General features: G+C 32.9%; 6 protein-coding genes across 9 annotated transcripts; 5 read left to right on the top strand and 1 right to left on the bottom strand.

The window, feature by feature from the left end:
• Positions 1-885: 885 nt before the first annotated feature.
• LOC7483433 (probable methyltransferase PMT2) lies at positions 886-6728 on the top strand. 3 transcript variants are annotated; one of them, XM_002317945.4, is made up of 7 exons: positions 886-1108; positions 1479-2124; positions 2305-2515; positions 2936-3224; positions 3663-4043; positions 5179-5256; positions 6058-6728. In XM_002317945.4, the coding sequence occupies exons 2-7, from the start codon at positions 1486-1488 to the stop codon at positions 6290-6292; spliced, it is 1833 nt and encodes a 610-aa protein (XP_002317981.4). In that variant the 5' UTR covers positions 886-1108; positions 1479-1485; the 3' UTR covers positions 6293-6728. The 3 variants fall into 3 exon arrangements, 2 of the variants coding, with proteins under 2 accessions (XP_002317981.4, XP_024438566.2); XR_008056981.1 differs by lacking the exon at positions 886-1108 and having other exon boundaries at positions 1291-2124; positions 6058-6395; positions 6440-6728; XM_024582798.2 differs by lacking the exon at positions 886-1108 and having other exon boundaries at positions 1291-2124.
• A 4833-nt stretch (positions 6729-11561) lies between these two features.
• Positions 11562-16099, top strand: LOC7483434 (NAP1-related protein 2). Of its 2 annotated transcripts, none has more exons than XM_024581848.2 (10): positions 11562-11916; positions 12459-12581; positions 12708-12758; positions 12872-12943; positions 13099-13212; positions 13303-13364; positions 14238-14298; positions 14434-14505; positions 14585-14629; positions 15569-16099. In XM_024581848.2, exons 1-10 carry the CDS (start codon positions 11788-11790, stop codon positions 15656-15658), a joined length of 819 nt encoding a protein of 272 aa, XP_024437616.2. In that variant the 5' UTR covers positions 11562-11787; the 3' UTR covers positions 15659-16099. The 2 variants fall into 2 exon arrangements, with proteins under 2 accessions (XP_024437616.2, XP_002317982.3); XM_002317946.4 differs by having other exon boundaries at positions 11564-11916; positions 14434-14490.
• An 8384-nt stretch (positions 16100-24483) lies between these two features.
• On the top strand, positions 24484-26186 carry LOC7483435 (flavonol synthase/flavanone 3-hydroxylase). The gene is made up of 3 exons (XM_002317947.4): positions 24484-25004; positions 25094-25415; positions 25741-26186. Exons 1-3 carry the CDS (start codon positions 24646-24648, stop codon positions 26011-26013), a joined length of 954 nt encoding a protein of 317 aa, XP_002317983.3. The 5' UTR covers positions 24484-24645; the 3' UTR covers positions 26014-26186.
• Positions 26187-40349: 14163 nt separating this feature from the next.
• LOC7483436 (HVA22-like protein a) lies at positions 40350-42809 on the top strand. Its single transcript, XM_006376753.3, has 5 exons — positions 40350-40634; positions 40922-40948; positions 41152-41274; positions 41810-42056; positions 42537-42809. The coding sequence occupies exons 1-5, from the start codon at positions 40573-40575 to the stop codon at positions 42585-42587; spliced, it is 510 nt and encodes a 169-aa protein (XP_006376815.1). The 5' UTR covers positions 40350-40572; the 3' UTR covers positions 42588-42809.
• A 6951-nt stretch (positions 42810-49760) lies between these two features.
• LOC7483438 (microtubule-associated protein RP/EB family member 1A) lies at positions 49761-53207 on the bottom strand. The gene is made up of 8 exons (XM_006376754.3): positions 52896-53207; positions 52429-52497; positions 52231-52317; positions 51118-51224; positions 50858-51000; positions 50676-50752; positions 50317-50430; positions 49761-50208 (listed from the first exon to the last, which is right to left on the bottom strand). Exons 1-8 carry the CDS (start codon positions 53001-53003, stop codon positions 50083-50085), a joined length of 831 nt encoding a protein of 276 aa, XP_006376816.2. The 5' UTR covers positions 53004-53207; the 3' UTR covers positions 49761-50082.
• A 14814-nt stretch (positions 53208-68021) lies between these two features.
• LOC127904109 (uncharacterized) lies at positions 68022-69752 on the top strand. Its single transcript, XM_052446062.1, has 5 exons — positions 68022-68343; positions 68482-68641; positions 68974-69046; positions 69138-69220; positions 69573-69752. Exons 1-5 carry the CDS (start codon positions 68051-68053, stop codon positions 69750-69752), a joined length of 789 nt encoding a protein of 262 aa, XP_052302022.1. The 5' UTR covers positions 68022-68050.
• The last annotated feature ends 1236 nt before the right edge of the window (positions 69753-70988 follow it).

Genomic DNA, 70988 nt, shown 5'->3' on the forward strand with positions numbered 1-70988 from the left:
TTATTTTTGATATCAACGCATCAAAATGATCTAAAAACACAAAAAAAATATTAATTTGAAGCAAATAAAAAGATAAAAAAATTTAAATTTTTTAAAAGCGCTTTTGAAACGTAAAAATAAATGGGGATCGAGATACGTACAAGCTGACCGAACATCAATGTTAATCTTTTATATATATATATATATATATATATATATATAAGCGTGTGGTGTTAAGTGGGTGTGGTGTTAAGTGGGTGTGGTTTATGAAGAATGTAAGTGGGTTCTGTTTTATTTTTTGTTTGGTTTAAGTTGAAACTATTCCAATGAAATCATTAGCAAATCTCAACTTTTGTCTATTAACTTCGTGTTCGAGAGAAAGAAAATTCAGAGCTGTTTTTATGGTAAAATACATTTAGTGGTCCCTCTATTTTAAGAAATTAGTCATATATACCCTTATTTATACCAAAAAAATATTATAGTTTTAGAGGTTTATTGAAATCAATTGTTTTTATTGTCAGAGTAATTGTGTAAAAAACAAAAAAAATTGAGAACCAAAATTAAAAATGCTTCTTTTATATCAAGTTTTAGTGGGGAAAAGATAAAAAGAAAAACAAGAAACTATATTTTCAATTTTCTGGAAGAAAATCTTGAAACTATATTAATAAATAAAAAAACAAAATTAATTTATAAGAATATTTGAGTTAATAACTAAATCATTATCTCTACCATTTGTCCACCACCATTACGAGATTCATACCATTGATTACGAAATAAAAAACTAAAAGAATAGGGTTTGTGAACAAGATTGGATTGTAGGGGTAAGTATGAACACTTTGCAAGAATAGAGGGACCGTGAAAGTATTTCACAAAAAAATAAAAAAAATAAAAAGCAATCGAAATGAAGGAAGCGAAAGGGAAGCCGAGAAGAGAAGAGAGATCCTCGTGTCCCTCTCCACGTTTGCATGTAGGTAGATGACGATAAGTGGATATACCTCCTCGCCCAATCAAAAGTAAAAAACTATCTGTCTCTTCTCTGCATCTCTCACACAACAAATTTCTGAAAATGAAACGTCAGTAGTGATTTTCTTCTGATTTGTGGAACTACACGACATCATCCTCATCCTCCGTAAGAATTGTTCAGTTTTTGGATCTTTTGATTTGGTCCTTGAAATCAAGAAACCGTGTTCATTGGGATTTTATTTTTCATATACTGGTAGTATTTGACTTTTTCCAACATGAAGGGTACTTGCCTTGTTTTATAATTGACTTTTTGCAGCATGAAGAGAAGATGTCCTGTCGTATAATCATTACATTAGTGTTCAATTAATGAATAATAAGAACAGGGTTTGTTGTTAGTTATCCAAGAGTAATTGATTCTCTTTGATTAACGCTAACTTGTTATTATCTGCTTGCTTTCCATCATAACAGATGAGAAGAGAAGAAAAAGCAGTTGTATTTCTTAATTTTAATTCCGACAACATTTCTTCATATCACAGGTGCGTTATGGCTACAAAAGGGAATTCAGGAGACCGCAAAAGCAATAACAGTTTGTTTTCCATATTTGTGATTGCGGGTTTATGCTGTTTCTTCTACATCCTGGGTGCTTGGCAGCGAAGTGGCTTTGGAAAGGGTGATAACATAGCCTTAGAGATCTCCAAACAGACAGATTGCAGTGTTTTCAACAATCTTAATTATCAGAAAAGTGGTGATGCTGGCATGATTGATGATGGAGCACAAGTCAAGGAGTTTAAGCCCTGTGAAGACAAGTACATCGATTATACGCCTTGTCAGGATCAAATGAGAGCAATGACGTTTCCACGAGATAATATGATCTACAGGGAACGCCATTGCCCTCCTGACAACGAGAAGCTGCCCTGCCTTATTCCAGCACCAAAAGGATATGCAAACCCATTTCCTTGGCCCAAGAGTCGCGACTATGTACCCTTTGTTAATGCTCCTTATAAGAGCTTGACCGTTGAGAAGGCTGTTCAGAACTGGATTCAGTACGAGGGCAACGTGTTTAGGTTCCCTGGTGGAGGAACGCAGTTTCCTCATGGAGCAGATGCCTATATTAATGAACTCGCTTCTGTTATCCCCATGGATAATGGAATTGTTAGAACTGCTTTAGATACTGGATGTGGGGTAAGTTAAATTATGCTAGTAGCCTTTGTTTTCCTATCATGTGGTCTCTTCTCTGCATCTCACACAACAACAATGACTGTTTTTCTTAATGGTCTGATTTTTGCTTAGTCTGCAGCATGGAGCTTTGGTATTTACTCTCTTTCGAATTTCATTTTGCTCATTGCTTTTGACGGTGCTTAGGTTGCAAGTTGGGGTGCGTACCTTTTCAAAAAGAATGTTATAGCTATGTCGTTTGCACCAAGGGACTCTCATGAATCACAAATTCAATTTGCATTGGAAAGAGGCGTTCCTGCTGTTATTGGTGTTCTTGGAACTATCAAGCTTCCATATCCATCTAGAGCCTTCGACATGGCCCACTGTTCTCGTTGCCTGATCCCTTGGGGTGCTAATGGTGAGAATAATTACCTATGCTTTCTTGTATAAAACCAAAAAGTATTTTTAAGAAAGGCATTGCAGACAAGTGCTCTGAATAGTTTCTTGCTGTTGATTTATCTTTTTGCATGCATTCCAATTACCATATAGAAGCATGAACCAGCCAAACCACCTTGGCCCTGTTGACATGACTTGCAAAATCAGGACATCTTGGAATTTAGCCATCAGAATGTTTTTTTGAGTTTAGCCAGCATTGGATCGGTTAAAACATTATGCTATCTGGCTATAATAAAGTGTAGGATGGCTACTGACATGGACCTTCAATGCGTTTGTGGCCTTCATAATTTATATGTTTATATTTTCATGATATTTGATATTATTTGGCTAGATAGTTGCAATGCAGTCATTGAGAGCTTCAAGTTTGGACTTCCCTTTTCAGATGGAATGTACATGATGGAAATTGACCGTGTTCTTAGACCTGGTGGTTATTGGGTGCTTTCTGGTCCCCCCATTAACTGGAAGAATAATTACCAAGCATGGCAGCGTCCTAAAGAGGAACTGGATGAGGAACAAAGGAAGATCGAAGAGGTTGCCAAACTTCTTTGCTGGGAAAAGAAGCATGAGATTGGTGAAATAGCTATCTGGCAGAAAAGAATAAATAATGATTTTTGCCGTGAGCAGGATCCTAAACCAACCATGTGTAAATCAACAAATCCAGATGATGTTTGGTATGTTTTTGTGAATGTTTAGCAACAAATATATGTTTAATGTTTATTCTCCAGACAATTTGCTAGAAAGAAGCTTAACTTCGGTAGAAAAATTCAAAATAGTTTTTTTTTCTGCCTATTATTTTCCAGCAAGAACAACATTGATATAGCAGATCCATGTGATTGTTGTTCCCTAAGCTGCTTTGTTAGTTTATTTATTTATGCTCTTTGGTCCTGTTTGAGTGGATTGCCATCTGTTGCAATATTGATGACTGAAATTATGCCAATAGCGTTACCATTACTTAAGTTGCAAGCTGCAACGAGGATGAGTTTCCATGATGAAAGATTTCAGTAGCTTGCGTATTTCAAATTATCCAGAATGATAAGTTCTTTGAAGTTATTTGTTTGAGGTAGAAAACTTTTGCTCCATGTTTACTGTAGTTTTTCATATTTTTCTAGGTACAAGAAAATGGAGGCATGTGTAACTCCTCATCCTGAGACAGATGAAGTCACTGGTGCAGCATGGCAGCCATTTTCAGAGAGACTTAATGCTGTTCCTTCCAGAATATCCAGTGGCTCCATTCCAGGATTGTCAGTTGAGACATTCCTAGAGGACAGTCGAACATGGAAGAAGCATGTCAATGCCTATAAGAGGATAAACAATGTCATTGACTCAGGGAGGTATCGCAACATTATGGACATGAATGCTGGCATGGGAGGCTTTGCTGCAGCTCTTGAATCTCCAAAATTGTGGGTTATGAATGTTATGCCCACAATAAATGAAAGAGACACTCTGGGTGTTATATATGAGCGTGGCTTGATTGGCATATATCATGATTGGTAAGTTTTGGAAAATGCCCTTTTTGTTTTTTTTTTCCTTTCTCTGCTCACATTATTTTGTTGATTGAATTTCTACTACTAAGTAGTGCAGATAGAATAGCCATAAATTTCTGTTGATCACGGCTACATTTTCCCCGTCATTTTTCTAACAACGTTTCTTTTTGGCCTCAACTCAGCGAGGCTTCTGTCCCTACTATCTGGTGCTAACTACACTGGTCTTTTAGGTCTCAACTATTTGGTTATGATCCAATCCAGAGCACTACTATGGTGCAATGGGTTCTTGTAACAGGACGATCTTGAGTCTGGGGTTATAGGAAAACATCCAAATCTTCTTCTCCCTGATATAAGTTTTCTTAAAGTAAATATTTTGGCTGTTTTTAGAATTAGAAGCCTCTCAGCTCACTTTTACTGGAGGTTTGAAGCTTAACTTGGCCCACTGTTTAGGACATAACCAATTTGAAGGTTAGTTAATATGGGATGTTATGAACCAAATATAAGCATTTTAACAACATTTTTCCAATGAATACACTGCAAATTTATTGGATAAAAAAAATTTCCCATGTCATTCATACTTTTGCATTTTGATGAGTTTCTGTCTGGTCTTGAAAAGAATTGTGGAGATGAGAAAAGGGAACCATAAACCAAAGAAATTATACTTGTGAGTATCTTTTGTGCATGGTTGGTGTCTTAGAGGATTAGAGAACCTAATACATCTTTTGTTCTTCCTGATAAGCAAGAAAAATGAATTTAGACTATGTTGTAGATGGAGCTTGATAGGTGGTAGTGTTTACTCTTTTACTGACTAATTTTGTCTATGCTCTAACCGTGGTATCATGCTCTGATGTTTAATATGTTAAATTTTATCCAATAATATTACTGTAGTATGGGGAAGGTTTAATCTTATTTTGGTTTTTATTAAATTTTTAATTTGCGAACTTTCATTTATAGGAGTACAAGAAGAAAGTAACAAGGGTATAACTCTTATTACTGTTTTGTGTATGTGTACATTTCTGCTGAGAGTTCCAACTCTTTTTATTGAGAAAAGATTGTTTATGTTGGACTGATGTCTCTCTTATATCATTTACGTTCTTTAATGTCTTACTTTATCCTATGATCTTTCTTCTTTCTGCATCAGGTGTGAAGCATTCTCCACTTACCCAAGGACATATGATCTTATTCATGCAAATGGTGTTTTCAGCTTGTATAAAGACAAGTAAGTCTTTGTTTCTGATACTTTTTATTCAATTCTAATAGAATAGAGCTTTAGGATTTGAGGAAAATGCTTGATAGCACAAATGACAGCTTGAGTGGGAATGATTTATAGGGGTTTAAATGATTATATTTAACTATGTCCAGAGTGTTCATTATACGGTTTGAATTATTTATCTTATTATTTAATAAAGTTTTAAAATACCAAGAAGTCTTAAATCACTTGTAATCATGGTATCCATATGTGTTGTTGATACCTTGTTTTATAAATCCTGATTTAAAATAAAATAACAAGTTGGATCCATTCTTTTATTTTTATATTTTATGTTTTAGTGTTGGTCTGAAAAACTTCTTAAGAATAACGAATGTAAGTCCTAGGATTTGTTTCATGACTTGCATCAATTGGAAGTGTAAAAATGTATCACACGTTGAATTTTCCTAGGATTTGCTCTCTCTTCTCTGTTTTCTGTCTTACAAGTTATTAGTTCACCAACTAGGATCGCAGCAAACTTATTTTGATCCACTACAGAGAATCAACAAGGTCAAGGGACGTTCTGTCTTAAGTGGGTCAGTGTTTATTGCTAGCGCGAATCAGTATATTTTAAACTCTTGATTGCTTCTCGCCTAAACACCACTTCCTTCTCAAAAGTGGACGTTATTTTGCAAGGATAGGATGCTATTTTTGAAATGAAATCAATGTTGCTGCTCACCCGCTCTTCTTTAGCGTTTCTTGATGAAGCATGTAAACCTTCAATTATGGTATTTTAAGAATCTTTGCATTTTTGTTTTGTTGCAACCATTGCAGGTGCAATATGGAAGACATTCTTCTAGAGATGGATCGTATTTTAAGGCCTGAAGGAGCAGTCATATTCCGTGATAAAGTTGATGTGCTTATCAAGGTGAGGAGAATTGTGGGAGGAATGAGATGGAATGCGAAAATGGTGGATCATGAGGATGGGCCGCTTCCGTCAGAAAAAGTGTTGTTCACCGTCAAACAATACTGGGTTGCAGGCGAAAACAATAGCACTTCATCACAGTGAACAAGTGTTTTTGGATTATATATCAGGGGGGTGATTGTATCAGGAAGAGCTCAACCTTTCCTAGTCAGATCGTACAGATTACTACAACACATGGGTCATCTAGCTTCCAGCCAGCCAAGGAATGCTGTTTCTGCAGAATTGTTCTACCTTCCAGCCAGCCAAGGAATGCTGTTTCTGCAGAATTGTTTGTTTACCGAGTTATGCTCTTTCATTTGAGATAGTTATAGAATGTAGATAAGTTAGCTTCACCTACCAATTGCATCATTCTTTTCCCGATTAATAAATCTCTTTCTTGGCTTTTGAACATGTTGTTACCATGTTTAAAAAGCGATTTTTCAGTGTGATTTTCACATCTTTTGCATTAAAGAGCATCAAGACCTAGATTCATTAATGACCTTCGCATCTTTGGATTAATGTAATATAATGGTTTGTTACATTTTCGATGTGTAATTTTCGAAATTGAAATGCTGGAAAATTGCATTACAAGATATTACATAAAAAGAGAATTTCAAAACATCATTAAGGCTATGTTTGTTTTCCAGAATTCACTTTGCGGGAAACCACTTTCCAAACTTTCCTGTGTTTGTTTTCCATTAAAAAAGTTGGTCAACGGAAAACATTTTCTAATCAAAGAAAAATTTAGTTTGATTTCCAGGAAAGTGTTTTCCTGATAAATTTGGGCGGAAAACACTTTCCGGAAGTTGTGAAAAATTTAGAAATGGTATATTATTTTCTGATTATATCAAATTTGGTCCTCAAACTTTTGATTGCTATATATATTTTGTTTTGAATATTTATTTTTCAATTTCATCTCTTAAAATTTAATTTTTATATTAACTTTAGTCCTCATTTTTATAATTGTTATTTGCTTTTCCCTTATTATTTTTTTATTGAATTTTTTTATCTATCAAATCTGGTCCTCATTCTTTTAATTGTTACTTATTTTATTTGAAATAATTTATGAGATGTTAATTATTATTATTTTAATTTCTTCATCTTTTATTTTTTTTTTATTTTTTAGATTTGATCCCTATTATTTTGATTATTATTTATTTTATTTGAGATAATTTATGAAATTATATTTTTTTTCAATTTCATTCACATTCAACTTTTTAATTTGTAAGATTTGTTCCTTTTTATTTTAATAAACTTGAGAAAAATAAAACATTAATAAGTTATTTTTCAGCTTATTTTCCATGACATAACCAAACACTGAAAAGTGTTTTCCAACTTATTTTCCATCACACTACCAAACATCAGAAAATAATTTATTTTTTCGGAATTCACTTTCCAAAAAGAAACTACTTTTCAGCAAACAAACGGGGTAATCATGCAGAGGCAAGTATTTCATCGATTTTATATGTATTTTTTTAAGAAAAAAACACAGACAGTTGGTTTCTTGAAATATATATACACAATGAAAATTGTAAATTTAAAAATTTTCAGGAGTTTCAATAATTTTGTTAAACAGATTTAGAGTTGTTTAAGATTTATACGAAGATTACTAAAAGATTAGATGTTCTTTTCGGCTTTAAATATTTGTTTCAAGGCTGGATTATTGCATACTATAGGTTGTCCAAATGACTGGCCTCTAATGATAATCCACATGAACTATCAGTAAGAAATCTCCTAAAACTTTTTAAAAGAGGTTTGAGTGCTAGCTTTTTTGTGTGTGTTTTAGGTGTTTATGCACTCTACTTACTTTTAGAAAATAAAAGGCATACATTTCTATTTATAGAAAACCTGAAAACCTTATAAATGATAAAATATCAATTTTTTCCTTAAATAATATCACATATATTATTTTAGACTAATTTTAGAAATTTATTCAATCAAATCCTGATTTGATTGTTTATAGGTCTAGAATTGTAATCTCCTGTATTAATTACATTCTAGTCCTCAATTTCTAAACTTTAATTATAATTCAGTTACACTTGATCAATCATCTCATTTTAATTTCTGATCAATGGTTCTTATGTGTGTGACATATGAGGTTCCTAAATAAGTTGACCTAAATATAAATCATAATCCTAAATAAAATAAGAAGAAATAAATTAAAAAATTAATTTATTATCAATTCAACAATTAATCGATTTATATTTGAATGTCAAGTACAATGCCCAATAACCTGTCATAATCCCTCAAATATTAAAAAAGTCATAAGTGGTTTGACTTAATTTTTTAGCGATCAATTTCTCAGTGTAATTATTATTCTTTCATCAATAATATCCCGATTTAGACATTATAACATGGAATATGTCTACTCTATCATTTCATGTTTATTCTCAACATCATAGTAATTGATTCTTTGAATAAAATTTGAAACTCTTTTCAAATCTCATTCCACCTTACATAAAGATTTACAATCAATGTTATTTGAGAATAGATGAAACATTTTCTCTAATTCACATAGGAAGATGAATTATTTTTTAATTATTTAAATACCTTCATATAGTTCATGTTATACCCAATATCTGCTCATTTATTACCATTGATTAGAACAACATGTTGCAAGATCAAAACATAACATTTTCTATATAAAATAACTTAGTGATTATTAATGTATAATGATTTTTCAATTTGTTATGTAATCATAATTATAAAACAACAATGTTTTGCCATTATATATATAGATATATGTCTTTTTAGGTAATTTTACAATCAAACCTTATACAAAAAGTATGTTAACTAAACACAAGAAGTTGTGTTTTTCAACCGCAGTTTTAACCAAACACACCAAACTTTAAAACGAACCTCACAAAAAATACTTTTTATAAAATAATTTTTTTCAAACCATAACCACAACAGCTACCACAATACCAAACACAAATAAATAAAGCTATAAATAAAACTTCAAAAGAAAGAATTAAAGTGTGATAAATAAAAGAAAGCAATGGATAGCACAGAGATGAGAATAAATTATGTATATAGAATTGGATATCGTTTTCAACAATTGAATGACCTATTTATAATGTTATAGAGAGATAATTTTATATAAATATATAATTTTAATTCTAGTATAATTTATACTACTTTATTTGCACTTATTCTTCTGCTGATAATTTTATATGTGTATGCCACTCTATAATATCCATTAGTTAATTTGCTAAATACTACTTTTATTTAAGTATCATTATAAATTTTAAACTGCTAGTTGATGATCTATTTTACCTTTTTTATTATTAAATTATCGATTCAGTTGTCTTTATTGATTTACTTGAAAACAAATAGCGAAGAACTAATATTTTTGATCATACGACACATAGATAAATTAATTTTGGTATAAAAAATACTTTAAAATGATTGTTATCATTCTTTGATAGAACTAATCTTCTTATCTTAAAATTCTATAGACTAGTCATAAATGTCTTGGCTTTCTTTAAAATCAAGAGTTGGCTCTTTTTCTCTTAATTAGCCTTTCCTATACTAATCCTTGATCATGTCCTCGTGTAAAATAGAAAAAAATTTGTGTAAGTAATGGGCCTTGAATTTAAACCCCGAGTCTTAGAGGGTAACCAAACATATTTAAATAAAAACACTCTTAGTGTCATTAAGTATGGTTATTTATTTAGGCACAACTCTAATTTTGTTAAATTAATAAAATAAAATAATTTAATTAAAAATATTATAATTATAATTATTTAATGTTGTATCTAGCATATCCTTATGCTAGGTAAAAGCAAGTATGAGAGCATAATATTTTACAAGTATGGAAGAAGATTATATGATTCTCAAGATAAAAAAGCATTATCTTTAAAGTTTTTTTTTTTTTTAAGTGAAAAGATTGAACCTTCAAGTAATCAAGACCTTTTAGCTTAATTATTTTCACTAGATTGTAAAATAGCTAAATATAATTGATTATAACCTATGATGCTATCTTTGCATTCAAGAAGAGCTCCTAGGAGGATTATGCATGTTGGGCAATGGACATACTTATAAGAGTTATATGAACCTAGTTTGGTAGGGGAAACTTGAGAAATATCAAGTGTTGGCATAAAAAATGAAAAATAAAAAATAGGATGGACAAACTATTTTATTAATATACCCAAATTTATTGTCTTACAATTTTTTAAATTTGAGATTATTATAATTATAATTATTTAAAATAATAACCTAAATTTTTAAAAATTGTGCCTAAGTAAATAATGTTGTATTAAAAATTGTGCCTAAGTTAACGAATTAATAATAAAAAAAGGATGAACAAACTTAGTTAGGACCAATCAAACCAACCAAACTCTGAAGCAGGGGGAGTTGACTTCGTACATGATTTTGCTTGCTTTGGTAAGATTTTATGCAACGACTACTCTTGTACAAGGAATAATGACTAATTTTTTTTGAATAAGTAAAGAGCTTGAATAAAACGAACACAAAAAAAAATATATTAATTGAGGGGTACGTAAACTAGTCTGAACATTTATATTAATAAAATAAAAAAATATATTATTCTTTGATATCTTAAAAGTTAGATATTTAGAAAAGAGAAAATTTTAAAAACCTATTATTTCAAAATTTCATGATAATTTTGAATTATTTTTTTGTGAAATATAGATTATGATTATTAAGAGCTTTTTTTCCTTTACAAAATTTTTGCATAGTTTAAAAATAGAGTAATACTCTAATTATTTGAAAAACTAGATACAAAAGCAATAATTCTTTTCCTAGAAAATTAAAAGACTAGTTTTATTTTTCTATATCTTTTAGAGAACTTCATTTATGATATATTTATTTTGAAATATAAATTGATAAAATCAAAATATTCATGATTGAATTAAAGCAACACTTTAAGGTGGTAAATTGAGGTTTTGACATCCGAGGATGGAGATTATGATGTGAGTCATTTGTTGCTTATTTACCATATGTGTTTGATAGTAAAATAAAGGTTGTTTTTTAATTGAGATTTGTTTTTTAGATTTTTTTAATTTTTAATATCAATACATCAAAATCATAAAAAAAAATCTAGAAAATCAATTTGATATTTTTTTTTCAAATTAAAAATAATTTGAAAAACACTTTAAAAAATAATATCAATACAAGTTATTTACTAGTTATTTATTGAATGTGTGTATGTTAATTTAATATAGGGTACTTTTCAATTAAAAATATATTAATATAATGTTTTTTTTCTATATTTTTTTATTTTTAAGATAATTACATCAAAATCATAAATAAAAACCCTATAAAAATTAATTTATTATTTTTTTCAAATAAAAATTATTTTAAAAAATAATTTTACTACCAAGATAAACACTCCCAACCTCTACAATTGACACCGTAGCGGATTCAAACTCGCAAAACCCTAACACTTTTGTTCTCACTATGACGGGAAAAAGCAGGGAATAAAAAAAAATAGAAACAAAAGAAAAAAGGGAAAGCAAGACAAGCAAGACAAGGAGGTTAAAAGCACTAGGGTTTAAGACAGTCATCAACAGCATAAACAAAGAGTGAGAGAGAGGGAGAAGGGGAGAGAGGTTTAGGGGTTTTGGTGGATAGAGAAAATGGTGGCAGACAACAAGGGTAAGAAGTTGAAGGTAGCGGAGAAAGGCGAGGAGGACAATAACCAAATCGATGAAGAACTCATTCTCACTATCGAGAAGCTCCAGGAGATCCAAGACGATCTCGAAAAGGTAGTGTAAACGTTCAATGTTTTTGTGTATGCGCTTTCAATGTCATATATATTTGTATGAAATTTGAGATTTTTTTTTCTGGTTTGGTAGAGTCCAATTACTTTGTATAATGTTTTGTTTTGTACATTTTATCCTATATACATACTGAAAATCAGACTCAGGTTATCCATTCTGGGTTTATGCTGTCAGATACCTGGATGTGCTGATTTGCTATGCTAAAATGATTGCTCAAGTTGTTTAATTCCAGTTATAAGTATCTGGTTATGTGATGATGGATACTTGTTCCAGAAAACCAATAGCTAATGCAAGTTTAATAACAAAAAACATAATCAGGAAGGAGGATTATGTTTAAATCATGATTGAAGTAGGATTATGTGTACAGTATGTTGGGAACGATGGCCTTTTGAATGATGTGCCTTGTTTGTTCACTGTCTGATTATTTATTTATTTATTTATTGACGCTTGTATGTTTTTTTTTCCTTTGTCTGTGTTTGTTGCTACTTTATACCTTGAACTGTGCTTTGGTTTTTCTGTTTTCATAGATTAATGAAGAGGCAAGTGATAAGGTCTTGGAAGTAGAGCAAAAGTATAATGAGATACGCAAGCCAGTGTATGATAAGCGGAATGAGATCATCAAGTCGATACCTGACTTCTGGTTGACTGCGGTTAGCAATCTGTTCTCATCTGCTTTCTTATCAAAATATATAATTTTTAACTGCTATTATAATATGCCCCTGCCTTCCCCGAAACAGAGTTCATCATTACATCTAATTGTTTGTGGTTCCCTGCAGTTTTTAAGCCATCCTGCTCTAGGTATTCTTCTGAGTGAAGAGGATCAAAAGGTTTGGTTTTGTTCCTGTATGATCTGAAGATTAACTTGTACACTTTCATTTGTTCCCTTCCCTTAGCTGCCTGTCTGTGTAGTAAATTTGATTCCCTTCTTGTATTTTGGTAGATATTCAAATTTTTAAGTTCGTTGGAAGTGGAGGATTCAAAAGATGTTAAATCTGGTTATTCAATAACATTTGTAAGTTTATTCTCTGTCCCCTGCTTGTACAGTTTTGCATGAATAACTGATTCTACTGTCTTTTCTTTGCTTGAATAGAATTAATTGACATCTTTTTGTTGTTGTAGGATTGATTGAATAGTTCTTGATTCTTTTTTTTTTTTTATCATTTGCAGAACTTTGAACCCAACCCTTACTTTGAAGAGACAAAGCTTATAAAATCTTTTGCCTTCCATGATGAAGGAACAACAGAGATTACTGCCACACCAATCAGCTGGAAAGAGGGCATGGTAACTTCTTCTTGTCATTTCATAACAGGTTTCTCTAAATTGTATATTCTGTTTTGTTTTTTTGTTTAGTTGCATTTCTAAAATGTGAAGGGTCTTCCAAATGGAGTTAGTCATGAAAATAAAGGGAACAAGAGGCTTTTGGCTGATGAAAGGTTTATTTTCTCAACCTGTTTACTTTTTCTCTTATTTCCTTACTCCAAAGCTGGTTCTTGTGTTCCAATGGTTCTTTTCTTGTCCTTGTAAATATCATCTGTACTAGTACCAATAAGGGAAACATTAAAAAAATCTCATTACGCAAACAATAATTTCAATTTTTCTTCTTTCAAAACATGATTTATTGTTGGGTAAACTATATTTTTGCTTTATAGATTCATCAGTGTTCCACTTCTACCCCCATAGTGTAGAATATCCAAAATTTACCCTTGTATATATTCAAATTTGTCTTTAACTATTAAATAACTTACATCAAGCTCTGTTTTGTTCATTGTTTATTTTGGTTTTTCTTAACTTCTCTCATTCTTCTTCTTAGATCCCTATAACTGCTATAATCTCCATCTAAGCACTTAAAAGTAAGAAAAAAATTACTTAAAAACTAAAATAAAAAAAGTAGGCTATGTAATGGATAGAAGATAAAATTGGGAATTTTTTGGAATTGGAAGGGCAACTTCAGAGAATTTTAAACTAAAGGTGTAGAAGAGGAACATTGATTAAGGTATAATGGCAAAAATGAAGTTTACCCTTTATTGTTTGATTGTCACTAGTCATGGTGCTCATTTTCCTGCTCAACCAACTTATGATGCCTTTCCATTTGATGAGTGTGTGAAGGGTCAATTTGATCTTTGTTTTAGTAATAGTGTTATGATGTATGCTTGTTTTAGTTTTAAGTGGAATACAATTCGTGCTTGCAGGATGTCTTTTATATCATTGTTTAACTTTAGTATATTGCCTATTGTTTTTTCCAAATCTGTTCTTTGTAATATTTTGTATTTTGTGCCTCACCTTCAAATTCACCTGCTTAAATGCAGCTTCTTTAGCTGGTTTAGTAACACTCAGCCAAAAGGCATGATTGATGACATGCAGGATGAGGTAAGTTGAAACTGTAGCTTACAAAGTAATAGAGCTTTATTCCTTGGTATAAGCATTATGGATATTTTTCTTCTTTATCAAATACGTTTACTGAAGCTAGCTGTTACAATCTCTTACATAATAAAACAACTGCAGGTTGCAGAGATCATTAAGGAGGATTTATGGCCCAATCCACTCTCATATTTTAACATTGTAATTGATTTATTTGTTAAGTCCTTTTCCTCCCTTTTTTTTCTTGAAAATGAAGCTTGAAAGCAAGTGTAACTTTCCTAATTCTCCAATGTAGGATCCTGATGAAGAGGACTTTGATGGGGATGAAGCCGATGAAGGGGTAAATGGATCCTATTTTATTATGTTTTGTGAATGTTATAACGTTTCTGGTGTTTTTCATTCCATTTCAGCTGAGGGCATGCATTTTTTTTTCATTATTTCATTGTTGGTAATTGGAAAGTTCATTTCATGGTTTTCTTGATGGCTTGTTGGATGTGAAGATAGTGAAACTAGAATAGATGGAAGATACTAGTTCTGCAGATTTATGAACTTGATAGAAAGTCTTTTAGCAAAACTTGACTGGACATGAAAACCAAAATTCAATGATGTTTTTGGATTGACATACAAATCAATTTACAATTGCATGAAAATGAGACCTTTGACAAAATTGAAGTTACTGAAGAAATCTGAATAGCAGGAATTTGGTGTTCCATAGTGCTTTAATGCAGGCTAACTCACTTTGGGCATCAACAAATTCCAATTGTGTAAAACATATTTAGTTATTTAAAGATTTTTTTGATCCTGTTGGAAGAAAGGGTTGCTGGTGGGATCTTAAATTCATTCTTCAGGGTTTGTTATGGCTGTAGATATCAGGGATGCTGTATTCTTTTTCCTAGTAATGACATCATTGCTTGATCTTTCTTAGCTAGAAACCATCCATAAAGACGATAGCAGATTAGATGCAGCTCTAATGACTGATTAAAGAATGCATGTGAAGTTTAGGCACCGTTCAAGTAATGACATTATTGCTTGTTCTTTCTTAGCTAGAAACCATCCTTTAAGATGATTCCAGTTTAGGCACAGCTCTAATGACAGATTAAACAATACATGTGAAGTTTCATATGACAGACATTCTGCTGCTTATCACAATGAAATAAAAGTTTTGTACCATTATATCAAGCCTGTCAGACTGAATGAGAATTTATTGGAATCAGTAATAGGATTTCCAAAGAGGATTTTTCAAATGTTGTCTGATTTCCTGTGTTTTGCCTAATTGCAGGACAAAGATGGTGATGACTCTGAAGAGGAGGATGATGGGCAAGAGGAAGATGACGATGATGAAGAAGAAGATGATGACACAGGCAAATGATTTCCTTTACTTCTTTCGTTTGCTTGTATCAGCTTTCTTTTTCGGTCAACACCTTGTATAAAGTGGTCTAAAAGGATTGCTGGTATCATGGGCTGGGGATGGTAACCCACTCTTAACTTTTCTGTTGTTAGATTCCTCCACTACATAGGAAACTAGCTGGTACCACGGGGTCGGATAGTGGTTTTCTGACTTTATTCCTGTTTCAGGGCCTTCCTTTTTGAGTATGGGGTTATTTTTGTGATTTCCTCCCTGAAATGCAGGTTTATAGATGATGATGGTATGTTAGCCTTTTATTATAACTCCTTTTGCTGTGAACCTCATCAAGTCAAATGTAGAATATCTGTGGTGTAAAGCTATTAGAATATCCTATATTTGTTTATCGTAGAAAGTTATGTTTGTGGGATAGTTGAGAAATCTATACAGCTTATCTTATCATAGAAAGTTAATGATGTGGGATTATTATGAAATCTATATAGCTTATCTTATAATGCCATTTAAACTTAATGACTAGCATAATTGGAACTTTGTGCAAAATCTTGTAGCTAACTCTCATAACTTTGAAACACCAAGTTTAATGTTCACTATCCGACTCTTATTTCGTTCATAATTAGTGGAAAGGCCAATAGGAATCATTGTGATCATGGTTTGCCTGTTTCCCCAAGTTGTGCAATCCTTGGACCTTGTGGCTCCTCGGCAGCTTGAATCTTGAATAAAAAAATGTATACAAACATTGCCATCTCCAATCTCATGAACTTTCCCGACTTGATCGTCTTTGCACCTTCATAATCCATGAAGAACTATGTCTTGAGCATCGTCATCCATCGCATTGATGGTATTTTCTCACATTTGTTGGATATGGCACTTGAAGTCACACCAGAAGCAAAGCCAGGAATATGATATCAATGGTTCAATTCGGTGAGAGTGAATTTTGGTGGTTCAGATTTGTGAAATAGTCACGAAAAAGGTAGGCTCTTTAGCATAGCGACCTGTGTTAGAACACGCAATATCAATTCGAACTAGATGTCATGCCCGCGCGATGCCGCAGGCTTATCGCATGCTTGTGTATTGTCGTGGGTTTGTAAAAAAAATAAAAAACATTATATGGAAAAAAACTGCTGCAATCCACAATATTTTCATGAAAAAAACTACAAAACTAAATTCTTAACCAGCTTAATATTTTAAAAAATAAAATCAACAAAGAAAATTTTGGAAACAATCATAAAAAAAAAAAACAAAAGGAAAAAAAATCATACAGGGAAACACTGTAGCAATTTATAGTGTTTCATGAGGAAACATATAGTTGTAATTTTCAACCAGCTCAATATTAAAAATAATAAAATCGATAAAGATAATTTTGAAAAAAATAAAAAAAAAAAATTATGTGAGGAAACACTGTAGCAATCCATAGTGTTTTAAAGATAAAAAAACTACAAAGCTAAATTCTCAACCAGCTCAATATGGAAAAAAAAAATTGACAAAGACAATTCTGAAAAAAAATCATAAGAAAAGAAAAGAAAAAGCATGTGGGGAAACACTGTAGCAATCCACAATGTTTTAAAGAAAAAAACTACAAAGCTAAATTGCCAACCAGCTCCATATTAAAAAAAAATCAACAAAAACAATTCTGAAAAAAAAACACGAAAAAATGAAAAAAAAAGAAGACAATTTTGGAAAAAAAAGAGCAAAAACAAAATGAAAAAAAATGAAAAGAAAAACATGTGAAGAATGTTAAAGCAAAATTCTCAACCAGCTGAATATTAAAAAAAAATTCGACAAAGATAATTTTAAAAAAAATATGGGGAAACACTGTAGCAAAACAAAAACCATGTGGGGAAACATTATAACAATTCACGGTGTTTTAAAGAAAAAATCTACGAAGCAAAATTCTCAATCAGCTCAATATAAAAAAAATAAAATCGACAAAGACTATTTGGGAAAAAAAGGAAAAAAATCATAAAAAAATCATGTAGGGAAATATTGTAGTAATCCATAATGTTTTAAAGAAAAAAATTGCATTACTAAATTCTCAACCAGTTTAATATTAAAAAAAATCATAGTTTAAAAAAAAATAAAAAAACAAAAGAAGAAAACAATCTTGGGAAAAAAAAGAAAAAAAAACATGCAAAACCCAAAGAAATAGGGGGGGGGGGTGGGGGAAAAAAAAGGAAAATAAACAAAAGAAAGAAAGACAAAATAAAAAAACAAAAATAAATGAAAAAATAGCAAAAAAACAAAAACTAAAACAGGAAAAAAAATTAAAATACATGGGGAAGCCACAGTACATTCCCCACGCGTTTTAGAATATTTATTAATATAGAAATTTAGCGGTAATGTAATGATACTTTCTTCACGGGAAACCTAAAAGAAAATCTGTGTGCTGGAAATTCTCTATTTGCTTGTATCATAAAACTACATGTATGGAGAACTAATAAGTAAATTAACTAAATCTATAAACTAATTAACAACAATAAAACACATTAAGAGCCAGCTATGGCAAATGATGAGTTGTTGGATGTGTTGGGTTTTGTTTCACATTGCATTCTCTCGCATATGACAAAAATTACTCCTACATTACATTACATTAAAGATTCATATTACAAAATATAATTATGGAGTTTAGTTAAACAAAATTCAAAACATAGGGACCCGTATAAAAAAAAAGCTAAAATTGTTGTAATTTTCCATTTTTACTATTCAAATGGCATTATATTCTACACCTTCATCCTGATAGTTTTTCACTTGTATATTTCAATTATAAAACTTTATTTTTTTTGCATTTTAGTCCTTAATTGTTGAGGAATAAAAGAAGAAGTTATAAAAAAAAGATGAGGAGAGAGAAAGCTCTCGGTTAACCATATTTTAGACTAAAACATGATTATTTTGGTGTTAATGAGTTTGTCTTGCATATAGAAGTTCAATGGAGATGGTTTGGGTGCTAGATGATGTTGGAAAAAGTAGATTGAGATCTAAAAAGTTTGTTTTGTTTTGATTTTTAGTTTTTAGGCTAATTGCATAGTGTTTTTGTCTTGAAAATTTGATTATAAGGGTTTATAGGATGTTTTTTTGGTGTTTATAGGTTAAAAGATGTTGAAATTTTGGTTTAAGTTGTTAAAAACCTTGGATCCTAATTCTTTGATCACTTAAGGTGACCGAAAATTTCTTCAATAGTCGAAATGTTGATTGGCCTTAAAAAAAAAGGTTTACGAGTTCGATCCTTTTTAAAAGCCAAGCATGCCCCTTTTGGTTCTAAAATAAAAATCATTTTAAATAAAACAATTATTATTATTATTATTATTATTATTATTATTATCTTTTTAAAATTTGCTTTTCAAATAAGAATTTTTTTCAATGGTGACATTAACAATTACTTTATAAATAATTATATATGAAACTAATATGCATAGTTTTTAAAAATTAATTCTTATAAATATTCAATGAGATTAAAACATTTTTTTTATTTCTTCATAAAATTCTCTTAAATGAATTATTCCTTTATCCTTGCATACATTTGCATACAAATTAGCAAGGCATAATTTTATAATTTTTTTTTTTTGAAACTTGTTTTTCAATTCATGATAAGTTATTCAAGAAATGATACTTCAAATAAAAAATTATCTTTATTAAAAAAAAAATATAAACATTAAAAAGAGAGTTTTCACTAAAGAAGATTTAGACAAAATATTACAAGGACAACCTGACCCACTAGTTTTTTAAGAGTTTTTTAAAGATTAAAGATTTTATTTTTTTACTTTATAAAATTCTTTAAAATTAATTATTCATTTATCTTTGCATACATTCACATAAAAATTAGCAAGGCATAATAATATATTATTTTATTGAAACTTGTTTTTTATGTCATGATAAGTTCTTATTCAAGAAATGGTACTTCAAATAAAAAAATATCTTTATTAAAAAAGAACGAAATACATAAACATTTAAAAGAAGTTTTCATTGACAATATGTTTAAAATCCTCTGAATTGAATTAAATTTAATTAAGATGTTTTAATTAAATATTTTTTGAAATCTTAAGTTTTTATTATATTATTATTAAATATATAGGTTGGGCCGGACCAAGCCTAGTTGGGTTGACTGGCAGCCCAACATATATATATATATATATATATATATATATATATATATATATATATATATATATATGCTGGAATGGGTCCAACCCGACTAGGTTGGGCCAACTCGGCTAGGTTGGGCCAACTAACGACCCAACATCTTTTGTTTTTTTTTTTTTACATTGGACTGGGATGGACCCGACCCAACCATCTGGGCAGGGTCTGCCAGTCCAGGACCGCATGGTTGCTGGCCTGACCCAACAACCATGTTAAATATCTGGTCATTGCATGAAAAATCATGCAATGGCTAGATCAGGGAGGGGGGAAATACAGGAGGAGGAGGAGGTGGCGCAACCTTGCTTAGCCGGAGGCAAACGGTTGTTGGAGTCATTCCTAGTGTTGTAGGAAAGACCAGAGTGTGGTTGGTGGTGAGACTGACAGCGTAGGCTCAGTGAAAGAAGAGGAAGAAGAGGTTGCAGGGAGAAGGAAAATGGAAACAAGGGAAATAACTGATTTTTTCAAATTTTTGCTTTTGATTTCTCCCTCCATCAGACCATGAAATCCACCCTTATTTTTTGGGATGAAAGAGCGATATTTTGTCTTTAATGATGTCAAATCTTGGCGATTGATTCAGCCCCGAAGGATTCAAACTATTGGCTCAAAGTGACCATCATGAACTGTTAAATTTGTCACTTGAAGGTTGAAGGCTGGTTGGGTTGGCTATTTTGGGGCAACACCATTACTGTTGTGGTGTCAATTGACCAGAAAGAACCGTACTAGGGTGTAGTCAGATGTCAAGTCATTGTTTGTGTGCAAGTTTTGTCAAATTTGGGCCATGTTTGTTTCCTGGAAAGTAGTTTCCGGGAAACCACTTTCCAAACTTTCCTGTGTTTGTTTGCCATTAGGAAAGTTGGTCAACAGAAAACACTTTCCGGTCAACGGAAAACACTTTCCAGTCAAAGAAAAATTTGGTTTGGTTTCCAAGAAAGTGTTTTCCCTTTTGGTTGTGTTTGTTTTCCGGAAAGTGGTTTCCGGGAAATCACTTTCCAAACTTTCCTGTGTTTGTTTGCCATTAGAAAAGTTGGTCAATGAAAAACACTTTCCAGTCAAAGGAAAATTTGGCTTGGTTTTCAGGAAAGTGTTTTCCTGGAAAATTTGAGCGGAAAACACTTTCCAGAAGTTGTGAAAAATTTAGAAATGTCATTATTTGCTGATTATATTAAATTTGATCCTCAAACTTTTGATTGCTATATATAATTTGTTTTGAATATTTATTTTTCAATTTCATCTCTTAAAATTTAATTTTTATATTAACTTTGGTCCTTATTTTTATAATTGCTATTTGCTTTTTCCTTATTATTTTTTATTGAAATTTTTTATCTATCAAATTTGGTCCTCATTCTTTTGATTGTTACTTATTTTATTTGAAATAATTTATGAAATGTTAATTATTATTATTTTAATTTCTTCATCTTTTATTTTTTTTAAATTTTTTAGATTTGATCTCTATTATTTTGATTATTATTTATTTTATTTGAGATAATTTATGAAATTATATTTTTTCTCAATTTCATTCTCATTCAACTTTTTAATTTGTAAGATTTGTTTCTCATTATTTTAATAAACTTGAGAAAAATAAAACATTAATAAGTTATTTTCCAACTCATTTTCCATGACATAACCAAACACTGGAAAGTGTTTTCCAACTTATTTTCCATTACACTACCACACATCGGAAAATACTTTCATGGAATTCGCTTTCCCCGGAATTCACTTTACAAAAAGAAACTACTTTTCAGCAAACAAACGGGGTCTGATGGAGAGATGAAGCATTAAATGCCTTGGAAAAGAAGACCACTCGAGTAGTTTTTTCTAGTTTAAATGAAGAAGAAGATGAACAGTCACTATAGGACACGTTATTTGGTCCCTCTTTTTTACTGTTCAAAACGACGTTGTTTTGGACTTTTTAGGATTTTAATTTAGGGTTTTGGTCAAAGTTTAATTTGGTCCTCCATCATTTAATTTCTTTCAATTGCACCACTAATTGACCATAAACTTTTAATTTTATGCAATTTTGCCCCCTACTGAATTTCAATGTCAACCCTGACTCCAACGTCTTTTTCACATTAGACCTTGGTCTTGGATTTATACAATTTAACCCTCAATTGACCATTAAACTTTTAATTTTCTTCAATTTCACCTCTAATGTCAATCAATTAAGTCCTCATAGTTCGACGTCTTTTGCAACATGGTCCTTGGCTGCAAATTTCTTCAAATTAGCCCTTAATTAACCTCATAACTTTGATTTTCTTGTGATTTTACCCATGATTTGAACCAATTGACTTTGTAAAAATTAAATTTGGTCTCTTAAAATTTTAATCATCTCAATTAAGCTCAAATTAGGCCCCTCAAACTTATGTTTTCACTAATTAAGCCTCTAATAAAATTAATTTGACCCATTTAAAATATAATTCAGTCCTTGGACCTAATTAAATCCTTCAATTGGACCCAAATTAATTTTTAAATATAATTAAACTTTAATTTGGCCCATGATTAAGTCAAATTAGCATATTAAAAATCTAATTATGTTCTTGGACTTAATTTTTATGCAGATTCGTTCAATAATCATGTAACTTGACCTTGAATTTGCATTGTATCTCTAGTTTTGGGTAAAATGAAATACAATTAGGCTCCCGATTCCATCCAAAATTATAGCTTGATTTTTTTTACATTTGAAATCTTCTCAGCTTGATTTTGCCAAAATACCAGTTTTCTTGCTATTATTATTTTATTACTTTATTTTTATTTTAGAAAGAAAAAATGGTCAATTTGAGTAATGACCTAAAAATGAGTGATGACATACAACATCACCAAAATGCTCTTCTCTTCTTATCCTATCATAGGTCATATAGTTTGTCCATAATTTTATAGCTTGTGTAGTCTTGAGAAAAAAAGATACTAGAAAAATGTATTTGGATTTTATTTTTTGGATTATTCATGGTAATGGTATTAGAGGTAGAAAGAGAGGGTGGTGTATGTTATGGTTGAAGGAGGTGAGTTATTTGTTGTTAGAAATATCTAGAGTATTGAGAGATCTTTGAATGAATAAAATAAAAGTGATTATGATAATAATATAGAAAAAAAATGCATTAAATTTAGTGATAGAATCTCTCTTTCAAAGGTATGAATTCAACTTATTTATCAATTGAATTCAAATTTAACAATATATCTGAACTCAATTTTGGTAGAAAATTGATTCCAAACAGCTTGGATAGAAAAATTTGATAAAACATTAATAGTACAAACTATTTACCCAACACACTAGTTTCTTGATAGTTTTTTAATGATTAAAAACTATGTTTCATGTCAATAACATGTTAGTCCTAACTTTATTATAAAATAAATTGACCTTCATGCATCTTGGTAACCTTTCTAGTTAAATAAAGTAAACTAGATTATGTGCATACACTATATATTTGTTTTCTTGATTAAGAATTTAAAATTTTGGGAAACTATTCACTAGCTAAAATTCAATCATGCAACCTTGTGTGGGGATGTACGCTTGGTCTTGGATGCCTCGGTATGTCTCGAATGTCCTTTCTAACCTAAATGTGTACGGGGTTCATTCATTTAACTCTTTATTTTTTTAAAAAAATCCTTTTTAAAATAAATAATTAAAATTATATTTAAAAAATCATTCAATTATTCCACGTATTTTAAGTGAGATTCAAGTTTTTTTATGGTGATTTTTGCAAGTACTTTATGAATAATTATATATAAACCTAATATGTAAAACAATTTTAAAAAACTTATATGTGAATTTTCAATTAGAATAAAAAATATATATTATTTTTATATTGTTTTCATAAATTAGTTATTATTTTATCCATTCATATATGCACATAAAAATTATCATGAAATGTTTTTTTTGGGTTGAAACTTGCCTTTCGAATCATGAAAATTTTATTTAAAAAACATGCTTATGATAAAAAGACATGTTTTCATCAAAATAAAAAAGTAAACTAAATGAAGGAAGATTTACCTCAATAAATATATGTTTTCTCTTAAATTTTAATTATTAGAATTCTTGTGAATTCTTTTTGGTTTTTTTTTTCAATTTCAACCTTCAACAATTAATTAATTGAAAACTAGTCTTTATAATTGATTTTGATTTACTTTTTATGAGTTATCCTGGTGTTGTGACTTAGATCGTGAATCTGACAAGTTAACGCAAGTTAATTTTTATGTCTCTTTTCTAATGGATGTTTTTTTTTTGTTTTACCCTTTAATATTGAATTGATTTGAAATTGAGTTTTATACTTTATTTTGATTTGTTTTATATGAGACTATCATTATCTAATGAGTACTCCGGTCATAAATTTGACAAGTTAACTGAAATTGATCCAGGTCGATCTAATATGTTGGAATCTCAATATTTTTTAAAAATATTATCTTTATTTCTATTTGAGTTAAATTATGTTTTTACTAGTTATCTAGATTATGTTTGAATTTATTAAATAGACTAGATTGCATCAGTAAGCTCCAAGATCCAAGATGATTTAAATTTTTTTTTTTTTGCTAAAAAAAGTCAGCAAAACTTAAATATTTTTTTTACATTAAAAAATTTAATCCTACTAGTAGCGTGCCACGTTAATAAAGTAAGATCTACACTTTTAAGATTCTCAATGGCAAAACGACACCAAATTCCGACGTGGAACTCGTCATCTGGTTTGTCCGAACTATTTGTTTCTATGGTGGCACGCATAATAAGCAACGGATTTTGTGTGTTTGGTTGCTCAAAAACTATGCTTACTGACATTGCAGAAGTGGGAGTTTATTGAATAGTTAGTCCAGACTTGGGTAGTACTAGCTATACCCCCTTGTGAAAATCGCTCAAGTAAAACTGAGGTGAACTTGAAATGGGTGAGTCTTGCATTCCTACTGTCGATCTCTCACCTTGCTTCCGAGAAGATGATGAGGATGGCATGAAGAAAGCCAAAGAAATTATCGGTCAAGCTTGTTCCGAGTATGGATTCTTCCAAGTGGTGAATCATGGTGTTCCGCTTGGTTTGATGACGCGAGCCATCGAGCTTTCCAAAACATTTTTCGAGACGTTGCCGAATGAGGAGAAGCTCAAATGTGTTCCTAATTCTGGTGCTCCCCTTCCGGCTGGTTATAACAGGCAACCAGAACAATCGCCAGACAAGAACGAGTATTTATTGATGTTTCCACCAGCCTCTAACTTGAATGTTTACCCACAAAACCCTCCTCATTTTAGGTCACGCTAGCTCACATAATTGTTGCTTTATTGTTGCCCTATTATATTTTTTGCATTAATATTCCCTTTTCCCTAATTGATTTTTCCAGGGAGGTATTGGAACAGATATTCGCTTACTTTACTAAGCTAGGTGTGCTTATTGAGAGCATATTAAGCCAGTGTTTAGGTCTCCCTTCCAACTTCCTCAAGGAATTCAATCACGACAGGAGCTGGGATTTCATGGCAGGCTTGCATTATTTCCCTGCAACCGAAGCTGAAAACAACGGAATCACTGAGCACGAAGACGGGAATTGCATCACTTTTGTTTTCCAGGATGAAGCTGGAGGCTTAGAAGTTCGCAGAAATGGGAAATGGATTCCAGTCATTCCTACGAGGGGCTCATTAGTAGTCAACGTTGGCGATGTTATTCAGGTAAAATATATCTATTTTATTTTTATATTATCATTTGCTAATTGTAATCATAATTAATTTTTAAAAGCAGAGTTAAATAACTAAATTACTAGATCTGAATAATAATAATAATCAATATCGTTGTCAATTAGTTTCATTAACATTATTCTATAATGAAAAGACAAGAGTAGTTGCAATGACCATTTTTTTAATTTGCATGTTCCTTCGCTATTATTGCTCTCTCCTATTTTCGTCTCAATGTAAATATAATATGCTCATAATTAAGAACTACAATATTATTGTTTGCTGACTCAATTTGGGCACTGGACACTCATGTCAAATTAAGGTATTGAGCAACAATAATTTCAAGAGCGCAACGCACAGGGTGGTGAGACCGAAATCCAAAAGTCGATATTCATACGCCTTCTTTTATAACTTGCACGGAGACAAGTGGGTTGAGCCCCTGCAGCAGTTTACGAAAGACATCGGAGAGGCACCCAAGTATAGAGGTTTCCGGTACAAAGAGTACCAGGAGCTGAGAATGAGAAACAAGACCCATCCACCGTCAACGCCTGAAGACGTGATTCGCATAACCCATTATGCACTCAATACCTCTTAATTAGCCTACAATATTCTCTTTAAATTGGTGTATGAATTTCCTAAACAAGAATCCTTCAACAGCTCCTCCTTTCCTGTTTCTATTACTATTACAGTACTTCTGTCAATCCTTTTGGTTGCTTGATAAGCTGGGCATGTGTGGTTCTGAATATTATCATCTCTCTTTCACTTGTATATTTTTTTCTTTTTTTGTCATACTTGACGGGTTAGCATGAAAAATCAACGTCTCAGATTTTAACTCAAGCTAGGTTTTAAGTTATATAAAAAAATAATATTTACTCAATTATACTTAATTAGAGGCTAAACCTAAATATCAAGGGAGTTTGTTTTTTTTAAGAATGAAACAATGCAATTTTAATAATAATAATTAGCTCGAAGTTCATCCATGCATGAATTAATCTAATAATATAATATTTACCTAGGATTGTTTTTGAATTAAGGGGTATTTGAGAGTGTAATTACAGTTATTTTTAAATACCTTTTCATTTAAAAATATATCAGAATAATAATTTTTTTATTTTTTATAAATTATTTTTGGTATTAGCATATTAAAATAATTTTAAAAAATTAAAAAATATTAATTTTCAGAAATATTTTTAAAATTTAAAAACAAACAGATGGTCTCAAAGACAGGGATGACAACTGCCCTATACATATAGATAAGCTACATTTACATTTTGTTTTTATTTTCCCTCGATGAACAACAGAGTTTAGAAAACAGTGCCAACGATATTGTACTTAACGATACTGTCCGTGACTGACCACTACATATATTATACTATAAATGAATATAACTAGCTAGTTGCGTATGTCATTGACTAAAAAATGACTTTGGAGAAAAAGACAAATCTGCTTGTACTAATTGCTAAATCGTTTTTGTAAGAAAACTTGTTAGTGACCCTGATTTACTTTAATACGGTATTAGAATGAGGTGTTGTACTTATCCCACCCACCATTAATAGAAAAGGAGATGATTACTCTAAGGGGCGGAGCTAGAATTATTTGTTAGAGGACTATAATTAATATAATAAAATATAATATTTATTTTACTTTATTATACATGAGTTATAAAAAAAACCTGTATAATTTAATTTTATTCAAATAACTTACTATAAATATATAATGATCTTTGTATAAGGTAAAAGGTTCGAAGAAATACCAAATTGAGTCAAAGCAACGAAGTTAATTTTATCTTCATAATATATTCATCACTTTAATGTTGTTGGTCTTTATATCTATCAAATATAAACATACAAAGTATATAAGAAACATTAGTTAAAACGAAGCATTATTTATGTTCGATAAACTTTGAAATAAAGCAAAAAATAATAAAGAACTATTCTCACTAATCAACGCGGGTTCTTTGTAAACTGAGGCGCATTGGAGTTGCTCAACCATAACTTTAACATTACACATTGGAGTTGGTTCACTAGGCTGCGAGTTATCAATATTTTTTTTGAAAAAAAATCAAATTCTTCTTATTTTGTTCATGGTTCAACCTAAAATCAAAACATATATCGTGAGAAAAAATTGATAATTTTGGTGATTCTGCTAAAAACAAAACATAAAAAAATCAAAGTATAATCAAAACAAACCAATAAAATATATCTAATTAATTAAAAAAATTAAGCACTATAACAAGAATTTAAAAAACAATTGGTAAAATTACCAGATTTGAGAAAAAAATGAAGCAAAAATGGTAGAATTATATATAAAAAAAACCTCATCAAATTATTAACAAACATCTCAAAACAAAATAAAAATAAATTTTAAATTTAAGTTACCAATAAATTAATTGATGGCTCTGCTTCAATCTTTCCGTTGAAAAATTTTACTTATGATTTATATTTATATTTTTTTTTTGACCGGCTGCAGAATTTATTGTGTAAAGTAATGATTTTATATTTACAGGATTTATATTAGGGATACGTAAATTAATTTTTAAAAAATCAAATTGAAAAATCGCACTTAATTACAGTAAGAAAACTCACATTTGTAGAATAAAAAACCTCCTCCACACTTAATTACCTTATATATATATATATATATATATATATATATATATATATATATTACAGGGGCAGAATATTTTAGGGGGGGCCCGGGCCCCTGCTTGCCCCCCTTCATTCCGCCCCTGATTACTTTATTCTTCAACATATTCAAAGCTCCATGCTTTATATCATACATATATAACCTGTTCCGACCGACAGGTTGATTTGGGATCCAAGCAATTTGAGATCTTGATATTACAATGTTAAAGTCACACAAATTAATTATTATAATTTAAACAAATAAAATAATATAGAGCAAGTAAAAGGTCGATCTAACGAGGAAGATCTACTCCGGTTTTTATGCTAAATGATTCAAAGATAGAGGGCTTTGAGATTATTTGAACTACGCTAAGGTAAACAAAATAAAGTAATCGAACTAAATTAAATAAACTGAAATTATTAAGAGAAAAATCTTGGTCTCAAGTAAACATCCACTGCCAAAAACCAAATCTGATCATTGAGACGATACATCAATTTATATTCTGAATATTTATATTTCTTTAATATTAGTCAGTTAACCAATTCGCAGTGTAACTAACCCTAATCATTAATTAAACAACCACAACGTCTACTCTAATAATTTAATTTAATGGCATCCTTAAAAATTAGATAGGTTGATAAATTTAGACAACATAATTGTATGTAGTCTATGTTTGATTTAATGAAATGTTTTTCCTAAGATTAACAATATAGATCCACCATAATTATTAAACTTAGTTGTTTCACAAGTTAAATATCATAACTCCGGTTTTGATAACAAACTTAGCAATAGATTGGTTAAAATAATAACTTAGAGTACTCTGCTCTAACAATCAAACTAAATAATAATAAGAAATAAGCATAGAAAAACATTCATACTTATCATATAATTAAACTGAAAAGAAAAGATAAAATAAATCTCATAGTTTTTGAAATCTGAAGGCTTCTGTAACCTTTCAACCAAGAAAAATAGTTTAATCTTGCATGACTATCGAAAAACTAAAGAAGAAAAAAGATGAAAACATAATTTCAGGTGTAGAAAAAAGGTGAGAGTTTTTTCTTTCTTTCTTGCCGCCACCTCATTCACCTCTCTCTCTTAGATAAAAAAAACCTAATACCCACCTTCCTACTATTTGTTTATCAGGAAAGAAAAAAAAGAGTCATTTTCAAAATAGACAATCTATATTTAAGTAGTATAATAACTACTTTTTTATATAAAAAAAAGAAAAAAATAGTCTTGCAAGAAATCTTCAAACTTTGACTTTGGACTTAGTGAAATTAATTTGCATGTGTAAAGACATTTTCCATATGAATAAATAATTGTCATGTCGGTTTGGATGTTTGGAAAGTAAGTTGGACTTGTTTCTTCATAAAACCTGTATACTTGTAGAACTTATGGGCTATTTTAGAAAAATCATCTCTCTCTCATATGAGCTCTTTTTCTGCTAAACTTTGGTAGGTTGGTAGGTCTTTGAGTTAGGAATCCAATAAACTTGATTTTGCAACAAACGGACTTCTCTAACTCAATATATTCAAGTCACAATGGCCGAAGGTCAAAATTAGAAGAATGCGAGACTTGTCATTGAAGATTATGATTTCCATGCTCTTATTTTTCCTTGCCATATATTGATAAAAATGTATAGATGTTAGCTTTCTAATTCCACTAGAATCAATTGATTTTGACCTCTACAGCTCAAGTTCTGTATAGAACATCGATCAAAGGTCAAATTTGCCAATATTCAACATGGGCTGGAACATGGTCTGAATTTTATCTCTAAATTACTTCTTTTCGAGTTTTCCATCAAAAAGTGTTTTCAAAACATATATATAAAAAATAATATCAAGGCATTTTATATATAAAACGTGGGCAAAATACTAAGTAAATGTGGATAAAACTATCAAATAATATGGTTGCATCACTTGGTCGAGTTTCAAATGGTCAAAACCTGTGCTTGCAATTAGCATGGTGAAACCCAGGTGACCTGCTAGGTCAACCCGAAACCCGGGGGAGACCCGACCTTTTTTATTTTATTTTTTTGAATAAACCAAAAAATATAAAATTAATTTATGAATACTTGGCCTCACATATTTTGCTTTATAGCTGACATCCCCAATAAATATTTCTTCACTCTTCCATGTGGGATATCTATATTTATAGTTTATATCCACATGAAGTGTTTCTTAACTCTTCTATATGGGATAGCCATATATATATATATAGACTACATATACATGAAATGTTTCTTAACTTTTTCATATGAGATAACTGTAGTCTATATCCACATGAAATATTTTTTAATTTTTTCATGTGGGATATTAAAATCTCATATTTTTTTTTAATTTTTTCTAAGTTAATCCAGGCTAATTTGTGTGACCCAGGACCTGGTCTTTTGGTAGAATTAACTCCCTAACCGAGTTTAATAACTATGCTATGAATATCTAGTTGGTAGTTCAACACCATTTGTAAATATTGTCATCATGGCTAAGTGAATAGAGTAAGCACTATGGTTGGGAAGGATTGTGAACATTTCAAATAATGGCTAGAATAAGGAGGATTTGGTGGAAAGAAGAAAGATAATGAAGTGGATAAGTAAAAGCCAATAATTTTCAGCATATGGGTCGTTGGAATGGTAAATAAAGATGCTCACCAATAAAATAATACTAATAATGATAATAATGATAATAATAATATAATTAATCATTCACTCTAACACCAACCTGGATTCACCACGACAATTCCATACCTATCCACTAAAAACATATAACCTTCTTTCAACAATGAACCATATAATCTATCGACACCAAACAACTAACATAGACTTGGTCATAGTTAAGTTAATTGAGAGATAGTTTTGTATAATTGTGTAGGTTGCATAAAGGTAGCAATCATCCTTTGTATTTATACTTGTAGGGTTGTGTACAATATAATGGTGGGATGTATTACATACAATAACTATTTCTATATAAGAGTGTTTACATTGTATAGGGTCTCTTTCCTTAATACACCCCGTCAAGCTGAAGGTGGAGATTCCACCCGAAGCTTGGATCGAAAGTAAGCAAACAAGATTGGAGGAAGAGGCTTGGTAAGGACATCGGCTAGTTGATCTTTGGAAGAGATAAACCGTACCTGAATTTATTGCTTAGTAACCCGATCACGGACAAAGTGATAATCAACTTCAACATGTTTAGTACGAGCATGAAATACTGGATTTGCAGATAAGAAAGTGGCCCTAAATTATCACACCATAACGTGGTCACAGTTGAAGAAGGGACCCGAAGTTTTGTCAATAATGAGCGAATCCATAAAATCTCAGCAGTACCATCAGTTAAGGCTTTATATTCCGCTTCAGTAGAAGACCTCGCAACAGTGCGTTGTTTCCCAAATTTCCATGAGATAGGGGTAGAGCCAAGGTACACAAGATAACCACCTGTGGATTTACGATCGTCAATACTACCAGCCCAATCAGCATATGTGAAACCATGAAGAGACAAGGGAGAATCCCTAGTGATGTGCAAACCATAAGTTGCTGTAGCCTGGAGGTAACGCAGAATGCGTTTAACAGCAGACCAATGATCCTCAGTGGGGGCATGCATAAATTGACAGACCTTGTTGACTGCATAACATATATCAGGTCTAGTGAAGGTAAGATATTGTAATGCCCCAACAATCTGTCGATACCGTGTGGGATCAGAGTAGAGAGTACCTGGTATAAGTCCTAATTTGGAAGAGGCAGATAGAGGAGTATCAACTGGTTTGCACGAAGTCATACCTGCTCGTTGGATGATATCGAGGGCATATTTATGTTGGCTTAATAAGATACCCATGGCAGTAGATTGAACTTCAATGCCCAAGAAGAAATGAACAGAGCCCAAATCCCGAAGCTTAAATTCTGATTGTAGCAAAGTAATCAATCTATGAAGCACAACTGAGTTACTCCCGGTTAATAAAATATCATCAACATACACAAGCAAGTAAATCATAGCACCATCGTGAGAGAGAATAAATAGAGAAGCATCACCCTTGGATGCCTGAAATCCAATGGAGAGTAAGAACTCACTCAACCGATTGTACCAAGCGCGAAGGGCTTGTTTCAAACCATACAGAGATTTATGGAGACGACACACATGAGACGGGAGTGCAGGATCAACAAACCCAGGCGGTTGCGCCATGTATACCTCTTCCTGAAGAATGCCATTTAGGAAAGCATTATGAACATCCAACTGATGAATGGTCCAACCATAGGAGACAGCAATAATGAGCACAAGGCGGACTGTTGTAGGCTTAATCACTGGACTGAACGTCTCCAAATAATCAATCCCTTCTTGCTGAGTGAAGCCGCAGACAACTAATCGTGCTTTATATCGGGCGACCTGACCATCAACATGTCTTTTTATTATGTAAACCCATCTACTGCCAATCACATTCATAGTTGGATGGGGAGGCACCAACATCTAAGTCTGATTAGAGTGAAGTGCCTGAAGTTCCTCCTGCATGGCATTGTCCCAAGTAACAAACCTGTTTGCGTCCTTAAATGACAATGGCTCTTGCTGAGGTAAGGTTGTGACTCGTGAGACAGCTGCAACACTAAGATTATCATTTTTTTCTGGCCGCGGTCGAAGCACCATAGGATGGGTGCGAGCCCACTGAGATGGAGAGGAGACAGCGGTAGGGACATGCTGAAAATTGAACTTAGACAGATCAACACATACGTTAATTCCAGGAGGAGAAAGAGAGGAAGAACCTGTGGTTGAAGAACTCAATATAGGCGCAGACCGTGATGGAGACCCAACAGAAGAAGCACCTACAACAGGGGAGCGATCAGGGGATAAACCAGGGGAGCTGGCAGCAGCATCAGACGACGCCTGTGAGTGTGACGAATCTGAACTTGCAATTGAAGAATGATCATAATAACATGCAGATAATGGTAAGTGAGCCGAAGGAGGTGTAGGCAGTGTAGGGGGCAGTGGTGAAGGGACTGAAGAGGCTTGCATGAGAGGATGTAAAGTGACGGGTATAGAGGGAGCAGGGGGATTTTTGGGTGTTGCTGCAATTTGTTCAATTTTATCAAGAGGAAAAACATTTTTATGAAACCGGACATGACGAGCAAGATAAATTCGTTTGGATGACAAATCAAGACATCGATAACCGACATGCAAGGTACTATATCCTAGAAAAACACAAGGAGTGGACCGAAAATCTAACTTGTGAGCATTGTATGGACGAAGAAAAGGAAAGCAGAGACACCTGAAAGTACGAAGAAACGCATAATCAGGTGTCGATTTTAGAAGACATTCAAACAGTGTCTTATTATTAAGAACTGGAGTGGGCATGCGATTAATCAAATAAACAGAACTTTCAAAAGCATAACTCTAATATTTAAGGAGAGCGTGACACTGCCCAAGGAGAGTTAGTCCAGTTTCAACAATATGTCTATGACGGTGTTCAACCATGCCATTTTGTTCATGAGTGTGCGGGCAGATCACACGATGATGAATACCAATCGTTTTAAAAAATGTATTTAGTTTTCGATATTCACCACCCTAATTGGTTTGAACAGACTTAATTTTTAAGAAGAATTGGCGCTCCACAAGCGCCTGAAACTAATGAAAAATTGCAAAAACATCAGACTTAGCAACCAAAGGATAAAACCATATAAACTTTGTATGAGCATCCACAAAAATAACAAAATAGCGAAAACCATAAGATGACAACATAGGGGATGGACCCCAAACATCACTAAAAATCAAGTCAAGAGGAGCTCGAGTTTGATGACCCGTAGTTTTTAGAGTCAGACGTGATGACTTGCCTAGAGGGCACGCATGACAATGAAAATTAAACTGAGTGGAAGTACATGACACTTTTTTATTTTTCACCAACAAATACAGAATACGTGGACTAGGATGTCCAAGGCGACGATGCCAGACATCAGCTGAAGTAGATAGACAGGTAGAGGAAAAAGCTTAAGGCAACGACGTTGTGGACGATTCGGACAAAACATATAGACCATCTCTACTCTAACCGGAAAGAAGAACTTCATTTGTCATGAGATCCTTAACATAAAATAGAGAGGAATGAAATTCAAAAAAGACGTTATTCTCAAGACAAAATTTTTGAACAGATAGCAGAGGTTTTTTAATGGTAGGAACATGTAAGATATTGGATAAAGTAAACATGCGGTTTGGTGAGCGAATTTTAGAGTGAGCAATATTTGAGATAACAAGGCCCTTACCATCACCAACATGCAGATGATCATTTCCAAGATAAGGTTCTGAACTCGTCATACTTACAAGGTCCGGCGTGACATGATGATTTGCACCTGTATTAGGAAACCAAGTAACAGAAGTAGTGGAAGAGACAGTATCAAATGTAAGATTAGCATTAGCTTGCATATGATGAGTAGCCAATTGAGAACATTGTTGAGCAGTATGCCCATATTCATAACATAGCTGACATTTTATATTGCGAGTATAGCCAGAAAAGCGATTTCCTTGCTGCCCAAAACTGCCTGTTGGCCGTGAGGAAGTGCCAGATGAGAACCGGTTTCCATGTGGGCTATATTGTTGTCCTGAAGTATAACTGTGAGCTGGTCCATTGCCACGATAGAAATTGATGCGATTGTTAGGTCTCCAGCTCCCACGAAAATGACCCCATCTGCCAGATTGATGCTGCACAAAGAACGCAGCTGGCTGCTGCGTTGGAGTTGGTAACGGAGGAGCTGTTACAGATGGCTGGAGAGAGGCTTTGTGAAGAAACTCATATGTAAGAAGGCTGCTATGGAGATCAGTATAGGTGATGGGAGCATCCTTAATGGACAAGCTGGTGACGAGATCCTTAAACTCACTGCGTAACCCTCGAAATACATACAAGTTAAATTCTGCCAGGGAGATTGGTCTGCCAGCGGCAGCCAGTTCATCAAACAAGGCCTTTGCCTTCTGCAAGTAAATGCTGGCAGAATCATCATTTTGTCGTAAATCCTGGAATGAGCCATGGAGCTGCATAATCCTGGAATGAGCCATGGAGCTGCATAATCCTGAAATTTGAGGGAGATGCAAGAGCTGTTTCCAGTGTTGTCCAGATGGCATGGGAAGTGTTACAATCTACAACCAAGTGCAGAACTTCCACCGAGAGAGAAGATAGGAGGGCACTCATGATTAGGTGATCTTGCTGCTTCCATGGCAAATATGCAGGGTTTATAGAGAATGTAGATGTCTCAGTTGCTGCCAGATGTGAAGGAGGACATGGTGATGTGCCATCAACAAATAAATAAACGCCTTGGCCCATGAGAAAAGGTTTCATCTGCATCCTCCAATACAGGAAATTATGGTTGGATAGTTTTAAAGAGACCACCTGGTGTGTGTTAGGAAGAGAAATAATGGAGGTAGTAGGCGATGCCCCATACATAACTGATTGCGCCACAGGGGAGAAAGAAGATTGAAGAGCTGATGCAGCGCCAGCAGACTGTTGAAGTTCTTGATTGTCCATGTTGTTAGGGAGGAGAAGTTGCAGTTTTTTATTTCGTGGATGCTGATGAGAAGTAACAGAGGAAGAAGATGACTGATATCTGCTGAGGAGAAACTGCTGCTGGCGAATATAATAGAGGAAGAACGGCTGCTAAGAAGAAAGAATGGCTGCTGGTTGAAACAATTACGCAGGAGAGTTGCAACTGTTGCGGAAGAAGGCTGCTGAATGATAACCGCAGCTCTGATACTAAGTTAAGTTAATTGAGAGATAGTTTTGTATAATTGTGTAGGTTGCATAAGGGTAGCAACCATCCTTTGTATTTATACTTGTAGGGTTGTGTACAATATAATGATGGGATGTATTACATACAATAACTATTCCTATATAAGAGTGTTTACATTGTATAGGGTCTCTTTCCTTAATAGTCATGAACCATAGTAGTTTCATGTCACTCTACAAGTGATTAATAGTTAGCCTTCCTATAACATATTGTTAAGACAACCTAGCTAGATCCATGTTGTGTAATATATGAAATCATATTTACATTAAAGGCTCAAATACGTGGTCAATAAAAGGTTTTTAAATTTAATTTTTTATTAATTAAGTTTTTAATAAAATTAATTTGATCCATTAAAAATCTAATTAAATCCTTGTATTTTTTTTATAAAAATTTATCCAATATTTATTTAAGTTAACTTTAAATTTGCATTGTTTTTCACAAGTTAACTTTAAATTTGTATTGCTTTTCACATTTAGATATTTCAATGGCGAAATTAAATTTTAAAAAATATAAAAGATGTAATTTAATCTTTTATGTTTTATTTATCATATTGATACTTTTTTAGTCATGAGCTTGACAGCCAAGGGTGGTTTGTCTTTTCTTTTCTTTTTTAAATTTGTTTGCATGGCTGTCTTTTCAAAACTTTTGTTCTGTTATGGCAAGCTTTTTTTATTGTGCCATATTTATGATTATTTCCCAACAGCAGCCCAACCTGTGATATTTTAATTCGTTCATGAGTTAGCTATCACTTTCACTTTCTTTTCCTTTTGCTACGATCAACTATCCCTGCAAAGCGTATATCTCCTGCGCTATACAGCCTTTGTTAACTCTCGCGGTCCGTTACAAATATGCTCTTAATTTGAGCTCTACACCAGATGCTCAAGTTGTTCTTTTTTGTTTTGTTTTATGCTAATATTTCTTAGAAATAGCTAATCTTTTAGTTCATTTTGCATTTACAAAGGCTTAATTTGTTAGGTGCGTGCTTCAAGTATAATTTGTTTGCGCAAGTTCGTGCCTTTTATCTCCTTCTCTGCATTGCGTACAACTTTTATTGCCTTTCTGAATTTTATATTCTGCCTATGTTGACAATTAATTAATTCATAATGTTTTTCTTTTTTTTATCTCTGTGTAATTGGAATAAATTAAGTGTGTTCAATGACAGCTACAGAGTTACTTTAAAAGTCTATGTTATCTTGATAAAGAAAGGTTTAGCATGGTGATGTTAATATATTCCACCATCTTAGCTGGTAAATACTTGTTTTTTTTTTTCTTTTTTTTTTCCTGTTCTCTTGGTACTTTCGGTAGGCATCCTAGTAATATAATTAATCAATGTTGACATATAACCAAGTTATGCTGTGAAGAAATGATTCTTTAAGACCATTGTTTTTTATTAATGTCATCGTACCTCTGATGGAGGAAGCATAAAAGCTGCTAAACAATTAAATTAATGGAATTTTATTTCCTTCTCTGTACACGAAGCCTCTTCAGAGATATTTCTACCCTTTTGTTGAACTGTCATGATAGTTAGCTGAGAAGTCTAGAAAAACATTTGTTGCGCGACACGATGAACTGTTATGGTGAGAGTTTTCTTGCTTATCCAAGAACAAATTTGCTGGAAAAAAAGAAAAAGAAAAGGAGGCAGCCTACTGCACTGTTTGTTACCCTACCTGCTCACGCTCCATTTCAAGAGATTCCTTTCTTATTGGCCCAATCCATTATCCTTGAAATTAGGTTTTTTCATATTTTTATATCATCTTAGTTCACCATGTTGCTGTTGCCTTTGCTATTTTTCCAGCTCTTTTTTACAAATCTTTCCTAGGACATTTCCTTTGTAGCTGTCTTTTCTACAGTATTCCAACGAGCTTTTCGGTGCTTTACTTGGCCATTATGTTGTTTACTTAGAAGTTTGGGCTTCTCTGTAAAAAAGTATTTCTATAGCGCATCCCTTTGTGGTCTAGAAAAACACTTGCTTCGTAAGACAATGAATTGTTGATGTGCGATTTTTCTTGCTTATATATCTAGGAATGGATTTGCTGTGAAAAAAATATAAAAAAGACAGCTTGTTGCACTGTTTACTACCCTCCCTGCTCATGCTCAATTTCAAAGAACTCCATGCTTATTGGCCCAGTCCATTTATCTTTGAAATTAGCTTCTTCTTCTTTCTTTCTTTCTTTCTTTTTTTTTCAGATTTTTATATCATCTTAGTTCACCATGCTGTCGCTTCTTAGTTTGCCTTTGTTATTGATCCTGCTTTTTTGCTACATATTTCCTAGGACATTTACTTTGTAGCTGCCTTTACGACATTTTTCCAACGAGCTTTTCTGTGCTTTACGACTTTTGTCACTTGCCAATTTTTTTCTTCTTTTTACATTTCCTTTCTTTTATCTCTCTTTGCTTTTGATTTTTGATCTAGCCCTTACTGGCTACGTACTCTTTTACAGGTTCCTCTGTTACTTGCCCTTCTTTTAAATCCATTGCTTGCTACAGTATGGATTTGCCGTGAAATCCTTTTTTCAGTGACAGTATTCTCATGCAAAAAAAAATTACATTACTCTTCATCCTGATTAATTTATCTATATGTGGAGGCTAGCTGCTACGTACAGATTTTAGCTAGTTGATTGTGGATTTAGACAGATGGTTGTTTGGTTCATTATTTTCACTATATATATTGTAACTTCACCTCTCAGTACATGATAGCTAGATCATGTAAAATCTCCAGCAAACCCTCTTTCTCATTCCAGTAGTTTCCTGTTTCTTGACCAAAGTTGATCATTTCTGGCAAACCTTGCATGGCATAACTCCATGCTCAAACAATGTAATAATTAATGTGTATGTTTTAATGCTACAAGCTTTTTAATTAATTTTGCACTTGGTCTATTATGTGAACTTTGAAATATATGCCTCAGCAGCTCCTTCTGATTTGCCCTTTCTATTGATTTACATCTGGATTCCTTTCCTTGTGATTCAAATTTTGCCTTACTACATATGTTTCAGAAATTCTTCCACCTTTTTTCCTGCTATATATGAGATTCGATCGAGCATTATCATACTTGGCAATCTTGCACCAGTTTTCCTTTTTTCGCAGTCCTTTCTGGTCTTCACTTTTCATGCTGACGTTGTCACCTTTGCTAGTGCTTCCCCTCACCATGCTCCATTTTTCTTTCTTAATTATTCCTTTTCTCTAGTATATTATGGATAAAGCATCCCTTCTCCACAACAGCTGCTACTTAGGTTGCGTTAATAAAAACGATGTCTAACAACATAAGGATTGGAATTTGTAGACATTCTATAGATTTAATTATAATGATGATTTGTTAATTTATTGAGATATTTGATATTTAAATAAAAAATAATAACAAAACTAGGATAATTACATAAAAGAAAAGAAAAAAAAAGTTTCATCTATCTATTAAGAGGATGTTTGGGAGTGTGGTTGTGGTTGTTTTTCAAAGTGTTTTTCACTCAGAAAAGTGTGTCAATAATATTTTTTTATTTTTTAAAAATTATTTTTGAGATCAGCACATCAAAATGATTTGAAAATATCAAAAATATATTACTTCAAAGTAAAAAAAAAAATTCAAATTTTTTCGAAAATGCTTTTAAAAAGCACTTCCAAATAGGCTCTAGTGATGGAATAAACAGTTTTCCGGAATGAATCTTGGCAAACACTCTAGTTTATGCAATAAGATGAGTTTGTTTTGAATAAAATTGGATATAAAAATTAGTAAACGGAAATGATTAAGAAAAATCTGATGAAACCGTTGGGACTAAATTGATAAGATTTATAAGTTTGTGATCCAGCTGAGAATAAGAACATAGCTGAAGGACTAAATTTGAGATCTCCCTAATTACTATAATTATGTTCAACTAAAGAAATTAAAAACACAATTATTCAATAAATAGATATAAATTAAATTAGTTCTTAAGCCTAGCTTAAAGTCCGAATTAAGCTGTGTACGTAATGCCCCTAAACGAGCTTACCCAAAAATAGGCTCGAATAACTATCTGGGTGGTAGCTTAGTGGTAAGAGTTTAGGATCAAGAGGTTTGCTTTCTCTGTGGTCTCAGGTTCAAGCCCTGTGGTTGCTCATATGATGGCCACTGAAGACTTACATGGTCGTTAACTTCAGGGCCCGTGAGATTAGTCGAGGTGCGCGAAAATTGACCCAGACACCCACGTTAAATTAAAAATAAAAAAAAAAAGGCTTGAACTAGCTTCAGCACCTCACTAAGGTAAGATTTGAGAGTTACATTTTAAAATGTTTATTTAAAAAAAAATACATTAAAAAAACATAATTTTTATTTTTAATTTATTTTTAATATTATCATATAAAATAATTAAAAAATATTAAAAAATTTAATTTTTAAAAATATTTTTAAAATACAAAAATAAATAAATTCAAAAAATTCGTGAATCGTTTTCGTTGGAAAGGGTCGATCACTTCCATAGATTCCACGGTGTTTGTTGCACCAAACCCACTGCCACTTAGGAAAAAGTAGGGCAGTGCCTTTGTTAGTGGTTGAGCTGTACAATCAAAATCATTCAACAAACCGACACCGTAGATTACAGGAACCACCGTACTCCGCGAAACACTAAATACAAGCCCGGAAACAAAGCTTTTGGTAGCTTCCACGTTGTTCTTTACTTTATAGGACTCTCTTCCGTCTCAGCTCTTTGAACACCTGTATAACAACACACAGTCATCGAGACAGACTGAGGAGCTACTTCTTGTAATAGAGTACAGAGACAAAGAAATTAAACAACATTGTTTTTGTTTTTCTCACAGAGATGGGATCTGGGACTGGAAGCTTCTTCAAGGTTCTTCTTAAGAACTTCGACGTTCTTTCTGGGTATGCTTTCCTTCTGCTGTATCTTTTTGTTTCCAGATTTCTTGAAACTAAAAACACCCAAAGCTTCAATTTTTATTATACTGGGACTTTTGCTTCTTGCTTTCATGTGTGATGTGAGTATTACCTTGCTAATGCGATGGTGGAACCCCTCAAAACATATATGTACTCTCTTTTTTCATGATATAGGTTATTTAAAAACATAGCAGACTCATAGTTTTATTAATGTTCTATATATGCACTGTGCTTTAAAAAAGAAACATCTAACTTCTAATTTGAATAATTTTCAGGCCTGTGGTTAGTCTTGTTTATCCTCTGTAAGTACCCCTCTGTTCCCTCTTTCCTTTTTTCTTCTTCTTTTCCCTTCCTTATTTTTTTTGCGGCTATCCTAGTTTTCGATTTTGATTTTACTTTTTGGGCGTTAATTTATAGACTCGTCCATAAAGGGTTCATCAAATATTCAATTTTGTTGGTGCAATGAGAATAGATTGTATCACTTGATTTGGCTGTGTCTGGACAGGTATGCATCAATTAGGGCAATTGAGACTAAATCTCACGTTGATGATAAGCAATGGCTTACTTACTGGATTCTTTACTCAATGATCACACTCTTCGAGCTTACCTTTGCCAAAGTCATTGAGTGGTAAGTTTTCTTCTCTTATATATATTCGCATTGTTCCGCTCTTCAAATATTTTGTTTAGTTCTGTTTGTATTAGTGTAACTGTTTTTGGAATGGAAATTAGGGAATTGCATTGCCTGCGGTGGCAAATTAGTTTGAATAACATTGTTTTGTAACTTCTTTGTCGCTATTTCTGGTATTATCCAAAGCTGACCAACACACGAAGAACTGTCCTTTGAGAGAATTAAGTCATCTTGCCTTTTGTTCCATCCTAAATATATTTCGAAGTTTATCGTGCTGAATAATATCTTCCCTTAATGGGGAGCACATGTTTTATTGTGACATTATAGTTTGGTGCAATTTTGGTGCACTTTTTAATGGAATAAAGTACAGGAAAAAAATCAATTATCATGGAAGTTTAATTTTATTTAGTTTCTGGGGTAGTCTCTCTATATGATGAAAAGCCTTGTTAAGTTGTCATTGTTATTTTAACAGTCCGCTTTTGCTGATTTATTTTGCTGTAGCCAGAATTTGTTAAGCTTGTGAATGTAATGGCAGGATACCAATCTGGCCATATGCGAGGCTCATTTTGACCTGCTGGTTGGTCATTCCATACTTCAGTGGTGCTGCATATGTTTATGAGAATTTTGTGAGACCTTTCTTTGCCAACCCACAGCAAACCCTTAATATATGGTATGTCCCAAGAAAGAAGGATGTCTTCAGCAAACCAGATGACGTTCTAACTGCTGCTGAGAAATACATCGAAGAGAATGGAACTTCTGCTTTTGAGAAGCTCATTACCAAGGTAGTTGATGAGCCATTAACAATTGTTTTAAACTAATTTTGGGACCAATATTTTTCTAGGAGTGAGTCTACTGATAAAATGCCAACACTATGTTTGATTGGAAAGGACCGATGGATGAGTGGAGAGGGATGAAAGAGGCACTTGCCGCATCATTCCCTCCTTGCCTGATGGATAAGCAGAGAGGGGTGAGAGACTAATGCTAAATATTAAGAAAAATAACAAGAAAAAACTTGAAGCATACCTATGAGCCATTGGATTGGTGGGACCACCCATTGGATCCCATAACAAGATCATCCTCCGGTGGTGAAATGTTTTTGTCATGTTTTCTTTATGTTTTAACATTTTTGTCACCAAAGATTTTTTGGGAGTTCCCTTAATTGATTGTGACTGTGATAGATTAAATGTCTTATCAATATTATATAGCAGTAGCATTAAATATCTCCAGCACATTGCAACTAATAAGATAATTGCTCCATGCAGGGTAAATCCAAGAGGCGTAGCTTATTCGATGATGAGGATGACCGATACTGATAGCTGTTAGCTGGTCCTGCTACCTTGTTCCTTGTCGGGGAAGACTAGTTCCTTTCAGTTATTTCCAGTTGCTACTTACTAGAGTTCTTTGTTGTCAATGAACCTGGAGTTTTTGTGTGAGTCTAATGTGGTGGTTGGTTCTTTCAATAGATACAGGATGTTGTGTAATGATATGCTATGTAAGTATCATGAGTGCTTGCCTTATTATCATCCGTTTAATTATGTGCTTGACCTTCTCAAGGAAAGATGAAAATACGCAAGTAACGCAAGATCATTGTGATTTATAGTAGCCATTGATACTGCCTTGTAATATTATCTTCATTGCGAAAAGATTGTTACCATACCCTCCGATCAGCCAACCACTAATTTTCTGCTGAAATGTTTTTCCTCCATTTGGGTTTTCAGTTTGGAAATTGGCAATGCAGTAAGTTTTCTGTTACTGTTGGTTTTCAGGCGCATTGTCATGCAAGATGTGTTATATGACTTCAGTACGCGAAGTCCCTATTCCACAGTCATCAAGCTTATTTCCCACAGTTCGGAGAGAGAGCGCTGCTCGGATTTGCTGTTTCTGAGTATGTCACGGAGTAAAGCCAGGCTGCCCGAAGAAGTTGAGTGAAGTTGCTCATTTGTCCCTCTCCCAAAATCGTGGGAGTAGATCAGATATTCTCGTATTTGGCCGAGTTGAGAGTTATCTAACCTCTTGATCTCTTCATCAAAAGCTTTTCTATGGGTCAGTTTTATTTTAGAATCCGACTCTTCTGTGGTCATCAGCTGTCATGCGGCAAATGCTCTAGACCATTGTTCTATGACAAATCCTTCTTAGGTTTCTAGCTGCTGTTCGCTTTGTCCACATTTTGGAACAGGGAAATCACGTGGCTGATCAAGTTCGAAGAGAGCATGACTTCGGGGCCTGGTTCTAATTAACAATAACAAAATTAGTAAAACAAAATGGTGTTTTTGAACAGTTAAATCAATGTAAAAATGTGACTAGTTTTGTAAAAATTTGAACTTTCTTTGTCTACTTTCATGAGGTATTTTTGTTATTTTTTCATTTGCATTTTTTTCTTGAAGTTTTGATTTTTCAATTTCATCCTCTTATGTCACATTCTCAACTTTTATGTTTTAAAAAAATTTCTACCATTTTGCATTTCCTAGTGTGTTAATTGATTTAGACATTGTTCTTTGTTTATTGGGCATTGATTTAGCAAAATTGAACTATAATTGTTGTTAAAAAAATCAATTAAAATAATGAGGACTAAAGTTTATATTCTAAAAAATGGAAGTCCCCTTCGATATTTTTTACATATCAGGGCATTAAAACCAAGGTAGAGAAAGAGAAGACAGAGAAAAAGAAATAAAGAAAAAAAGGGTTGCTAGAGCCACTCCTTCCACCACATGCTTCCATGGAGGAAAGACCTTTCTGAGAGCTTAAAGGAAGTCACATGCGTGACAACAATGCTACAACCTTCCTTGTCATGTGTTACATGCGCTAAACATTTTTTTTTCCTTTTCATTCAATTTAGTCTTTGATTCTTTAATATCTTTTCAATTTAGACCATGATTCTTTAATAACTCTTAAACTTTTTTCCCTCTTGGTTCAATTTTGACCATTGATGCATCTTGAGTAGCCCAACTTTACTTTAATAGGGTTTTTCGTTTGCATGACATTCCTAGGTCTATCACTTGGGATAAGGATGTCAAGTTCATGAGTAATTTCTAAAAGAGTTTGTGGAGAAAAATGAGAACCCAGTTGAACTTTAGCAGTGCTTATCATTCTCAGACTGATGGGTAGAAAGAGGTGGTTAATCGTAGTCTCGACAACTTACTGCAAAGCCTTGTAGGAGATAAGCCAAAATAGTGGGATATGACATTACCACAAGCGGATTCATTTATAATAGGTCTCGGAATTGGACTACCTAACTAAATCCCTTTGAGATCGTTTACGGACAAATTCATTTTGCAGTACTAGAGCTAATTTTTGTTCCTCGCATCAGATGATTAAGCATCTAAGCAACATATATGGAAGATTACGTGCATGACATTCATGATCATGCCAAACAAACAATCAACGACAACAATGTTAAGTATAAGTTCCTAGTTGATACTCATCGTAGAAGAGTGGTGTTCGAGGTTGATGATTTGGTATGGGCAATCCTTACACATGATAGGTTACCGATGGGTGAGTATAACAAGTTGAAGGAAAGGAAGATAGACCCTTGTGAGGTGTTGTAAGAAATATATGATAATGCTTACAAGATTCATCTTTCTAATCATCTAAAAACTTCTGATGTATTCAATGTCCAACATTTGACATCTTATTTGGAGAAGGAACAAAACTTGAGGTCAAGTTCTCTCCAACCTGAAAAGAATGATTTAGTCAAATCTGCGATAACGGGTGATTCTGAGCAATCAGTTATTTTTTTTGTTACTTTTAGATTTCATAACTTATTTTGGATTTTATGCTTTTTTCCTTTGTATTTTTGTGTTTTTGCTTTGTTTTCTAGTTGAGGTAAGATTTCTGACCTATTTAAGGTTTTGTAAATCTCCAAAGGAGACAAACTTTTACTACCATTATTGTTAGTGAGAATAAACCAATAAGTTTGGAGTTTACATCTGCAACCCCTTTCATTTATAAAATTTATGTGTTTTTTATTTGTTGTTGTCTTTAGCTTTCTCCTACATCAGTGTTCCTCTTAATAAGAGGAATTCTATTGAGGTATTTTTGGCTTTAATATCACATGAAAAAGTAAATCACAGTTAAGAGAGGTTTTTCATTTTGATTGTGTTTTTCAAACAATTTGTGTTTTTTTAGTTGGAAAAATAATTTCTTGAGGTTATAGGAGTGTTTTTGGGGGTATTTTTATGTGAAAATGAGTTGAAATTTTGATTTTTGGATAAAAAAATTCACAACTTGATCTTTCAGCCACTCTCGGTGCCTAAAAACCAGGTTTGTAAAAGATGTTTCCTCTGTTTCTTTTTAAAAAGTTAAGCATCATTCACAAAAAAAAAAAAAAAAGAAATGGCTTATGCATGGGGGCTTAGGCTGGGAGATCAATGCACCTAGACTTTTTTTTTAAAGGCCCGTGGGTGCTAAGCTACCAAGGCTCGCATGCTTACCTTGTTTTAGTTTCTTTTTTTTTTCTATTGTTTGATTTTTTTCTTTATTTTTTTTCAAATTTCATTATTCAACATTTTTTTATTGTTGATTTTTTTGTGCAATTTTATCCTTTAACATTTAGTTGATTTTGAATTGGTCTTCATGATATATTTTGGTTTACTTTTTATAGGATTATCGCAATCTTATATGAATGTCCTGACATTTGGTTGGTACTTGATGAGGATACAAAAATCACAGGGAATATTCTAGAAGGAATTATTCCTTAAGATCCTTGTATTTCATTCATAGTGTGTTCTACAACCTTCACTTTAAAACTGCATTGGCTTATTCTTTAATGGATCTCCTCAGGGGATGTGAATCTCTTCTTAAATAAATACTTGCACAAAGTCCTTTAAAGACCCTTGGGGGTGTTAATGGGGAACCCTCCAAAGATCAAGTCAGTACTAGGTATTTTTATGTAGCAAAAAGACATTAATGAAGATATTAATAAGCTTTTATGAAGATAAAGAGGAGGAAGGGGATGAAGATGTGGAATTCAGGTTGAAGAAGAAGAATTGTGTTTATGTCTCAGAGTATAAGGTTTCAAACCCTTTTCCTGTATGCTCTTGCTTCCTTTTATATTATCTGGCTTGACTTGCTTCATACAACATATGAGGGGTAAAAATGTAATTTTGTAATAGTAAAATAATATTATTATATTGCTCATACCATCAAATTTAATTAATATAAGCATGGACCGCTTATTTGTATTTAATGGGATGTGATGGACATTATAATCACTCGCCCAAGCCCGGAGTATGGGAAATTCAATGTGGAATTACCTTTTAGCTATACCCTAAACCTGAAAGGAGTTGAGTTCAACTCATATGTTGAACCCAAAAGGAGTTAGGTTTAGCTTGTGACTGCACCTAAGAATGGTCAGGGACAGGCGCATCATAACCCAACATGGAGTCGAGCGCGAACGCACCATAACCCAACTTAGGGTTGGGCGTGAACGCACCATAGACCAATGAGAAGTTGGCCTCAGACACGTTCCTGACCCAACATGAGTTTAGGCGCGAACACGTCCCCGACCCATCATGGTTTCGAGCACGAACGTGTCTCGGCCCACCATGGGCCTGGACGCCGACACGTCCTACCCCAACATGGGGTTGGGTGCAGACGTGTCCTGGCCTAGCTTGGAGTTGGGCGCCGAGAAAGATATAACCCTATTTTGGGTTGTGATTCTCGTGTGTTGGCTTTTAAATGGGAAAGGTTTTAGGAAACTATGACCCATCAGTAGCCCCCTAAGTCTGCTTATTTTTGAAAAAATAGGGAGACTTAGGACTAATTTTTTTTTGACTAACCTTAGTTGAGTCGTAATCCTGATCAAGATGTTCTTTATACTCTTTCTATCAAGGCCTTACTGGTAGGGATAGTCTTCCCAGATAGTTCATTGTTTGAATCTTTAAGATATGTTCTCAGTCCTTCTTTCGAGGAGCATTGGACACTCACTACTGTCCTGGAGAAATGGGTCTTAGACGCCACAGGGGTGTATAACCCTGTTTGGACAAGTAGCAGGTGTTGCTATAGGAGGGCTGGTTTTAGCACTTTTTAATGTTGTAGATGCTGGTACCTATGTTATCTAGGAGAAATATGGGTCTCATACCATACACAGGGTGTATAACCCGAGTTGGATAGACGGGGTGTTGTTGTAGGAAGGCTGGTTCCAACACTTTTTGATGTTATAGAGGCTGGTACCCATGTTATCCAGGAGAGATGTGGGTCCATGATGGCACATAGAGTGTGTAACTCGAGTTGGATAGACGAGATGAGCCTGATAAGGCCACCCCAACACTTTTGAATGCTATAGAGACTAGTCTCATGCTGTCTAGGAGAGATGTGGGTCCCAGACTACATACATGAATATATAGCCCGTTTGGACAGACATGATGGACCTGATAAGACTATTCCAGTGCTCTTACTTCCAACTGAAAAGGCTAGATAGAAGGAAGGGAGGGGCGTTGAAAGTCGCCCTGAAGAGTGAATCATCGATCCCCTACTACTACCTTAGAGAGGTGGGTCCTAGACGCCACAAGGGTATGTAACCTCAATTGGTGACAGTAAAGGTTGATGCTCACTTTGAACTTTGCTACCGTCCTGGAGAAGTGGGTCTCGGATGTCACAAGGGTGTGTAACCCTGTTTGGATCGGTAAGAAGTATTCTCGAAAAATGAAAATAAATTAAGTAAGAACACAAGTGAAAAAAATAAGCATTCTTTATTTATAAATTCAACAATGATATAGCTTAAGGTGGTATGAGTGCCTCACATGAGAAAGGTCAGAGCCTTGTAGGTCTTGTAGGTGATCAACCAGTAGGGCTTTATTGCCTTTTTGACAGGTGTTTGCACATTTTCTTAAGGCTTCCTGGTTCCCTTTCACTGCAGCTACCCTTTTAACTATTGGGAACTTCATGGTCAAATACTTAGTGCTGACCGCTACACTGAAGCAATGACCTCCCGATGATGGCATTATATGGAAGTTAAATGTTAATGACCATGAAGGTCTGTTGGATAGTCACACAACAGGGTGCAGTCCCCACAGTAACAGTCAACTCTACTGCTCCCTTCACGGGCACTGTTAACCCTTCTATCCCGACGAGTGGTGTTGGCACTAGAGTCATTCTAGAGGCATTTATGCCTATTTTTTTCATGGCCTCTGCTGATAGGTTGTTCATTGGGCTATCATCATGCACTAGGATCCTGTAAACCATATGATCCTTCATGACCATGGAAATCACCAAGGCATCTTAATGTGGATGTTTAATCCCCTATCCATCAACATGGGTAAAGGTGATGGGTTCATGCCAAGAACTTTCTTAACCCACTGTAACTAGAACTTGATCTCCTAGCCTTGTTCTCTTATTATTGGTGACACCTATGTTGGTATATGAACCCCTTAGTATGACAAGGATGTCTGGGAGTGCTGGTCTCTGTTGTCTCGCTTCATCTCCCTCTCCTTTTTGAGATGGATCCTTTTTTAGGAATTGTCTGAGGTATCCCTGTGTTAAAAGTCTCTCCACTTCTTTCTTGAGAGCATAACAGTCCTCAGTGTCGTGTCCTTTCTCTCTATGGAACTAGCAGTACTTTTTGGAGAACTTGAGGCTGAGATTAGGCTTTGAGAGAGGAGAATATTGAGGTAGGTTCTGACCCTTCAAAGTCGTGTAGATCTCTGTGTAACTAGTGTTTACAGGAGTGTAAACCCTTTCAGGGCCTACTAGGATGTTCCCTGGAGGGCCCTTTCTTCTTAACATCATGTTGTCTGATAGGGAACGATTCCTATTGAGGGGTTCAACTCTGACCCCTCTCTATGGATCTATAAGAGGACCTTCTACATAGCTAGGGCTTCCTCCACTTTCATGTGGCTCTCGATCATTGTATTAACAAATGTTTTTCTAGATCTTTCTGGTATTTTTAAATTCATGGAATTCCTTATTTGAACTCCTATTCTTTTCTACATTATGTTTTTTTTTCTGGAACAAACATTCCTTTCTTAAAGTTCAACATCTAAAATCCCAATTCTAGTTATCATTTCATCACATGTTAAATCTTAAATGAAAATTAACCGGCAACTATCAAACAAGTGAATAGAAACTTTCTTATGATGGGATGAATCGGGGAGCATCTCGATGACATGACTGTTTATGATCTGGTACTTCTTTGTAGCTATGGTGGCGGAGGTAATTGAAGATGATGGATGGAAACGGCTCTCCAAAAACTTTTAGCTCAGGAAAATGATAGGTGCACAAACTGCCTAAGCGTCAAATCCCAGAGCATAAAATTCTCAACCAGTCGCCTTCACCTCTGTCCTCAGTGATGCGTGCATATCATGATCAACTCCTGCCCCTTTCCTTTAGTTTATTATCATTCCCGAATCCGCTATATACATCTAAGGTATTCTATTTCCTCATCTTCATGTGGGATAATGGAACAAAAGAGACCAACATGTGGAAATCAATCAAATAGTTCAGGACAAAACACACACACACACGGTGCAGAAGAGAAAAGCAACAGCAGCTTCCCTTTAACTTCGATAGATTAGTCACTGCTTAAATTCAAAAAAACCCAGGAAAGTGTAATAAACACCTACAAACATGTGCATAATAAAGAGGCAACTGCAGCTCCCTTTAACTTTATCGATTAGTCCCCACTTAAATACACAAAACACATGGACATGTAATAAACGGAAAATAATACACTTATTTACCTTTAACAACATTAAGAGTCTATAGCATAGTGAAAGATCACCAGCATCTCATGATTGAGACGGGTTTGCTTCTAATAACAATGGTCTCAAAGCCTTTACTTTTCCCAGGCAAGATTCCATTGCTGGTCGAAAGTCAAGCCTCACTTTCAACTTCAGTCTCAACAGTATTGATAGCTTCAGATAAATATTCCTGAGCTTCTTCAAGTGCAGATTCCTTGGCATCATCAGCGTACAGTATCTTTTTTATTGCAACTGTCATCTGCATGGCATTTAAACAATGGCATGACTAAAAGCATAACCCCTGCTCCATATTTATGATACTAACCATGTCTCTTGATCTATATATTAGGCATCTAGAAACTCTTACCGGTAGGTCCTCCATTTCAGGAATCTGACATAGTATTTCTATATCTCGCAGCTTCGCAAAGTAAAAATCTCTTTCTTTTTCCAGATGGTCCACTGAGAGCTTGAGATTTGTAACCTGTATGCAAACCAGAGTCATCAGTACTCACTGTCAATATCTTTTCATATTGCAAAACTCTGTTATGATAACTATGACTACAAATTAGAGCTAGAAAGAGCATGCAGGTTGATGAAAATTTTTAATCTCCAAGTTGATAGTCAAAACTCTAAAGTTCAAGAGAACAATCTGCATACATCATAGACACTAAATGCAAGGGGGTTTTGAACTGCTCCTGTTTCAAATACAAGAAGAAAATGGAATACCTCCTTGGACAAGGCTTGAATCTCCTCTGAATAAGTTGCTCCACCTGCCACAGCACTTCCCCTACCTTGCTTTGGCCCTATAGCAATGTGCATTAAACAACAAACAAATAATTTAGGAAAAACAAAGCCAAAATAAAAAAGTGAGGCATGGATTTGGAAGATATCACGTGGTCTGTACTTACCGGACATTTTATTCAGGTCAACTGTGTCACTAGAGGCAGAGTTATGCAAATTGTTTGCTTGCAGTGATTTCGTGGTCTTCTGAGAACCCTTAGAGTTACGGTCCTTCCCACCCTTACTTCTCCGTTCCACAGGATTATAGTTCCTTTTAGAAATAAAATACACAACATGTTTACTTACATGATTAAAGCAAATGAAAAACAACTATTTCAAGCAAGTTAAAAGTAATGGAAGAATGATGTGTAAGAAAAACATTATTTACTCATTCATGATTCCACCATTTACAGAGTCACAGTATCGTTTCAGCCATTGTAAGAATTCCAAGTTGTCCAATGGCCTTCCTTTAACAAGCCTGTTAACTTCAATATGCTGCCATTTAGACAGAAAAAGAAGGGATGTCAAGGCAAATATAGTGTCTCCTGCCTCATGTTAAAACTTAGAAAAGAATTGTATCCTGTCTCCTCACTCATATCAGAACTTAGAAGAATATCAAAATTGTAAGTAAAAACATACAAATGAACTCACATGTTAGCACAAACAACATTAAATATCAAAATTGTAAGTAAAACATACAAATGAACTCAGATGTTAGCACAAACAAAATTCTCAATCATATCTCTAAATGTACTAGCAATACACAACAGCAAAACATGGAATAACATCCATTTGCTGAAACACCAATGTTGCATTTGGTTAGTGTCCTAAGACAGAAAGGACGGATATAAAAGAGATGAAAACGTGTCTGAGTGAAGAGATAGAGACACAGTAAATGTCTTTGAGATAGTTTTGGAGTGAATTTTATATTCTTTCAAAACATGAAGGACATAGACATATCCTCTCTATCCTCATTATCTTTGTCTCTTCTATCCCGAGATAATAATCAAACACTACCTAAGGTAATAGTGTTTAGCTTCTCATTATTTTTTTCCCTTTTCTTTTATTGTGGTTGTTATTTTTTTTTTTACTGTCTTTGCTCCAAGTTCGCTTTCTTTGCCTAGATTTTATCAGACTGAAACAAACCTAAATTAGCAAATCCAAGAATCTCCCATCCAACTCTGGCTTTGGACAGGCTGAAAAATAATGCCAAACTCAAATAGATGATCCAATCAAGGAAGATATGGTCCAAATGATAACAAGAATGAGAAAACGTATGGATACAAGATTGGAATGCTGCAAATTTATATATCTAAACTGTAGTATATGATGGAATTTACATTTTTACTCTCTAGAAACTTCCTGTCATGGATCAAGCTAGTAACACAAGGCTCATATGGTGATTCAGTAATATTAAATGAAATGAAACTGAACATTAAGAAGATCAACACAAAGAAAGAACAAAAAAAAAAAAAAAAAACATGAGAGATTGAATTAGTACCTTCTCAATTTTCAACTTGTTGAATACATCTTGCAGAACCTTGTAATTTTGGATCATATCATATTCTGTCTTCGCATCAAAATTCACCTACAACAAATGGAACTGAAATCTAGCGGAAGGCATTCTATAACTGCAATACTTAACCAAATGACAAGGCAGATATTAAAAACAAAGATATCGCAAATAGCATTCTGTCACCTTGTGCATAGGCACAACTCCTGGATAAGTCATGTCCATCATCTGACACTGCACCGCACCAGAAGCAGCCTGCACACAGTAATTGACATGGGAAACATTAGAAGAGAAGGAATTAAAAAGCGTAATGTGATCTCATTCCAAGAGCATTCGATAATAATATAGCAATCCAAAGCACATGTAAAAAAAAAGTAACAATTCTGCAGGCAAAGCTCATGCCATAACTGGTTCTAAGAGTCGTCAAGGCCATGTCAGCAGAGAATTCGATAATTTAAATCAGAGCATCCCATTTTGTTTCCTTTTTTCGTAACAGAAAATTGTCATATGGGAAACAAAAAACCCATTTCGTTAACATGCTCAAAATTGCTAAAACAATACGGAAAGCCAAACATTCCCTTAAATTGAGGCAGAATAAATAAATCCAAAAACACAAACAAAACCATAAAAAAACAATTTTTTTTATAAAAAACCTCTTCAATACGAGAGAGATTGAGCTGAAGTCTGTTGTTGATCCATGTTAATATCTCATTTCTTCCGACAAAATACGCACTGTCCATCATCCCTATATTCGACGCCATTCCTCTCTCTGTGTTTTTTTTTTTTCCTAGAAGATGAGAAATAGTTTTCTTTTAAGAGCAAGAATATGAGGAAATTTTTGGTTTTGATTTTGATTCGAGATTAGAGCGTGAAATTAGGGGTTGCCGTTTTATTTATTTATTTTTCCGGTTTTGATTGATTTTTTTTTTTTTTCAGTAAGTAGAAACTGAAACTCAAGAAAATGAGTGGTGAAAAAGAAAGAGAGCGAAACTGATGATCAGTTAGCAGATAGAGACAGACAGCACCAAAAATAAATAAATAAATGGAAATGAAATTCCAAAATTTTGTTTATGTGGCAGGCACCGACTCATTGTGTTATAAATATGTGTGGTACATATTTTGTTTTTTAGTTTAACGTGGGTGTTCGGGTCAGCTTGCACGCATCTCGACTAATTCTACGGGCCTTGAAGTTAACGATCATATAAACCTCTAGTGGTCATCATATGAGCAATCACAGGGCTCGAACCTGAGACCACAGAAAGAGCAAATCTCTTGATCTCAAGCTCTTATCACTGGACCACCACCTATATATTTTTTTAATTGGAAAGGTGGTTGGGTGATTTGAATTCTTCTCCCATTATATAATAATTACATAAATTATAATAATTTAAATATAAATTTATTTTACTACATTAAACTATTAATGTACACAACTGTTAAAATATATATATATTTTAAACAATCACATTTCAAGTGCTTATACTAATTTAATTTTTTATATTTAGTATTTATACTTTTTTTTCTTATTAAAGAGCACGTGGCATAATTCTTTATATATATATATATATATATATATATATATATATATATATATATATATATATATTTGTGCAATTTTATTTGAAAATTATGAACATATATATTGAGTGTTTTTTATAAGTAAAATAATTTTGTTTTTGTTTTTTTCTTCTAACAAGAACAAGCTACAACTAAGAACTTAAACTCAACCAGCCATGTATTCAATATTTTAATATATAAAAAAGTGTATATTATTCCTAGCAATGTCATGCAAAGGACTAAAAGAAAAAAATAATAAAAATAAACTACCTAAATTATAAAGAAAAGTAATAAAAAAAGAGTAAATTGGAAGATATAAATTTCAAAAGGTAAATTGCATAAATAAATTGTATATATAAATGTGGTCAACTTCTCTAGTAACTATATAGACTTATTTATATTGGTCTAATATTTGAATTCTATCTAAACATTTAATTTCAATCTTATATAAATTGTCTATATCATATACGGAACTTAGACATTAAATCTTAGTGCAATTAAAATTTTCCCTTGCTAATAATCAAGTCCAAAGTTATGTCCTTGATAAGCTCATTATGGTGAGGACTCCTATTTTAAATAAAATTAAACTTTCTAATTATTTATATGAACTCAAACTCTTATAATTGGTTGCTTTCTTTTGATCAATTATGTTTTCTAGTCAACTGATTAACTACGTATTTGTGTGTTTGGTATTGTAGTAACTTTTGTGGTTGTGGTTTGAAAAAAATTGTTTTATAAAAAGTACTTTTAGTTGAGGATGATTTGATATTTATATATGTTTGGTTAAAACTGTGGTTAAAATTAAGGTTGAACAAAAATTAGTTTAATGTATTTGGTTAAAAATATTTTTTAAATTGAGGTTATAAAATAAGTAAAATATATATATATATATATATATATATATATATATATATATATATATATTAATGGTTTTAAATTTAAATATTGTAGATTTAATTACTACTATTACATCATGAAATAAATAATACTTTATATAAAATATTTTTATTATTCCATTACACCATCTACAATTCCATTACGTACAAAATTCATCCGACAAAAACTACAGTTTCTATGATTTTTTGAGCGTGCAATAAAATTCGATAAAATATTATCAGGAATAAAATTGAGATTATAGTACGAGTGAATTTAATTCACTCTACACTAGTTTTTCAGGAAAAAAAATATTGTTCACATGACAGTGCGAGTGAATTTAATTCACTTTAAACTGGTTGTTCAAAAAAAATTACTGTTCACATCAACGTGAACAGTGCGAGTGAATATTAATTCACTGCACTGGTTTTTTGAAAAAAAAAACTGTTCACTTAAAAAAATAAACAGTGCAAGTGAATTTATAATTCACTGCACTGTTCTGAAAAAAAAATTGTTCACGTGAACAGTGCTAGTGAATTAAAATTCACTCGCACTATTCACTTAAAAAAGTAAACAGTGAAGAAGAAAAGCAGCCAAGAGTGCTTTGATAAAACCTGCGTTTTAAACGTGAAATGCATTGGGCCCCACAAAAAATAAATTGCGTTTTTAACTTTACCAAACATTTATTTTGTTGTGGTTGCTTTAAACGCAGAAGCAATCACGCAATCAAACAACCACTTAATTAATTAAGAAACTATAACTTTGGTTCATTCCACTATTCATGATCGATTTTAGCCTTCTCTTATTTGATAGTGAAAAACTAATGTTCTTAAATTGTCAACAAATGAATGTTTATTTTTAGTGTAAATAGCATCCCTTATATATTTTTTTTAAGATTGAACAAAGGAATATACCTCATCATGCTAATGATGTAATTGATTATAAAAATCAATCATGGTCTTTAATGTTTGATTGACATGTCAGTCAATGAAGTCATTTTTAAGTCTTCACAATGTATAATATTTAAAATATAATTAATTTATCAACTTTACAATTAATGTATATCACATTCATTTCTTTCATAAAAACTTAAATTCTCTTCAACAAAAACCATAAACACTTAGAAAAAAATGAAACAAAAAATCTTGAACTCTTTTTTTTAATCTCTCATTAATGACACCTCCAACTTTTACTCCTATATATACAAAAGTTGTGATTTTGGATTTTAGTGGCTGGATGAACATAATGTAGCAACACTTTGGCGAAGAATGGTTAATTAGTTTATAGTAAAGATAAAGTTTTTTTTAAAAATATTTTACAAAGAAAATTATAAAGCAGATATAATTATGAGAATTCATATTGTATTTAATCATTGTTCCTAAATATTTTTGGTCATTGCTCTATTAACACTGAATTATTTTGAGACCAATATATATCATGTTTATATATATATATATATATATATATATATATATATATATATATATATATATATATAATGAAGTAATTGTTCTCAAGCTAAGTATGAGAGATATCTATAATTAATATGTGAGTGTTTGTTAAATGATAAGTACATTAAGCTAATCTGCATGAAGATCTTATATAAAGAGATTATTTATGACTATGAAAAGACTCACGTGATATAAGTGATCCTTAGACCGGAGATAATCAAGTCATCATATATAGAGAATGCTATGTTTAAATCTTGACTACATTTTATTTTAATCAAGGTATTTGAGTGATTATGATGTGAACCTAGAGGGTAAGAACTCTAGAACCCACAAACAAGATATAAATAACCCAAGAAAGCTAAAATTATATTGATAAAAAAACCTCAACCCAATGATTACTTGAATCAAGAAACCAAAGTTATTGGATGAAAGATCTCGATTCTTTGATTATAAAGAATCAAGAACTGGAAGTATAGGAAGAACACTACAAAAACAATTGATATTTGATAAGTCCAAGAAAAGTTCAATGAAGAACCTAAAGTAGGAGCAACCTCACATACATACAATATTATTCTAAAATAAGCCAAATCTAAAAAAACCCTAAATAAAAGTTAAATAACCCTATTTATACTAAGTAAAACATCTTAAACAAGGTTGGAAAAATAATAAAAGAGTTTAAAATAAAATATGAAAAGGAATCCTAAACAAACTAGGAAAATAATGTAATTCTTGTACAATAGCTTCTAGTCTTTATCACAAGGCCTTTCCAAAGTTTGATAACTATAAAAATTTAACCATATAGGGAACAAGACCTTTAGAATCTTCTAGAAAATTTCAACCTGATCCAACAAACAAATCAAAAGTTATACTTATTAGCATAAAATTATCCATTAGAAAAAAAAAGCCCTAAACCATCTCTATTATCATTGAATAATGAGGATTCTTGCTATATAAGGAATCATTGAAAAATAAGGATTGTTACATAACTAATCTTCTTGGAAAGTAAGAAATCCTTACAAAATAAAGATTCCACAAATAATTAAATCCTTTCCTTCTAAGAATCCATAAATCGTATGGAAAACATTTTTTTTTAATTTTCATGTTTGCTAGTAGTTTTTCAAACCTGATTTCAAACATGTTATTCTTTCTCATCTAGATAAGCTACTGGGTCTAACATATATGGATGAAAATCTTGAGATGCCTAGTTTACATCCCAACTAGAATTGCAACAAACTTCCACTTATGGCTCTAAATATAGCCTAAACAGTACATGAAGGTCCAATTTGGCAAATTTACAACTTTTTAACTCAAACATCTTTAATTAACCTAATCAATTCCTCTTAGATCTTTTTAGTTTTAGACATTAAGATTGACCCAATCGGTATCTCTAATTTATTATTTGGTGATACTAATTGATTATCATCATGAAAGCTAAAATTGGATTGATAAGAAAAAACATAACATAATAATTACCTGAATCAAAAAATCAAAGTTATTGGATGAAAAACCCCAACATTTTGATTATAAAGAATAAAGAACTAAAAGTACAAGCAAAACACCACAAAAACAGTTGATTTTTGAAAGTCTAAGAAAAGTTCAATGAAGAACATAAAGTATAAGCAACCTCGCATACACATAATATTATTCTAAAATAAGCCAAGTCTAGAATAGCCTAAATACAAGTTAAATAACTCTATTTATATTAGGTAAGACATCTTAAACAAGATTGGAAAAATAATGAAAGAGTTATAAATAAACTAGAAAAAAAAATCTTAAATCAACTAGGAAAATAATAAAATTCTTGCATAGTAGCTTCTTGTCTTTATTAGAAGGCCTTCTCAATGGCTAATCATAGTAAAATGTTAATCCTATAAGGAACAAAGCCTTTAGAATTGTTTGGTGAAATTTTAGTTCAATCCAACGATCAGATCAAAAGTTATGCTTATTATTGTAAAATGTTCATTAGAAAAAATAAATCCAAAACCACCTCTAATGTCTTTGAATAATAAGGATTGTTGTTGCATAGGAATCCTTGCGAAATAAAAATTGTTGCTTAATTAGGATTTTAAATGTAATTAAATCTTGCCTTGTAAGAATCTATAAATCATATAGAAAACAATCCTTTTTTTGAATTTCCTTTTTTGCTAATATATTTTAAGCCTGACTTCAAATACATAGTTCTTTCTCATCTACATGAGTTACCAGGCCTGACATATATAGATGAAAATCTTGAGATGTCTAGTTTCCATCCAAACTAGAATCACAATAAAATTTCATATGTAGCTTTAGATATAACCCAAACAATATACAAAAAAGGTTCAATTTGACATATTTCAACTTTTTAACCCATCCTGAATCAACCCAATCAATTTCACTCGGATCTTCTTAGTTTTAGGCCTTATAATAGGACCACTTGGTACCTATAATTTATCATTTGGTGATGCTTGTTCATTCTCATTAGATTATAAAGGGATTTATCACCTTTGGTGAATTAGAAAAATGTTATGTATATTCTCTAGCAATATTGATTATGAAATCCTTACATAAGGTGCAATGAGTTTTGAAAAAAAAAAAGTTTTAAATCTTATTCAAGTAATCAATGACTATGACATTAGAAACAAACATTATTTGACAGAGTCAATATATTTTATGCTCGAATATCTAAATCAAAATATTATTTATGACATGTTTTTCCAGCTATTTTACTTAATATCAAGATTTTAGATTTATACTATAAGATACTGACCCGATATATGAAACTAAGTTCTCTTACTCAACTTTCTATACACTTTTGGCAGGAAGATGATGTAAAAGATTTGTTTCTATACCAATTAAAACACATGACCATGGAATTTGTTTCAATCTCAGATGGAGGGAGAGAAAGCAATGGCTAATGAAGGTTAGGTACTTTTTATTAAATATTTGAAGTTGGCTAATTTTGGTGCAGAACACTAAGAACTGGTATTCATAAAAGCTAACATGCTGAGGCAATGAGAGCTATTATAGATTAGATCATTAATTTTCGTATTTTGTTGTAACATTTGTATCATTCATTTTCATTTTTCTTTCTTAATCTTAATTTAATCTTTTGAACGTAAAATAAAAAAAAAACAAAATTGAATAATTTGGTTTGTAAAGTTTGTGGCAGGATCATCATAGAGACAAAAATTGTGGTCGAAGAGAGAAAGATGGTTCATCAAATTCTACTTCTAAGTGAAACTCTTGTTTTTTCCCTTAAAAAGAGATACAGATCTTGGGCACCAGATATGTAAATCATGCGTCTGCGGTTACTTTTTGATACTTAAATAAACAATAGTATTGATCATGCATGATACTTAAAAATCTCACTTTTTCCAAGCAAGAACAATTTGTTTGCAGATGGGCTGATGCCTTCTGGAGGACTAAGAGAAAACAGTGTTTTCGTAATTCATTTTTTTTTTCTTGCAACGACACGATATAAGAAATTGATCGTTTTCCAAACGTGAGGGCATAGAGGAACTTTAAGAAGTTGTAGAAATTCAAGCATGTTGAAGGGGCACCTCTGATCTAGATGTTAAACTATCTTAATGTGTTGATGGACCAAAATTTTATCATTTGTATATCTTTATATATTTTTTACCAAAAAATACTAAAAAAATTTATATATATGGATATAATTTTCTTGAATTTTCAGGGGCGTTAAGTTGACATGTGTCAGCATAAACACATCTTAGTGGAGACGCACTGGATCTAGTTAAAGCTAGATACAAGAGGTGATTGAGTCTGGTGCAAGCTAGACCTAGCCACGATTGAACTTGACGGTATGCCAAGCACAAGCATATTAGAGGCATGTTGAGTCTGGCACTAGCCACGACTAGGTTTAGTAGTGTGCCAGATCCAAACGCGTTGGGTATTAACCAGACTCAAGAGATAATTAGATCTAACATCATCAATTCTATAGGTTTTTATATAAAATCTTAGGAATTATTTTACAAAAAATAGATTTAAATAAACAAGTCTATTATGTGTATTAAAATCTACTTGAATTTTTGGGATTTCATCATGGATATATATAAAAGCAATTGATTGTGTTTGAATTTCTTCATGTTGGGCTTTCTTATTGTATTTTCATTTTTCAGTGTAATTCTATCCTTTCCTTTTAAATCGGCTAAGTCTGCTGTATATGAGGGCTAAAAAGAATGTAACTAAGTGGTAATTAGTTTAATCAGGCACGTTATGCAAAGCAGATGATCATGGATCAGGATGGCAAATGGTGCCGGCAAATGATTTGGGGGTCCAAAACGCATCAAATCATGCTGTTAAGTCCACGTAGAAGAGGTCCAACTCACTGCACCCATATGAACTCTTAGAGATCCTTCTCGCGAAACCAAGGTTGACATTTTGAGATGTTGTGATTGCCTTCATTGTCCCTGCTTGGATTGATCTTTCAGCCTTCAAATGTGGAAGTTGCCCAGCTAGTTTTGCTGTGTTTTGATGATGGTGCAGGTCATTGAAGATTATGCCAAATTCAATCTTCTTTTGAAATCAAGGAGGTGAAATAAAGAAGAAGAGAATTTCAAGCTTGAAGAACCTATAAACATAAAAGGGAAGTTATATTTGACTTTGATACCGCAATATGCAAAAAAAAAGAAAAATAAAAAATCCGTGTTGCGATATTAAATATCTTTATTTATATTGGTATCTTAATTCTTCCAATTATATTTTTATTTATCATTGATTAATGTATTTTTATTTATTTACACAAAGATTAGTGGTTTATTTAATTGAATGCATTCATAAGTTTTTTTTATTTATATTTACGATTTTTTATGTAAAAAACCACATTGAAAAATTCAACATGTTCAAGTTTATTTGATCATGTATTGGTGTTTTCAATTTGATTCTTATTCTTATGATTTCTTTTTCATTTCTTAACTCTTTTATAAAAGTTTTGTTCTTTTTAATTTCACCATTAAATCAAAGTTGATAGTGAATTTTTTTTGGTCCTCATTTATCAAGTTTTTTTTATATCTATATTTTCTTGTTTGCTATTGTTTCCTGTCTTTTTTTTTTCCAATATGATTTAAATAAAACCAACTTATTTGTGTTTGCGATGCCAAAATATTTTACTAGAAAAATAATATAGACCCACAGCGTAGCGCGAGCACCAATAACCAGTATAAAACACTAAAAGGTGTGGGTTTTTCATTGTAGATGACATTGTTCATATACTCACAAAATACTGTCGACATACTGGTTGTTTTTTAATAATTCATTTTGGTATTCAAAGTTTTATTTTGAGCGATTTGATGTTAATTGAAGGCCAATTGCTTTTGATTTCTTAAGCAATGGTGGAATTGAAAAAAAAGGAACCAAAATGAAAAAGACGCCGAACTTGAATGGTGTGCCAGATATTTCATGAAAAATAAACCATGTCCTCAAACTTTAAAAACAAAGCATATTATACAATTTAGACCCCTTTAAATTTTTTTAAAAATCACTTTTAGTAAAAAAGTTTACTTGTATTATTTCTCGATCCCTAGTTAGAGAAAGGAGAGAGAGATGAGTCACTAGATTCTGGAAATGAAAGAGAAAGTCGTCGTTGAAGCCATTTTCAACCACCAAAATAGATGTTTTTGGTTTCCATGGGTTTCTTATGATAAGATAAGTTTCATTGTGATGTTTTAGAGCCTTAATATTACCTGAAAAAACATATCCAAGTTAAGAAAAACAAATCTAATCTGGTTTGTTTTCGAGTTTTTGACCTCTTTTTAGGTTTATTAGGTTGATGAGCTGGTTTTTATGTGTTCCAAAGATATTATTAGTGAGATTTTTTAGGTTGAAATGACTTAAAATTGAGTTTTAGAGCAAAAGAGACACTTTTCTATTTTTCTAACAACCACAATGGTGTCTAGAATCTAGGCTAGCAAACGACATGTTGTTTGTATATTAAAAAAATAGGGGCGAATGACTTTAAAAAACTCAAAAAAGTAAAAAGTAAAACCAAGCTCAAGCGCGCAGACCTAGGCTAGAAGGCCCACCCATGCACCTCAACTTTTCCTTGCATTGGCCTAGGTACACTAGGCATTTTTGGCCTTTTTTTTATTTTTTTATATATATTTAGGCTAAGTATAAATTTAAAAGAAAAAATATTTAGCTTAGTTGAGTTTATGGCCTAAATATCAAGTTTGGCAAGTTAAGCCACAACAACTAGACTATTTATTTTTTAAATTTTGATTTTTTTTAATTGATACCTTTTTTGAATGTCTTTTTTTTGAAAATAAGTTTTAAATATATGTTTCAATTAATATCACTCCTCAATGATTTTTTGTTTTCTTATTAACCTTTTCGGAAAGAGATTTGTTTTAAAATTATTTTTTGTGTATTTAATTTTTGAAGAGATTTGTATGATTCAACTATATATATATATATGAAATTTATTTTTAAAGGGATAAAATTTTCAATAAGATTTTACTCTCAGCGCGGTAGTCTAGTCCCACTAAGGTGCTTCACACACCCAAAGAACTTTCCCCGAAGTCTTTCACGTAATTGACGATCAATAAGAACACAAGTAGATAAATCAGAAACACAAGCACAGTTTACAGGAAAACACTCCCAACCTTTATTAATTCCGAAACAAAGGATACACAAAACTAGTTGTGTGCGCCATGCACAATTCTGCTTGCAGGCACACCTCATTAGTTCTCTTTTATCACAAGAGAACATGGAAATTACATGTAAAACCGTTACCCCTAGACAGATCTATACAACTAAACAGTTTGGACAAACAGTAACTATCGAAAAACTGCCTCAAACCGCACTTATTGTAACTTCCCTTGGTCTGCCACCTCACAGACCTTCAAGCCAGTCAACTGAGCCCTCTCTGCCAACCTAGTTGTGCTTCTGCATGTCTTGGACAACCCTCTATCCAAGTCTGAAGTTGTGCCGAACATGGCCGATGTTCGCACGCACCCGTTATGCACAGCTGTCGAATATGCCTCTGCCTACGCATGCTGCCTCTACCCATGCATGTTGCTGAGATCCCAGCAGCGTTCTCGTTAGCGCGACCTCGCGCCTAGGACTGTGACAAACCACCCCTATCTAAAGAGTCTGACGCCCTCGTCGGAATTGATGTGAGGTAATCTCACACCTTGTCCTCATACTGCTACAAGTCAGTATCTTTCTCCCATAAAACCTCTTCATTTCTCACCCATTTCACTAGAAATTTAGTCCTTCGATTCTTTCTATGCTGCCCAAGCCTGCGATGATCCATTATTCTAACAATGTCATCGTCAAACTACTTCCGAACCGTTGGGGGAGCACACTATGGCTTGTTTCTATCTGGGTCCTCCTTCTTCGTAGTAGGGTCTCAAGTAGTTAACATGAAACGTGGGGTGAAGTTTCATCCATTCTGGCAATATCAACCTGTACGCAACAACCCCTACTTTCTCCCTAACTTCAAAAGGCCCGTCATACTTTGGTATCAACCCTCATTGAGCTAATCTGCCTGTAATCTTCTTCCAGATCTGAGGTGTCAATTTCAGTAACACCTTGTCACCTACGTCAAACTCCAGGGGCTTTCTCTTCAAATTAGCATACTTCTTCATTCGTTTGCTGGCCTTTCTCAAACTATCCTAAGCTTGTTTCAACAACTCCTGCCTTTCCATCGCAAATTGGTATGTTGTTGGACTTCTTCTCCTTGATTTCTATACCGAAATCTCCATAGGAGTTTGGGGCTGTGCCCCTAGCACTAACTCGAAGGGACTTGCCTCTATCGCAGATGATCTATGGAGGTTGTAGCAAAATTGGGCACTGTCTAGGATCTCTAGCCAATTCCGTTGCGTTGATCCTTTCTGTTTGCCCATCCGTCTGAGGATGGTTAGCCGTGGAAAACTTCAGTTGCGTCCCCGTCATTTGAACTGTGAAAAGTGGTGCATACTTGGGCAGAGGTGCTTTAGACTTGGTTCAACGAGGACGTCGACTTCTTTTTGGCGGGGGAGGTTTGTCACAGGGTTTAAATCCATCAGGGAATAGGCTAATGAAAAGCATTGCTGGATAGTAGCTACGGGGTGGCAGCTTACATGACAGTAGCGAAAATCGGTAGCGTGTGTGTGCGGGAGCACGCAACAGTATGCTGACGAGAGTTGGGGGGCTTTGACGATGGATTGCCCAAGACTTGACAAAACAATGCTGGGATGACACAATGGGACAGTGAGGAATTCGACATCATTGATGAGATCGGCAGCATCGAGAAATTCGGCAGCGTCTACAGAATCGACAACAGAGGCCGATGATAGGTCTGGACAATGAACAATTCATAACTGGACGTGATACACTACTAGCATGAATGACAGCACGCATAGGCAGTGACAGTGTGCAGAAGGGACATCTAGCTTGTTGGGTGGTAGGCCATGGAAGAAGCAGCAGTTGAGGGCAGTGATCGGCAGTTTTCCAGGAGGCCAAACTGACCAAAACGTGTTTCTAATATATGGAGTTTTGTAAAAAAAAAATTCTTTTATTTTATTCAATCAATTTAATACGTATTTTTATTTCTATTATTGTTTGATTGAATCAAAAAATTATTTTGACAAACAAATTTAGCGAAAACAATCGATTAAATATCACATCTTGTGAGATTAAATATCTTGATCTATATTTGTTTCTCGATTTTTCTAATTATCATTTATGATTCATTTATTAACATACATAGATCTCGATTTATTTGATATATATATATATATATATATTTTAACATAGAATCTTTTTAACTATAAAAACACGTCGACAAAACTTGTGTATATACTTTAAAAAAAGATATTTAGCTCACGGAGGTCAAATAACTAGTTTCAAACAAAACAAATTGGTTTTCAAAATGGGGATGTTCATTTTGCTTCTATTTTTTTTAATTAAAATAATCTAGTCTATTTCTAGAGATTTAAAAATATTAACAAAAACAGAAACCAAAAACAATATTAAACGATTCCTCACTTGTAAAATTTTGTGTAGTCATGCAAAATACGAATGTTCAGATTAGGGGTTATTCGGTATCATTTGTAATTTTCGTTCTGTTTCTATTTTCATGTTTCTGTAATAGAAGAAAAAGCTTTGTTTGTTTTGATTTTTTTTGGTATCATTTGCAAAATTAATAACCATTTGAAATCTACTTTGTTTGGTTTTGAATTGTTTTTACAATTAGTTGTTTTCTTGAAATTTTGAAAATAGAAAATAAAAACGAACAAGTTTTTTATTTTTTTTTTAAATTTGAGTTTTAGAAATAAAAAATAAAAATTATACCAAACTATCCGTAGACTAATTGTATTATTTATATTTTATATTTGTTATGTATAAAAACAATAAACTCTTCTGAAACCTGCTTTAAAATTGAGATATATTTTTTTTTCTAATTTTAAAGGGGAATGGTGATGATGTTGCTTGTGCAGGTAATAACACTAGTCGTAGGATCAGTACTTGCATTGAGAGACTTTATTTGTATAAAATAAGATTGAATATTGTAAAGTGCATATTATTTATAATAATAAGGATAAAAGAGCGATTTCATGGTCGAAGAATCGAGCAAAGCAATGCATCTGGTCATGTCCTGTAATTTAATTCTTTAAGTGAAACACAGTCTCAAAAGGTTGCTTTGCCATAAAACTCCTCCTGCTTCTTGATGATAGATATATTTTTACTATTATAGCTATGTTTGAGAATAATATAAATTATATCTTGAAATTTCATTTAAAAATTTAAGTTTTTGAGTTGAGATGGTTCTTTAATATGGTATCAGAGTCTTGATGACTAAGCGGTCACGAGTTCGAATCTCAGCATCCTCATTTATTTGATAGGGGGTGTCAAGTTTGTTAAAATCACGATTCAACTCGTAAAATAGTACGTTTTTACGAGTTAATATAGGCTTTACATGCTAAATCATTTGTAAAACTCGGAAATGGGTAAAATCGGGTCAAAATCGGGTAAAATCGTTAAAATCAGGTGAAATCGCGTAAAATCACGATTTCACTACCGATTGAACGAGTTTAGCCGCAGGAAATAAAAATGCAATGTTGCTGCCATGTGTCGACCGCCTATTGGCTTTAACAGATCAAATGCAAATTGCCAAATTCACTGAATTAGTCTTCTCTCTTCTCTTCACATTCACCATTCACGTTCAGAAGAATCAGAACATAAAAAATCCCTAAATTGAAATCCCAAATCTAAATCCTCATGAGGATTCCTCAATGTCTCAACTCTTAGTCTCTTAATCTCTTTCTCTCAGCCAACAATCAACCACCATCCACCGGTACTCCACAACAGCCCTCGCCGGCTCACCCCTCATCTTTTTTATTTTTCCATCATTGACGACGTCCTTTTCACCAGCTACCGTGAGAACCAGAGTCCACACAACCTGAACGGCATCTCTCCAGTCTTCACCAGGTAAGTTACTCTGTTTATCTTGTTTCACCTCCTGCAAAAATTAACTGGTTCTCTCTTCTCTGTTGGTAACTACCAGTGCCAGGGGTGCTTCTTTTTCCCTGTCCGTTTCTTACTCTGATGTTAATATTAGTTTGATTGGATTCGCAGGCTCCAACTTTGACTGCAATATTGATCTGCTCAACCTCAGTGCTCACTGCTCAGAATAGAGGTAAGCTTCTTAGTTTCTTACCATGTCCGTTTCTTTACAGTTTAATGATGTTAAAGATTGAGATTTTGATTCAAAGTTTCTGTGACTCTGTCTATTATTGAGAGTTTGCCTGTGAATTTTAGATTCAAATTTAACCGTGTGTGTGTGACTCTGTTTTTTCTTACCCTGGATTTGGATTTATTGTAATTTAGAGTGCTGCTGCTGCTGAGTTGTGAATTGTGATGAATGGATTTATTGTAATTTAGAATGCTGCTGCTGCTGAGTTTTGATGAATGGATTTATTGTAAGTTGTAATTTAGAGTTTTGCATGACTGTTTTTATGATGCCTTTGCTAAGTTATAAAGGGTTGTAACTTGTCATGGATATTAATATAGAAGATGGGTTGTTGGCTGTTATTTTTTTTGTAGTGTGTAGTGTGTACTAAAATCAATTATCTTAGGTTTTCTGATTGGATGATAATATAGAAGATGGGCTGTTATGTATTATGGTATTTCTTTTTTAACAAAAATTTAATTACAATCATAAAATGTTTGGATTGATTACATGGCTGATTTGAATTGATTCTTGAATTGTTGAACTTATGGCATCTAGAAAAAATTCTTCTGGTAATAGGCTTGATATGGGATGACAACATGGGATAGATATTGATAATAATTCTAGAAAAGTTCAGTGCAAGTATTGTAAAAAAATTACCAGTGGAGGTATTTTTTGTTTTAAACATCATTTGGTTTGCACTCGTAAGGATGTTGAGTCATGTCAGCAAGTACCAGAAAATGTTAAGTAGATGATTTTAGGTGTTTTGGTGAAAAATCTAGAAGCAACTGAAAAGAAAAGAAAGGCCCATCAATATAGTGTAAATGATGATGATGATGAAATAAAAGAAATTAGCTCCAAGGACAAAGAAAAGAGAGTAGCTAGTGGGAGTGGAAGTACACAAACAACCCTAAATCAATTGCTAAAAAAGGATATTAGAGAAGAAGCATGTCGACAAATTGCAAGGTTTTTTTACACTAGTGCAATTCCATTTAATTGTGTAAAAAACCCTGAGTTTCTTAAGGCACTTGAATTGGTTGCAAAGCATGGGACATGTTTCAAGCCTCCATCCTACTATGATATTAGAGAGAAGTATTTGAAGCAAGAAGTGGATCAAACAACGAATTTGCTTAAGGAGTACAAGCTAGAATGGAAAAAAACTGGTTGTTCAATAATGTATGATGGATGGACAAATAAAAAAAGACGTTGTATTTGTAACTTTTTGGTTAATAGTCCTAAAGGGACGATTTTTTTGTCATCGGTGGATACTTCTAATATGTCCAAGACTGCTGATAAGGTATTTGAGATTTTAGATGTCATTGTGGAGAGGATTGGGGAGGAAAATGTTGTCCAAGTAGTCACCGATAATGCTGCAAATTATAAGGCAGCGGGACAATTATTGATGGAAAAAAGAAAGAGTTTGTTTTGGACACCATGTGCTGCCCATTGTATTGACTTGATATTAGAGGATTTTGAGAAGAAGTTAGAGGTTCATCAAGTAACTATTGCTAAGGGGAGGAGAATCACCTCATATATTTATTCAAGAACTATTCTTATTTCCATGCTAAGGTACTTTACGAAAGGAAGGGATTTGATTAGGTCTGTTGCCACTCGGTTTGCTACTGCATATTTGACTCTGGGATGTTTGAATGATCATAAAATGCAGTTGATGACCATGTTTACTTTCAAACAGTGGAGTTCATGTAGGTTTGCAAAAATAGAAGAAGGGAAACGAATTCAAAATTGTGTTTTGGACAACAGGTTTTGGCATGATGTTACTATATGTATTAAGGCAGCATTTCCTCTAATTAAAGTTCTTCGATTAGTTGATTCTGATGAGAAACCAGTTATGAGTTTTATATATAAAGCAATGGATGAAGCAAAAGAGAAGATACAAGTGAATTTTGGTTTTGTGAAAAAAAAGTATATATCTTGCTAATTTTTATTTCAAATGTTGTCATCTGTTAATATGAATGTCTTTAGAGATACTTTCAATTGAGATATTCCTAGAGTGTAATGATATTTTTATTGTTTTTTTCATATAGTTATATACCTATGTGGAATATTGTTGATGCAAGATGAGAACTTCAACTCCACTGACCTTTACATGCAGCAGCTTATTATTTGAATCCTCATTATCATTATAATCCAATTTTAAGGTTAATGCCAACATTAAAATTGGATTATATCAATGCTTAGAAAGGATGGTGTCTAATGCAAGTGAAAGGTGCAAAATTGACTTGCAACTTGAATCATTCAAGGATGCAAAAGGGTTGTTTGGCATTGAGGCTGTCAAGACAGCTAGAGATAAAAAAAAAAAACTCCAGCTCAATGGTGGGATTCTTATGGGGATGAATGTCCAGAATTACAAAGGTTTGCAATCCGAGTTCTAAGCTTGACTTGTACTTCATCTGGAAGTGAGCGTAACTGGAGTGCATTTGAAATTGTAAGTTTTTTTATTTTTTTATTTTAAATGTTGAAATATTTGATAAAAATCTTATAAATTTGAAATGTTTATTTAGGTTCATACAAAACAAAGAAATCGTTTGCACCAGAGAAAAATGAATGACTTGGTATTTGTAATGTGCAATCTGAAATTGAATAATAATCAAGTCAAAAAGCAAGCTGATGATTTTGGTGTAGAAGATGATCTTTCATCTGATGATGATTGGATAACCGGGGGAGAAAAACATTCAAACATTGATTTGCTTAGTGCTATTAACAGTGCAACACGAAGAAAAAATGGTAATGAAGATGAAAGTGATGAAGAAGAAATTCCTAATGATGCTGAAATGAAGAGTCATGATACTGAAGATGATTTGAAGATTCAAATTGATGATATTGGTGTTGGTACTAGTAGCAGCACTAATGCTCATAATATTGGTGTTGGTACTGGTAGTGACACTAATAATCCTCTTAATGCTAATGACATTGATGAATGTCTAAGGAATAATGAGGAAGATGAAGAGCCTGTTTGACTCTGCGGTTCAACCTGCTTTTCACCAAATTTCAATTTTTTTTTTTGCTAAAATTGAGTGCGGTTTATACTTTTTGGATCGTTTTGATGTGCTGATGTCAAAAATAATTTTTAAAAAATGAAAAAACATCATTGGCATGTATTTCGGCACGAAAAGCTATTTGAAAAGCAACCACTACCACACTGTCAAACACCCTCGAAGGCAATGAAGCTGATTTTAGTTTACATGACACACCAACAGATTATTTGTTTTAAATTTGTTAATTATTAGCCAATGAAAAGTTATTTAAATTATGTATGAATTTTTATTTGAACCATGTATTTTAAGGTGCTTAAACTACATGTATTTTATTTGAAGCATGTATTTTAAGGTGCTTGAACTATGTATGAATTTTTATTTGAAGCATGTATTTTAAGGTGCTATGAATTTTTATTTGAAGCATGAATTTTTTTTAATGTATTTTAAAATTCCTAACGATTTTACGATTTTACGATCCGAGTTTGTTTTGTACTTTCCGTGCCGTGTCAAAATCGCGATTTTAACAACCTTGGGGGTGTGTTAGAGAATAATATAAATCATATCCTGAAATCTCATCTAAAAGCTTAAGCATTTAGGTTTTGATGATTCTTTTATAAGCTATGGTGATTATTGATATCCATAAAGAAAAACATATACATATAGACTAATCTCTTAATTAAAAAATTTACACTAGTAAAGCAATAAGGTTAATTAAATAGTTATATGCATGATGAGATAGTAAAGTTTTTTTGCTAGATTGATCAAATAAATATATATTATACAAACTCCACCAAGCATCTCTACTATCATTAAACTCCCTAAAATGGTAATAAAATGAATTCATGCTCGCAGGGTTGGGTCGGGAGAACATGGACCATACATACGTGGCAAACCCATTTACCCACTTGGACCAGTCATTATGAGATGTCGTGTATATATGACATCTCTACGAACTGTTCAAGGCAATGCACACATCAATGCTGTCTTGGACAATGAATTAATTTTGTTAAAATAAAAGGATAATATATTACTTAATGCCTAAGTTTTAACGTTTCAGTATTTCTCAAATAAATATTTTGTACACAAGTTAGATGCCTGCTAGCAGGCGAGGGCGGCATTGAATGCAACCAGAGATTTGCTTTCTGCATGTAACCTGTAATTTCTTTGAAGGCTACTTCTACTCCACTGGTTGGTACAAGGGGCCATCGTGTACTGTGG

This window comes from Populus trichocarpa, chromosome 12 (genome assembly GCF_000002775.5).
Source record: "Populus trichocarpa isolate Nisqually-1 chromosome 12, P.trichocarpa_v4.1, whole genome shotgun sequence".
NCBI lineage: Eukaryota > Viridiplantae > Streptophyta > Magnoliopsida > Malpighiales > Salicaceae > Populus > Populus trichocarpa.

What these genes read in the sequence shown, in the direction of transcription:
- LOC7483435 (XM_002317947.4), top strand. Translation starts at nt 24,646, where the DNA reads ATGGGTGAGTCTTGCATTCCTACTGTCGATCTCTCACCTTGCTTCCGA. An exon ending in CAAAACCCTCCTCATTTTAG is followed by an intron (nt 25,005 to 25,093) that starts GTCACGCTAGCT and finishes TGATTTTTCCAG; the next exon opens with GGAGGTATTGGAACAGATAT. An exon ending in ACGTTGGCGATGTTATTCAG is followed by an intron (nt 25,416 to 25,740) that starts GTAAAATATATC and finishes TGTCAAATTAAG; the next exon opens with GTATTGAGCAACAATAATTT.
- LOC7483434 (XM_024581848.2), top strand. Translation starts at nt 11,788, where the DNA reads ATGGTGGCAGACAACAAGGGTAAGAAGTTGAAGGTAGCGGAGAAAGGC. An exon ending in TGAGTGAAGAGGATCAAAAG is followed by an intron (nt 12,759 to 12,871) that starts GTTTGGTTTTGT and finishes GTATTTTGGTAG; the next exon opens with ATATTCAAATTTTTAAGTTC. An exon ending in GGGATGAAGCCGATGAAGGG is followed by an intron (nt 14,630 to 15,568) that starts GTAAATGGATCC and finishes GCCTAATTGCAG; the next exon opens with GACAAAGATGGTGATGACTC.
- LOC7483433 (XM_024582798.2), top strand. Translation starts at nt 1,411, where the DNA reads ATGAGAAGAGAAGAAAAAGCAGTTGTATTTCTTAATTTTAATTCCGAC. An exon ending in GATCCCTTGGGGTGCTAATG is followed by an intron (nt 2,516 to 2,935) that starts GTGAGAATAATT and finishes TTCCCTTTTCAG; the next exon opens with ATGGAATGTACATGATGGAA. An exon ending in TTCAGCTTGTATAAAGACAA is followed by an intron (nt 5,257 to 6,057) that starts GTAAGTCTTTGT and finishes CAACCATTGCAG; the next exon opens with GTGCAATATGGAAGACATTC.
- LOC127904109 (XM_052446062.1), top strand. Translation starts at nt 68,051, where the DNA reads ATGTCCAAGACTGCTGATAAGGTATTTGAGATTTTAGATGTCATTGTG. An exon ending in TTATGAGTTTTATATATAAA is followed by an intron (nt 68,642 to 68,973) that starts GCAATGGATGAA and finishes ATCAATGCTTAG; the next exon opens with AAAGGATGGTGTCTAATGCA. An exon ending in TCATTCAAGGATGCAAAAGG is followed by an intron (nt 69,047 to 69,137) that starts GTTGTTTGGCAT and finishes ATGAATGTCCAG; the next exon opens with AATTACAAAGGTTTGCAATC.
- LOC7483438 (XM_006376754.3), bottom strand. Translation starts at nt 53,003, where the DNA reads ATGGCGTCGAATATAGGGATGATGGACAGTGCGTATTTTGTCGGAAGA. An exon ending in ACAAGTTGAAAATTGAGAAG is followed by an intron (nt 51,225 to 52,230) that starts GTACTAATTCAA and finishes TCTAAATGGCAG; the next exon opens with CATATTGAAGTTAACAGGCT. An exon ending in CTGAAATGGAGGACCTACCG is followed by an intron (nt 50,209 to 50,316) that starts GTAAGAGTTTCT and finishes AATGCCATGCAG; the next exon opens with ATGACAGTTGCAATAAAAAA.
- LOC7483436 (XM_006376753.3), top strand. Translation starts at nt 40,573, where the DNA reads ATGGGATCTGGGACTGGAAGCTTCTTCAAGGTTCTTCTTAAGAACTTC. An exon ending in AACTTCGACGTTCTTTCTGG is followed by an intron (nt 40,635 to 40,921) that starts GTATGCTTTCCT and finishes AATAATTTTCAG; the next exon opens with GCCTGTGGTTAGTCTTGTTT. An exon ending in TTGAGAAGCTCATTACCAAG is followed by an intron (nt 42,057 to 42,536) that starts GTAGTTGATGAG and finishes TGCTCCATGCAG; the next exon opens with GGTAAATCCAAGAGGCGTAG.